This window comes from Orbicella faveolata, unplaced genomic scaffold (genome assembly GCF_042242905.1).
Source record: "Orbicella faveolata isolate gen_17 unplaced genomic scaffold, um_ofav_v1 contig_46, whole genome shotgun sequence".
Lineage (NCBI taxonomy): Eukaryota > Metazoa > Cnidaria > Anthozoa > Scleractinia > Merulinidae > Orbicella > Orbicella faveolata.
The window spans coordinates 27,232,865-27,304,953 of NW_028301576.1; the positions used below are offsets into that span (position 1 = coordinate 27,232,865).

Here is a 72,089-nt window from a genome sequence, read left to right on the forward strand (position 1 = left end):
AAATTCTGTTAGCATACTTTCATGCCATAACCTGAAGTCATCTGCCTCCTTGATCTGTAGGATTTTCAGTGTCAAAGATTTTGAAAATGTACATAACAACTTTGCCAAACTGAAAACTGTTCACAGTGTTTACAATGTCATAGCAGCTTGTTTTTTCTTTTATTGGAAAAGAAAGTTCTGCCTCATAACAGAAATATGTATTTCTCAAAATATGGCATGGTGGTACTTTTGAATTTGTTCCTTTTGTACTTTAGTCCAGTTGCGGCCCTCTCTCTGTCACACAAGGCTACGCTCTCGGAGAGAGTGTCCAGGGACAATTGCCTGTGCCTGCTGTCATGCACATTAGGATTGGCTAGTTTCGTAACTAAGGATTGAGCGACAGAAGTGATAGCCAGTTAAACTAGCGTTGTCCTTTTGATGAACCATTTCTTGCAAAATGCTGCTTGTATTGGCTGAATTGATTGCAACTGTTTTATATATCTCAATGTGATGAATGTAACAAGTGCTACGTGAATTTTCGTCCCCTGATTAAGCTAATGTTGCAAAAGTCAAGCTGTGTTTGACAACTGATGGTTGTCGCTCTTTGATGCAAGCCTTTTTTTGCTGGAGGAGATTCACTGGTTGGCATATGAAGATATTTGCTTTTTTCTTAGTTTTCATAAAAAGCTCTCTATTTCATTTGGTTTTGTCCCTTGTGGTTTTCGATGGCACAAAGGGTAGGTTCCAGTCTTTCCAATCAAACTGAAATGCCCTATTACGCCCTGGGTTAGTGTGAATTTCTAAGATCTCCACATCTGTTTGTACCATTTCATTGTGGCAAAACTGTTCTTGTGGATTGGAGAACTTTGAGGCAAACTCTAATGCACCTTTTAAACAATTGTAGAAGACATGATTTCTTCCCAGTTTCTTCGATTTAACTTCCTGCTGTAGCATAACCACAACTGGATCAAGGTCTTCAAATACCCTTAAAAGACATAGGGTATGATGAGGGTCTATAATCTTGGCAAGGAAACAGAGAAACTGTAGAAAGAGGATGGTTGGATGAAGGTTTTGTCACAGAGGTGGCAATCCATGGTAGCAATTGGTGGGCTGCATTCAGGCCCATGCATCATATTACCGTAAACCAGTTAGAACTGGCCAAAAGCGGTTTAGCTCACTGACGTGAGCAATTTCCTAATTTGGTCAGAAAAAAAAATTTTGGTTGGTTAGGAAAAAAATTACACCATCAGCAGCTAAAAGTGGCTTAATTGGCTGACATCAGCGATTTCCAAAGTTGGTCACAAAATAATGTGATTGGTTAGAAAGGAAAAATTGCAACATCACTGGCTAAAGTGGTTTAGCTTGCTGACACCAGAGATTTCCTGATCACAAAAAGTGTGATTGGTTAGAGAGAAAAAATTACGTTGAATTAGTACCAAGCTATTATTGTTCTTAAAAACTCTTCAAGTAACTCAAAAAGTTTGTGTCTCATTTTTTATTGAGGTAAAGCTTAGTCATAACAGTACTTCTGAACATTAAGCCGTGGATCTTTGAAAATGAGAGTGGGATTGTTCAATATTATTGTTTGCCTTGCTTTTTCTCGTTTTTCTTGCTTAATTCATCATCCACCCACTGAAAGGATCTACAGTCCTTGTCTTGACATACAAAGTAGGGGCGACCCGGGTTCTTCTCTGAATGTGACAACCTCAAGGTGCAAGGTCTCTTGTGTTGACAGAGGGGAGAATCTTTCCCTGTAAATGTTGTGGACACATCCAACCGCACTGCTCTCTCGTAGGTTGGAAAATCCTCTACAGAAGAGAAGTTACTGTACCAATGATTGGTACATCTCACGTATTCTCCACCATTGCTCAAAGCCACAAACTGTTCCCTCTGTTCTTTCTTGCATAAGCTGCATGAAGCCCATTTCTCGCCTGAACTCATCGTACTGGTCGAGGTGGTCATCAAATTCTTCATGCGTAGTAAAAGCTTCTGTGGCAGACGTTTCACTAACTTTCAGCATGATCTTGCCATTACTGGTCCACAGGAACTTGACATTGTTCTTCCTCTTGTAATCCTTGATTCGTCCAAAGAGCCTATGCTATCATAAGTTGGGGTAGTGCATGTAAAACTAATTTACGTAAAATCATAACTAAGCAGAATAAATGTGTCTGAAGCATATTCTTTGCTTATAGCAGGGAAAATGCTTCACCATATTACAATCTTTTAGGAATTCTCAAATTTGAAAATGTGGACAAATAAAAGTGGCTCTATTTACTCATAAAATTTTAAATGACTCAACAAACATTCCAACTATATTCCATAGAACCCTTACTCAGGCATCTGAAGTCCATACCTACAATACAAGATTTGCTGCGAATTTGAATTTTCGTAGGCCAAAAGTAAATAATATCTATGGGTCCTCTACTTGGGCTGTTAATACTTTCAACTTCAAAACTCTAAATCATGGATTGATCATTTTAGTTACACATCTATTTGGTGAGATTGGATGATCAGGTTCAATCTAGTTCTCCTTTGTATATATGCAGTACAGTAGGGCCATATCTCAAGATTGGATGATTATGTCCAGTCTATGCACCCTAGGTATATACAAAATAGACTGAAGCCATAGCTTGAGATTGGAAGATGACGTCCAACCTATGTGCCCTTGGTATATACACAATAGACTGGAGCCATTACTGGAGATTGGATGATTAGGGCCAATCTATGCGCCCTTGGTATATATGCAATAGACTGAAGCCATAGCTTGAGATTGAAGGATTAGGTTCAATCTATGTCGTTATGGTATATATGCAGTAAACTGGAGTCATAGCTTGAGATTGTATCAGCAGAACGATTTATCCCAATGAAAAAGAAATTATTATAATAACAACACCATAATGGCAGATCTAAAGTGGAAATCAGATTCTCTAACGCTGCCAAAAGTTTTCAATCTTACTACGAGCAGCAAATGTATTTTTGAGCTATATCAGCAAGACAAAGCTCTTCTTTAAGAATGTCATTTATGACCCAACTTTTGCGTCCTTGCACCATACTAAAGAGATAAGACCAATATATTAAGAATGTCTGATATGGCCCAATTATGCGTCCATGTACGATACTGAAGAGATACGCTTGATATATCGAGAATGTGTGATATGGCTCAATCTATGTGTGCTTGTAGATTACTGAAGAGATACTACCAAATTTCTGAGATGGCCTTATCGATGTGCCCTTGTACGATAGTGAAGAGATATGACCGATATTCTGAGAGTGTCTGATATGGCCCAATCTATGTGCTCTTGTAGAATATTGAAGAGATACAACCGAAATATCGAAAATATCTGATAACGTTCAATGTATGTTCCCTTGTCCGGAACAGAAGAGATAAGGTCTAGTTTATAGTCCATTGTAAATCGAGTTAGCAATTTTAAGTCGATATTATGAAAGTTTTGTTTTATGGTCCCAAGTCCTGATCCCGAGGCACGGATTAATGATATAATATAAAAATAACAGGTGTTGTACTTGTTGCATTGAAAGTGGTACAAGCAATACACTCTGTTAACAAGTCAAATTCCTAGCTTACACTCAGTGCAAACTAACCCAGGACACCTAGCTATCTAAGAATCAAGCAAATATTTCATAAAAAAAAAATAAAGAAAATGCTTCCATGTATTACACAGGTGACAGTTCTCACATCCTTCTGAAAGAAGTCCCTGAAAATGTGTACTTTTCTTACCACATCAATTGATTCTGAATTTTTTTAGCTGCGTACTTAGTTTGGAACATATTAGAGAACCAATACATCTCAAATACCCCTTTGTTTCCCATAGAACCCAGAGGAAAACTAGTAACAATAAGAAACATGGTACTACCATTTCAAGAATGGTATTATAATTTAATATCAAACCATTGCAAAATTCATAAATGCAAAAAGTCACCCAAGGACTGTATAGGAAAATGGCCGAAGTATGGGCAATTTTGCCATTGCTTACTGATCTGTTAATACTGCCTGTGCAAAGTGCAGCATAACAATGATAATAATAATAATAACAATAGTAATAATTGTAATAATAATAATAATAATCATAATCATAATAATAATAACAAGAACAACAACAAAAAAATGGAACAATCGTGTCATCTCAACGACCTACGTGGTGGCACAACTCACCAGTTTCGCAAAGCTTGAGTGCAAAATGCCCCTAGGATCGGTTGCATGGGAGGACTTGTGCTGGGAACCCAAAACCATTTAAATGCAAGCCTTGGAACCCTCCGATGAGGCCTCTCACCGATCTTGTAAACAGTGACTTTTTAAAACTCTATTTATTTGCAAGGAAAATCGGTGCCTCACCATTGTGGTACAGTTTACCAGTCTGAATAGTTTTAATGCATTAGCGCTGCCCAGATTGATCTGTCAGATTTTCTATTCACTGTGTTGAAAATTTTGCTCGACTTTCCTTTTCTGTTATAAGTAATTTTTATTCACGTGGACTCGATGTCTAGGAACTTGGTTGCTGTTGCATACAATTCTTGTAAACTGTGACTGCAGGTTCACCTTTACATTGCTGGTTCTTGCAGCCCATCGTTGAAAAATGAAAAATAGAAATGTGTAATGTTTTCCTTGGTGTTTTGCATATTGCAAGGTGTTAAGTCATTACTCAAATCGGAGGTTTACGCCATTTTGCCACTCGCCGCGATTTGAGCATTTTGGTATTTAAAAAAGTTGTCAAAAGTCATGAAAAGAAAACGTCGTTCCACATTTTTTAAAGCGAAAGTAATAAAGACACTACACTGTTGGCAGTTAAGTAGACATTTCAAAAGAGGTAAATACGATCAGAGTTGGTAAAATAATAAGTAATAGGGAAACCAAAGAATCAGATAAATTGTAGTAGCTCCGACAATGGAGCACATAGTGAAGCAACATCTGGTCAGATATCGCGTAAAATATTTGGTCAGGTATTGGTATTAGAGCAATTAGCCAAATAAAAATGAGGTGCTATTATTTATGACTAACAGTGACACCCCAGTTTATACATTTTTTTTCTGACTGTTGTTCTTTATCTCAGTCGTGTGCTTTACAAACCCCCATCTACCGATTAGAGCGCCAGGGCATTTCCGGTATCACAAAGTTCTATTGTTACTGTTACTGTTACTGTTACTTTTTCAGACTTTGTTAAACTTACGTACTAGCTCTACTATGCTCTATAATATAGAGTAAGTTTAATCAACACGTTCAGCTGATGTTCGGTCAAGTCTTCTATTGATGAATTTATTTATATTGAGTTTCCTGTCCACAAATTTATGTTTTTTGGATTTCATAAATTTATGACTCACTTGCAGAGTGTTTTGGATTTCATAAATTCGACTCACTTGCAGAGTGTTTTGGGTTTCGTAAATTTATGACTCACTTGCAGAGTGTGTTGGATTTCATAAATATATGACTCACTTGCAGAGTGCTTTAAAGTTCATAAATTTATGACTTGCTTACAGAGTGCTTTAAAGTTCATAAATTTATGAGTCACTTGCAGAGTGGTTTGAAGTTTATAAATTTATGACTCACTTGCAGAGTGGTTTGAAGTGCATACATTTATGACCCATTTGTCGAAGTTTTTGGAATTCACATTACTTGTAAAGTATTTGGTTATTTAGATATGGTCAAAATCCTGTAGAGAATGTCACTAATTGTAACTGCACCAACTAATAGCAATGGCGGTGAAGAACTTTTAACCCAAATCTGAAGTAAAATGATAAAAGTTGTCATTGTTTAACAGCGACAAAACATTGTTTTGACAACGTCACTGGTGATGTCCAATCTAAACCGTTGCTATCTCAAAAAAATGTCTCTCTCTGATATGTTGTTAAACCAGTAGTTTGTCTTTAGATGTAAGAACAATCACCAAATTTGAAATCAATCCGTTAAATTTTCTTATAACAGGTAAAAGTTTAGCCTCATTTTCGATTAAAAATCCAAGCGCGCAGTGCACACCAGGGTAATTTTGTGGCGAAACTTCACTTGCTAGTAACTCTGCAAGCATTTAATCATTTTCCTTGAAATTTGGCACAAAATTATCCAACATTAAGGCCAACCAAACACAACAATTAAGTGGAGAAATTAAAACAACCTTTCAATTGAACTCTTTCAACCTTATTTCCCATTGTGGGATTCCTAACTGCGGAAATGTGAGCTGAAATGAACTGGAACTGTTGTTTATAAATCGCACTACGAAAGGTTTACAATGGCATCATGCCATGTTCTCACACTTCCGGTCTCATATTTTCCCTTTCCCATTTCATAATTTTCAAGTTGTCTATTTCCTCCTACACTCAAATTATCTCCAAACCTCAGAATTATAAAGAAAAATTCAGAAATGGAAATACAATTAAAACAATCTTCCATTTCTTTGTAGGGTTATCAGTGGTTTATTTGCATGGCATTTCGCAGTGTTTTCTCTACAACACAATTGTTTACACTACAACAAAATGCAGCATCAATTATATCGTAAATGTGCACAAACATTCTTGCTTTTGCTAGCAAAAAACACTCATTTTCCATCAATGAAAAATGTTAATTTAAAAAAGGGATGAAACTTGTTACAAAAATTATGTTAACATGTGAATTGTTCCAGCAAAGATGTCATGGGAAACACAGCATATGCTGGTAATCTTTTATTAGCTCCAATGCATCACAATGTTCTCGAATGATGTTATTTAAGCCTTCTTGTGTGAAGTGATGCCCATGAATATAGTATACTTCAACATCTCAGCAACACAATGTGGAAATAGGGTTTCTTGATTGTATGCCACACAAAAGCTTGAGAGGTTTGTGGTGCTTAAAGGGAGATATTTTATAACTTTCCTGAGAAATATCTTAGCAGTCGTCATAAGTAATATTTTGAGAATTGGGCATTTTAAAGGAAGCCTTCCAAACAAAGAGTTGGTAACTTAACAGTGCCTCAACTGCAGAAAACGTAGTTTCCCAATGTTCAATACCTCTGTAAAGGCTGTGGGAACAGTTTGTTTCCTGTATCCAATCCAGGCCAGAATCAAAACTTCAAGCTTTCTGCATCAGCTTAAAATGGGGCAAAAATCCTCCCAATCCAAATTATGACACTCGCTCGAAAAAGTTTCCTCGTTCCTGGGTAGACATAATTTCCTAGGACATCTGAGGTGAGTCTTCATTGAAATCAAGTCAACCTTCCTCCATAGAGCATTACCATGAACAATGCTGTCGCCATGGGAGTAGTGGTACAGGGGTGATCAATGCGTGATAAGAATGCAAGATAAAATAAACTCATAAGTTCCAACTCACTAGCATAATCATGTCTTTTTGATCATAGTAAATTATTTGCATGACATTTTGTTTTAGAATTCATCTCAGTCATGGAAATAACTCTCCATCTCTCAACCCACCTGACTGGCTACAGGCAAAATCTAGAAGCGCAACAACGTTAATTGTTATCGCCACTTTGTCGTCTAGTTATTGCAAAGCCACGTGCTGTTCTTTGTACTGATGTAAGTAGTTCAGGAAATATTTCGTTAACTGGTGGGGGAAAAAGTCTGAGCACAATTTGTTATCAAGTATTTTGCTACTTACTATGAGTGACTGTGTCAAGTGTGGATGAAAGAACATTAAGTATCGCTGTATTGGATGTGCAACTCCAATTTCCAGTGTCTGTTCAGTGGCTTGTTCTCTTGAAACACCAGGCTACGACAAAGAAAGTTATTTGGTTGGAAAAATAATGTGGTAGCCCTCAGGCTAGTGACTGTAAACAAAAATTTCTCAAACAATCTAATGCGGCAAAGCCTTGACAATCCAATCTTTCCTCGTTTTTAAAGTTGAAAAGTAAGACACCAGCCAAACAAGAGGACACAGATTTGAGTAGGGATGCAGCCAAGTCAATAAACGAAACCCCCTCAGTGTCATCCACCACATCGATTGCTGTGAAAAAAAAATGTGAAATTTATCAGCGGCGGCAGCTAATAATTGTAAAAGGACATCCCTAGCTTCACACTTAACGAACAAGTGGTTTATCAATGTAGATGGGGCAGGTTACGTGGTGAGCTAAAATTGCGTGTTTGTAAGCTTTATGCTGAAAAGGTGAAGTGATTGAAAAACTATGGAGTTAATACGAAGCATTACATGGTCAAGAAAGCAGCACTTACAATTTTTTTTATAGCATTCAAACAAATGATTTAATAGACAAAACTGGAATTATAAACATACCTTTATTTTCCTTTCAAGCACCCATTAAATGAACTGCTCTGTTCTGCAAAACTGGTCAAGCATACCGGTGGCACTTTTCTTATGGAAAATTGTTCATGTCAAACACGATAGCTTCTGACACAATTTCTAGCCACAAATATGATGTCCTTTTCAAACAATCTATCAGTATTTTGATAAACATTTCATTGTTTCGCTTTGAATAGTCTTTTTTTAAGAACCTAGGAGATGCATTTTACCATTAACAACAAGTAAAAGTGATGTACCATTGACCAATGTCAAACAAATCCCGTATGAACATCCCAGGGGTCTGGTATGTTCATTTTAAAAACAAACAATGCCCTTAACCTACCAAAAATGTTTTGCAAAAATGCACCACTTTGCGCATGTTTACGGGGGTTATTCCCCAGGAAAGACAGTGATAAGTGCATTAAAACATTTCAAACGGTTTCTCTAACGCTTTGAACAGCTAAAGATGAGATTCTAACAGATGTTCTAACGCCTCTAACAATTTTGCACACCGTTTTAGCAGCAAACAAACAGTTAACAGATGTTTCAAAGTGCGCAACAGATAGGCGTTAATGTATGTTTTCCTGTGGAAGGTCTCATAGATGAGAAGCACAGTTACCTATTCATTTTCTATAATACAGGTCAAAATGAAGAATCCTTTCTTCAACACCTCAATGGTTAAATCAATGGCTTTGTAATGTCTATTGGACTTTAACTCAATGTTTTTATTTTTTTTATTTTCCATCTATTTGAGCAAATCATTTATTTTACCCATAATGCGTTATGGGCATGACAGGTTCAACAATGTTTAAGAAATTCAATTCAGAAACCAACACTTGAGATACCAGATGAAGGAAAATGTGTAGAATATGTTCTGTTACTTCAAAGAGAGGCAATGATCTCTTAACTGCAGCAACACAACCCTAATCCTCTGTTTTGATGATGAGTGGGGTCAGGCATGGGGCAATCTGCCTGGCTCTGGTAGGGGTTGGAACAGATGAAACAATGCGGCTTAGCAAAACCAGAAAATATCACTGTCCACAACTTTAGATGCTCGAGGTTCCAAGGTACACTGCATGACGCCAAAACTGTTCGTCATATGCTCCCCTGAATTTAGATTCCGTGCTGCTGATTATATGAGGATATTTGAGTAATTGCAGTGCCCTCCTTGGGTGAGCTGCAACGATGACAAGCATGTAGGTGATGTAGGCATCCAGCAATTTGTGGAAGGTGTCGATCATTGGCTTTTGCTTATGCACTTTTGTGACCGGAAACAAAGAAACTGGGGTCCAATCCTTCACCTGGAGCTGAACCTCGGGGGAATGGAGGTGGGTAAGTGAGTAAGCAATGTAAAATCAACTTATCCACCCCATAAGATTTTGTCCTTCAAGTTTTCTTCCAAAGGGCAATGCAAACCCAGAGGGGACATTGTTCCCAATGGGTGATGTTGGGAGTGAGCCTGGGCTTGGGAAACTGATGTTCTAGGCTGAATCTGGCCATAATGATAGGCCTGTGATATCAAATGTTTAAGGTATTCTGGATAATTTGTAGTTGGTTGCCCTTAACCCTTTCGCACTCAGTGTTGTCCCCAGACAACATTTGGTGGGGTAGACAAAGAACTAATTGTTATGCATTTTTCAACAAATTCCTATGTCAGCTGATTGTTTTGATAAACAACTAACTCAGGAGAGACAGTGCTTTCCTTATGTCTGTCGAAAAGTCGAAATTTTGGTTTATGCTCATGCACTTAAGTAAAATACTGCTTATTACACAGTAGAAACTAGTCGAAAATCTAGTTAAAATGTAAAATATTGCATTTTTATGAAAATTTAGTGCAATTTAGCAACATTGCATGCCCAAAAATCATTTGACAATAAAAGATATGGCTTCTCTGGAGCAAAATTAAGCATGAAAGGGTCAAAGGGCGATGGAGGGATGAGAACTCCTTCTGTAGTGCTTAACAAGTCCTTAACAGTGTGAGCTGGCTGGTCCACGGACATGGGATCCTTGTTGCCCTGGATGCTGACAGTTGAATCACTGTCGTAGCTATCCACCAGGGAATCATCCAGAGCAGTAGTGTCCTTCACCTTGGTTGGTTTGTTGCTGGTAAGCACCCACGGGAGCATTTGGATACATGTGTATGCTTGGCAGGGTGACATGATGGAAGAGTGGCTGCTCTTTTGAGTGGAATGATGAGCTGTGTACATGAACCAGCGATGGGCAGGTTTAGAGCCTGCAGACAACAGCCAAGAACCTTGGTACTTAGGGAAGGGAGATTCTCCTTGGGAGTCGTTGGTCGCTGTGTCAAACGCTTTGAAACACGAGGACACACCATGTGGAGTGAAATACAAAGTCACCAAGAGTGTGACCTTAGCTTAGATAAACTAAGAAATGTGACTTTGGACCTTGAACAGGATTGTTGTTAGCTAGACTGAGCCTGTGGCTCAAACTAATGAAAAAATCTGTATCATAGCAAGGTCGGACACAATGTTACATACACTAGGACATACACTCTATTAACAGCATTTTGCAGGTGGCCCTGTAAAACTTTCTTTGTATTCCTTCAGTGAAAGTTTGTGTATGGCTTTCCTTCCCTTCTTTTCTTGCAATTATCTGCAAACATGGCAGACAGTGGCAGCATACACAGTGGCTGTACATTTTTCATCTAGGATAAATTTGATGTCATTAATGTTGTCGCTAAGGTAAAAGTTGCCTTTTAAAACCTGTTGACCCCTCAAAGCGGTTAAGTTGTAGTCATTTGTGTAGTTGCTGTCAAGCTCTTCAACACCGCTTGGTGTGACCTTCAGAGAAAGAAATCATACATTAGGTCATCAGCAGCAGCAATTGCTACAGTGCTCTGCTTGACCACAAGGTCAGCTATTTCTGCTGCAGTGTTATGGTCAAGGGTGGGTGTTTCTCTTGCTTGTCTTGTAGTTGCCACTGAACCATCTCTGCAGATGGACATTTCTTTCCAATCATCCATCCAAGCCTTGTTAATGCAGGTCTCATCCTCAACAATACAGTTGTCACAGTAGCAGGACTGGTGCCTCACCATAACCTTCTGTTGCTGGGGTAAGGACTTCACACAACACCACTTCCTTATCTCTTTCACTTCTTTAAACTTCCTTTCTCACACACCACTGGTAGCCATGTCAAGCTGACTGCTGCCACCTGACCTTTATTGCAAAATCAAAGCTAATACAAGCATCAAGAGGTTCCCGCTTCCGGTTTTTAGGCAATGCATTATGGGATATGCGCTCCAGAAAAGTGAGCACCAACTCTCAAGTCTCCACCATTACTGAGTATTCTTTTCAGCCTAAGTCTGTTTACGTTTTATCTTTTCTTATTTCTCCATCTTTAATGCATCTGCTACCAATCCTAATCAACTACATATGTCTAAAGTTTCAAGTGACGGTTTCCAGATAATTTTGAGGGAATAAATTGCATTTAAAGTCATAATTTTTTGGCCAAGAATTTCTGACGGGCTGCAATGAATTCTGAGGAGTCAGGAGTCTCTAACTTACAATGAACCGAACTCTTGGCGTTCTGACCCTCTGAGGCTTTATTGCTGTCAACGGGGCTTGAAAGTTTCCGGAAGCAAGCAAGAACTGGTTGCTCATGTGTTTGCAGCCTTGGAAATGAGAATTCCTGTCCAACCAACTGCTGAAAACTCAAATGAAAAATCTTATTGTAAGAAATACATTTCTTAAAACAAATCTCCATTTAAGAAATTTGGTTTTGTTAAATTAAATTTCTTATTTAATTCTTATTTTAAGAAACAGTTTCTTACTTTGAGATTCCTTATTAAAATCCTTAATTTAAGAAGGAATGCTCTTATTTCAAGAAAAGATTATTATTTTCAAGAACAGTTCATGAATATTGTTTCTTTAAAACTAATTCCCATTTTAAGAGTACTTTTCTCATTTCATGTAAGTATATCAAGAAGTATTTCAAGAAGTCCTGTTACTTTCACTATTCTGGACAAGATCAAATCCAGTTACAGGTCTCCTCCAGGGTGGTCAGTGTGAGGATAACCAGAGCTTTGAGGCCAGTGACAGTGTAGATTAAACACTTGTGGATGTAGTATCACATATACTTAAGTCTTGCAATGCCATCGCTGTACTTATTAGTAGAAAAATACAACTCTCTATGCAAAACAATGCACATTAAAACTCAGTCTTTTGTTTGCAATCTAGCTGGACATTGGATTCACAACAGGACATTAAACTACTTCATACTTGCTTAAAAACCACTTTTTTCTGTGTGGAGAAATAACCACATAATTACAATGGCCACTTTCCATTCAACCAAATTATCCAGAAATCAGTCCACAAACAAGTTTTTGAAATTTCAGGATACCTCTTGAGGTTGTCCCAACGCTCCAGAATATAAAAGTGGAGTTTATGGTGAAATAAAAAGCACACAATGTATGCTACTAAATACCATTAATTTATCATGCTCTAACAACTAGAGTCACATTCAGTAAACTGAAGATAATTTAAATTCAAAGTAAGCTAATGTACCATACCATACCACAGCCTTGGAGTTCAAATTGACCACTGTAGCTCTTCAAATCTCTTTTCTTACAATAATCCTCAATTATTTCCAAATGATGAATTGATTTTAGCAAATGATACATAAATGGGAGAAATTGGAGGCTTGTTGGAGAAACAAATCCCTAAATAAGATGGTCCTGGTCCTGTACAAGACTCCATGGCCACCTGGAAAGCGCTCAATTATCCTACTTTTATTAAAGGATAAATGTCGCAATATATTAACTCATGTCTTGTCAAGTGAAATCAAATTTGTCTGAAGTAGGAACAAACCTCAACATGATTCTTAAGTAGAGGCAAATGACCAAGAGTGGTTGACGTAGAATATTGACTGGTTATCTGAATGTTTTCCTGTATTCAAAATTTAAAGTCCTTGCAAAAAAAAATAATTTAAATCTGCAACACAGCCCCTTTAAATATTCCTCTCACTGAAAATTCTACAATAACCCACTTACTTTAATATCTACATTTCTTTACTTATAGGGCAGTTAATAATTTTTTTTTTGAGTCAGTGATAAAAACCCTAAACAAAACTCTTCCATGTATATGAAAACAAGCCATTTTCTGGCTTTTTTGTAGTAAAATCATAATAATGTCCTCATGGTTCTTTTCATAATACCTCAGTAAGAGCCATTTAATGTACAACATTACAAATGTAACAATACACAAAATATATGGCACTAGACTGTTGCACTTGCAAGGATGATCCATCATTGCTGTCTTTTGTACATTCTGTTCAAGGGTACGCAAAGCATTTTAGCAGCATACAAAGGGCTTCTGTGCCCTCAAATTTGCTTCGCTGATTACAGCTAATCCAGTCTGGGATTCAAAGTGCTTCTGCGAGTGCAGGTATATAAAATAAAATAAAATCCCTTGTTTCTTTAAAGGAAGTCATTTAAAGTTTTTAGACGCTTACTATAGTTTTAAAACTTCTCAGCCGTACTATTTGTATTTCGCGTTGCTTAAAGTTGAATTTTGGCGGGCTACGAAGTAGCTAAGAAGTATGAAGTTTGAAAGTTGTTCATTAGAAGTTGGGAAGTTGGAACATTATATCAATGTCAAATTGAGTTAGGCATGTAATAAGTGGTTTATGTTTATGATACACGGGTTCAAGGTGGAATGTCACTTCAAAGAAATAAGTAGGAGTGGTTAAAAAGTCTATCTGCCGGATGGGGTTTACGAGAAGACCATCAAGCATTTTACAAAAGACATTTTTTGAATGCTTGTAGACCTTGAGAAGGGACTTGAGTGCTATGTAAGAATAAGCTGTTTATTTTCTGGCTTTCTTGTCTAAAATAAATCAATTATTTTATTACACAAGAACAGTCTGTTATTGATGGAGCATGTTTACATAGGTTACATAAAATTTTTTCAGAGTTAAGGTTAATCCAGGCGTAGCTACTCAAAGACTTGTGATGAGTTGTTTTACAGTTGTCTGAATTACTTTGTAGCTATGTATCTTGTTTGCTTTCTTAGCGTATAGTTTTTACTATTGCATACTAAGTCCTTTGCAATTTCAGCTTTTGCTACTAGTTACAAACAAATAATCAAAGGGTAGTATATTTTGGAAAGTAAAAAAGGGATTGAAATGAGAGAAGAAATATGATTGCATTTGACTGTTAGAATAGCTATATCTGGATTATTCGAAATGATCAGTTTTATGTAACAAACTTCTTTGACATGCACTCTGTCATGAAGTAATGGTAGAACTAGAAAGGAAACACCCAACATGCAACTTAAATATTAGACAAAATGTATACAACATTAACTTAACGTAAACCTAAGTAGTAGTACATTAAAATGATAACCATGTCCATGCATTTGTTTTTTTTAAACAGAATTAACACTTTGTATTGTAACGTTGGCATCACAATAATGACAGTATGTTAATAGGAATGTAGTTTGTCTAGTCAAGTCATTTTGAACACAACTTAACTATGGTAATATGTAAACATTATCTGCATGAAATAGTAGTACATCAAAATTATAACAATGTCAAAGCATTTGTTTTGTTCTAAACCAGACTCAACACCTTGTGACACTTGCAACAAGAATAATGACAGTATGTTAATAGGATTACAGATAGTTTTGTCAAGTCATTTGAACACAACTTAACTATGGTAATGTGTAAACATTATCTGCATGAAATAGTAGTACATCAAAATTATAACAATGTCAAAGCATTTTTTTTCTAAACCAGTCTCAACACCTTGTAACACTTGCAACGAGAATAATGATGGTATGTTAATAGGATTGCAGATAGTTTTGTCAAGTCATTTTGAACACAACTTAACTATGATAATGTGAAAAACATCTGCACGAAGTAGTGGTACATCAAAATTATAACAATGTCAAAGCATTTGTTTTGTTGTAAACCAGACTCAACACCTTGTAACACTGGCAACAAGAATATTGACAGTATGTTAATAGGATTGCAGTTAGTTTTGTCGTTATTATTGTCCTACAAGTTCTGTACTGAAGACACAAGCTTCAAGAGATTTTGGCTGTTTGTTGCAAGACAAAGAATCCTAAACGTCCTCCCAGTGGCAGACCTAATCCAAATGGCGTGTATCAAGTGGAAGAAGAGTTGGATCAAAGAGATGGTTATGCCTTTGCCGTGAATGATGGAAACAAAACAAGTGGCATTGTACATCTGCAAGTGGGAGGTGTAGAGTTGAAGGATGTACTAATCGACTCTGGAGCATCATGCAACATAGTGGACAAAACTACATGGGAAAGTTTGAAGCAAAAGGGAGTGACGTGTACATCTCAGAAATGCAGCAAGAAGTTATTCGCCTATGGTCAAACTGAACCAATTGAAGTACTGGGAACATTTGAAGCTGAAATTCACTGTGAAGTTTCTGCAAAAAGCTGTTTGGATGAGTTCACTGTTGTTAAGGGTCCTGGAAAAACTTTGCTTGGAAAATACACTGCAGAGAAACTGAATGTATTAAGAGTTGGACTGCCCAGTAATCCACTGGCATGTACTATCACCAGCGAAGGCGATGCTGGAGATGTTTTAAAGGACTTTGCTGACATATTCCAAGGTGTTGGAAAACTTAAAGACTTCCAACTCAAGTTGCACATTAACAAGAATGTCAAGCTTGTGGCCCAGCCAGTGAGACGACTACCCTTTGGTCTAAGAGACAAAGTAGACAAGAAACTGGACGAGTTGCTTCAAGAAGACATCATAGAGGAAGTACCATGTGGTCCTACAGAGTGGACATCACCTCTTGTGGTCGTGCCAAAACCAGATGGTGATATTCGTATTTGCGTAGACATGCGAAGAGCAAACAAAGCAATTGAAAGAGAGAGGCATCCTATTCCTACCATAGAGGAAGTTCTCCATGACCTAAACGGTTCAACTGTGTTCAGCAAACTAGACCTGCACTGGGGATTTCACCAAATTGAGCTTGATGAAGAGTCCTGTCAAATAACCACATTTGTGACGTACAGAGGCCTTTACAGATACAAGAGACTAATGTTTGGCATTACGTCAGCCCCAGAGAAGTATCAGAAGATCGTGAGTGATGTTCTGCAAGGGTGTGAAGGTGTCGCAAACATTGCAGATGATGTGATTGTACATGGATGTGGAATTGAACAACATGACAAGAATTTGCTAGCTGTTCTCAATCGCCTCAGACAGTGTGGACTAACCCTGAATGGAAGCAAGTGCCAGTTTAGACTCCCCACGTTGACCTTCTTTGGACATGATCTGAGCAGAAATGGAGTCACACCCAGCGAAGAAAAGGTGGCAGCAGTTCAGAATGCGCAACCTCCAAAGAATGTGGCTGAAGTCAGATCATTCCTCGGTCTTGTACAGTACTGTGCCAAATTCCTGCCAAATTTTGCACAAGAAGCTGAGCCTATCAGACAGCTGACTACAAAAGACGAACCATGGGAAGAAGCTCAACAGCAGTCTTTTGAGAAGCTCAAGTACCTCTTGACGCGAGGAGAAACACTGGCATACTTCAAGAATGATTGTAAAACTCGTATAGTGGCAGATGCAGGTCCAACTGGGATTGGAGCAGTTCTCACACAATTTCAAAATGGTGTCTGGAGAGTGATTTCCTATGCATCCAGGGATCTAACTGATGTTGAAAGGCAATACTCTCAAACCGAGAAAGAAGCACTTGCTTTAGTGTGGGCCCGTGAGAGATTTAATCTGTATGTTTATGGTTGTGACTTTGAACTTGAAACTGACCACAAACCTCTCGAATGCATTTACAAGAGCACATCCAAGCCGTCTGCAAGAATTGAGCGGTGGGTGCTCCGCTTGCAAAGCTACAACTTCCAAGTAGTGTACCGTCCTGGAAAAACTAACATTGCAGACGCCCTCTCAAGGCTTAACTCACTGAAGCCAAAGGATAGGAGTGGAGAGGAAACAGATGCTGTGAAAATGATTGCAGAAGAGAGCACACCTGTGGTGTTAACAGCCGAAGAAGTAGAATGTGCATCAGAAGAAGATCCTGAGCTGACCAGTGTGAGACATTACATTCAGAGTGGAGACTGGTCTCAGTGCAAAATGCCCCATTTCATGTGTGTGAAGAATGAACTTTGTGTGCTTGGTAAATTGGTGTTACGTGGGACAAGGATTGTCATACCACAGAGCCTGAGCAAACAAGTCTTACATTTAGCCCATGAAGGTCATCAAGGCATAGTCAAGGTGAAAAGCCGGCTCAGAACCAATGTTTGGTGGCCTAAAATGGACACTGATGCTGAGCGAATCTGTAAAAGCTGCCATGGATGTCAAGTAGTCAGTGGATTCTGTGCATCTGAACCAATGCAGAGGGTAGAACCACCAACAGGACCATGGCAAGATGTAGCTATTGATGTATTGGGTCCACTTCCTTCTGGAGAGAGTTTACTCATGGTAGTAGACTACTACAGTCGTTTCTTTGAAGTAGTGATTATGCACTTAACCACATCCCAGAAGATGATTGAAGCACTAACTCCGATCTTTGTGCGTTACGGCTATCCATTCAGCCTCAAGTCTGACAATGCATCCCAGTTTGTATCGGAAGAATTCGAAGAGTTCCTGTCCAAGAATGGTATTGAGCATTGGAAATCTCCTCCTCTTTGGCCTCAAGCCAATGGCGAGGTTGAACGACAAAACCAAACATTGCTTAAGGCGCTCAAAATAGCCCAAGTTGAAGGAAAGAGGTGGAAAGATGAATTGAACAAGTTCTTATTGGCATACCGAACCACCCCTCACTCTACCACTGGAATGACACCAGCATCTCTAATGTTTGGAAGAGAGCTGAAAACAAAATTGCCGGAATTACGTCCCAACAAGAGCGTGCTGGATGAAAGTATCAGAGACCGGGACTGGAATCACAAATTATCCAGTAAGTTGTATGCTGACAAGCAAAGGAATGCAACTTCCAATCCAGTACTCCCTGGTGACAAGGTTCTGCTTAAAAACACCAAATCATCTGGTAAGCTGGTTCCAAATTTTGAACCTCAGCCGTACACAGTCCAGACTAAGGAAGGACAAGAACTTACCTTGAAAGCTGAAAACGGCATAGTGTATAGGAGAAACAGCTCTTTTGTCAAACCCTACAAAACTCCTGGAGAGCCAGAGCCTTCTTCACTGGAACAAAGCCCTAGAGAAGAAAAAACCTCAAGTCCAGCTCCAGCAATACCTGAGTCTAGCACAAGCTCAAGTACAGCAGAGACAAGGAACAGACCAACCCATGCTACGAAATTGCCTGGAAGATTTAAAGACTTTGTCCTGGACAAATGAACTGACTTGTTTGGACTTTCTAGGATTTTAACTGAACATTATTTTGTTAAGGTCCTGCAGTTTGCAGTTCGAACCATTAGTTTGAGAGTATTTGGTATCCTTGTTATTTGTTACTAAGACATTCCATTTTTCTGGAAGACATTTTTTCTTGAACTCAGTTTTAACTGCAATTTTATTTGCCACAAAGGAAGGGAATGTAGTGTTTAGCTGTTAGTACTCTTGAGACATTTCGTGATAGTATACATGATGTACTATAAGTTTGAAAAGGATCTCGGGTTGTTGTAAGCATGGCGTATTGTACAGTGGATTAAAAGAGTTTTGAGGAGTTTAATCCGTGTTAAATCCGTGTGTTTTATCAGCCATCACCACACAGACTGAGCAGGCCGTTTGTTACTATGTCTTCTGTTAGAGGATGGTCGTCTGGGAAACCAAGTGTGTGCAACAAAACATCTTTTTTTATTTGTATCTTGAAACATTGTTACAGTAATACAATCCTCTGGTTCCTCTTCAGTGAATGCTTGATCATAGCAGGTTTGCTTGCACTTGGCAATGTTTTGAGTTAGACTGCACTTGGTGCACTTTGTTATCACCAGTTTTGTGTCGGTTACTTAGTATTGCACTTGAAGCACGTGAAGTAGAGGGCAAATGTTTTGATTGCAATAAATTCAGCTTCAGTTGCAACAAAGAGTGTTCCATTGTACTGGTTCTTGTGTACTTTCAAGTTCTTGAATGTGTACTTCCCACATTTGAATAGTAATTGCTCCATGAGGGTCCACAAGAAAGCCAGTAACTGTCTTTTACACCAAATCTTGTGTTTATTCCTTTGCGACCTTGAAGTTGTACAACAGAGATAAGCTGGTTATCAGTTACAGCGGCGAGTGAGCCCAGAGTTGCATTGGACTTTAATGTTGTTTTAGGAAATGAAACTGGCATTTCAAATAGCCTTACTCTTGCACATATGAGTATACTTTTGTTATCACTTTTGTCAATGTCATAATTGATGAGTTTAACAGGACTCGTGTTCGCCTCAACAGACTGGAATTCTGAAATCTTTGTGGGTGAAAAGCAAACACCTGATCGTATGTCGTTGTTTGTTTGCAATTGCATTTCAAAATATGTGCTTACTCTACGCTTAGCACCAGTAGTGGTACTCGATAAAACAGGAGTGACATTATGCACATATGCACTGAGATTTTGGTTACCCTCAGAGCTGGTAGAGGCTAGGTTGCTCATAGTACTGGTAAAGGGTTGGTTGCTCATAACGCTGGTAAAGGGTTGGTTGCTCATAGTACTTGTTGAAGCTTGGTTACCCATAGTCCGGAAAGAGTTCTGACTACCAATGGGGCTGGTGGAGGCTTCAATGTCCATTGTTGTGGTAGAGTCTTGTCTGTCCATAGTTGTGGTGGCTGCAGCGGAGTGTTGGGTGTGTATAATCATGGTAGGACATTGACTTTTGGTGTTGTTGGGAATGTTTTTACTGGTTTTCTTATTACGTTTCTTCATTTTTGTCTCCATGGCAGTCTAAAAGGAAAGGAAAGGTAAAATAATCAAGAAAAGGCTAGAGGTTTGTTACTGTAATTGCTAAGAAGGACTTATCATAGATAAAGAAATTCTGCAACTACTATTGTTATCTTATGTTACTTTGAATGTGTATATAAGACACATAGAAGAGATTTTTTCATGTATGTGTCAGGTGATACAAGTTCTGGGTTTGTGGCTTTTACTGCTTAGACTGGATTGTACCAAATTAATGGACTCCCAAATTTCATCTAGTTACAATGAAGATGTTGAGAGTGATCACATCTCGTTATAGACTTTTGAAAAGTACTTTACTTCAAAATATGACTTTGCTCTAGAATAAGACAAATTGGCTTGTGATTAGAAAAATAGCATTCTCTGACATGTGGAAAAATGGTTTTCTCTGGAATATTTGTGAACACGTGATCAATACGTGTGCTGTTGTCTGTAGTGTATTCTGAAATTAGCTGCCTGTAACTGTGATCTCTGACTAAGAAATTAAAAAGTGCACACCTGTCTGTTATGTCAAACCAGTTAACATTAAAATCACCAGTAATGATTTGGTGAGAAGATGAAGGCTGCAAGTGTAGAATGTCTTGAAGAGCTAGACACATTTGATGGACTGGAACTGTTTGGGATCTATAAATCACTATTATGTTTACATTTGCCAGAACTGATAATCTTAACACTGTAATCTCAATACCATTTCTGTTGTGTTGATAAGGAAAGCCTGGTGCAAATTTGAGTTTGCTGTATACAGCTGTGCCACCATAAGGCCTATTACTGCTGGATGACTGACCATCATTCCTAAACAAAGTGAAGCCTTCTAGAGTGTACATATTATGTGTCACGTTGGAAAAATTGTCTCTACAAACATACACGTCAGAAGAAGGTTTCTGTATGCGGCCCAGTCATCTGAATGCACCTATTATCCGGGAAGAAGAACCCTCTGCAATATTGGCTTTAGTGTAGCTCTATCTTGTCTGGGTACTACCTGGAAATAACCACGACATGGGCTATGCTCTGTTGAGATTACACCAAAACCCCAAGCATCATCCTGCGCTCTTTCTCCTCGCTGGTACTACAAGAGAAAAATACTTAAGAAATTATTTTCGCCATGTTAATTGTGTGCGAGATTAGAGGTGATGCTTGATACTACATGACCCTTCACATATGGAAGGTGAATGTCTGGTTAATTGGAGGAAACAGAGTCTTATGGTATCGCTTGACCGCCAGAAAGATATACTACGAAACTCTTCTACAAACCCAACTTATTTATTTAACAATACGTAATATAATCTTAGCTACAAAGGAGCGATTTCTGAACAATACAATCTACTACTAAACTAAGTTAAGCCTACTGCTAAACTTTAGTCACCACTGACACGAACTCACAACAAATCTCGGTGTCTCCAAAGAGATCTCCTTACGGTCCACTTAAACACAGTTCCTAAATAGCTTTTACAACAGCAACAACACTCTATAGCCGAGAACTAACTGGGCAATCTATACTACCTAGATGATTCTTTATATACATTTATCTAATATCCTAGAACATTCTTGGAGCTTCTATTTATTTAACATTACATTATAATTACATCATTCGGTAGAATGTTCTAAAATGTTCCATAGCGTGACAATAGAAGGTTCTGGCACAAACATTGCGTGACTTGACATTCTAGAAGTTTCCAGATACTTAAATATTCACGTCTGCTCTTCATGACAAGAGTCTCCCGGAACTTGGTTTTGACTCTAATTCCAGTACAAATGGTAACGGTACAATGAAAAGAAAAAACGGACATCTGGACTCATCGCCAATTCCTTGCAAGATTTCAATGACGAATGAAGCTGATTTTCCTATATGCAACATTTTCTACCTTTGCCCTTATTATCATTAAAATTGACTATGCAATACACTAAGCTTTGATTTATGCTTGAATTGACTTTCATCACATTCCACAACATACACTCAGCCTCTGAATGGAATGATCAGTCTATCTTGTAGATCTCTTCCACAATAATGTCAGAGCAATGCGTAGACATTGCCTACTGTATTTTTCGTCAAACTCAGCATATTAGTACCAGTAGTGCGTAGCTCACGAATGCTCCAAAGATATAAGCACAAGAGAATGTTTTTTTCTAACGGGAGTCTTGGAAATTCTCTAAAGAAACTTCTACTTCAAAGGGACTTTTTTCTCTCACAAGTGGGGCACCTCCTATTTTAAAAAAGAAATAAAAGATTCATCGTAAGGCATTTCCGTCTGACCAGAGTTGCATCATAGAGACTACATATTGCAGACGACATTTGTAAATGTTTGTTTAACCTGCGAACAGGCTCCCGGCGAGGACAAAAAATTCCCCATGCAAAGTAAGCCAAGTAGCGTGAAACTGAAGAAATTGGAGAGCGGGAAGTTATCAGGGCTTAGGCTTTGGGGCTTCAGCTTCACATCCAGGCTTTGTTTGGGGTCGCTGGGAGCCTGTTGGCAGGTTAATGTGCAATTGGAAATGATGATTCTGAATGTGGAAAATCAAACCTCTAGGACAATGGCAATTTAGCCTGCGTAAAACAGGTGAGGGGGGAGGTAGAGCGAGAGGGATAAGGAGGAAGGACCTGTTGAGAGATGAGGTTTCTCCTTCTTTCTTGCGTTTTTTTGTCTCTCAACCCCTTCCCCGTGTACACCTGCAATCTTGCTCGCCAACCCTGAAGATAAAATGACTTGTCATATACAGACAATAGAAATCCACCCATGTGATCGTCATTTCTCTCATTCAAATCCATTGCTTGGTTGCAAGGTATGCATCTGAGTGGATTGGCTAGTAAATTCTGACCCTGCAACCATCGAATCAACCCCAAAACGGGACCATTTGAAAGAATTGTAACATCAGTGAGATCCTGGCTTGACAGAACGAAAGTTCACATTGTTGATAAACAAATCGCAAATTTTGCAGCTCATAGGAAACAATGAGTGACTGATTGTTCTCTACTCAGTATGATTTCCTGTAATGTTCTTTTTTAGTCAATTTATCGCCCTCCATATGGAACACACGCACCTCTAGAGCAGTAATAACACTGCTTCATTGAACAAGCCAATAACCACTACCCAACAATAAAGTATCAGAAAAGGAAACAACGTTACTGGATACTAACACTTCTAAAGGCGAAAGATTCAAAAAGACTTGGTAGAAATGTGCATAAGCAATTCAGGCCTACTGAGACATTTCAATATATACACTCTACTTCATCCCACCTGCCGGGAGTTAAAAAAGGTTTCATCAAAGGAGAGGCTCTAAGATGTCTGAGAACAAACTCTTCTAAGAAGATATTTGAAGAGAAAATCAAAACCCTCAGATCGCACTGTATTGAGAGAAGTTACCCAAAAAATGTGGTATTCCGACAATCCCCTTTGAAATGAACATATTGCCTTTTGTCTCACAACTCCCTAGTGAAAAAGACATTTTTCAAATTGAACAATAACCATCTACAAGGATCTGCCACTCATTTCCTACAAAAGAGGGTGTTCGCCACTCATTAGAGCCAAGCTGTGAAAAAGCTTAAAATGCGTGCTTGAGAGTCATGCAGGCCAACCCCATTAAGTATTGCCAACTAAATTCGCCGATTTCGCATCGTAATTACGCGGCAAATTTTTTTGGAAATACATGGTCAAAAAAGACTAACGGAACTTCTCTGTTCCCTGAGACTCTATTCCATGCGTACATTCTCCTGCAAATAGTGTGATTTCCGGTCATGTCCCTTTCTTGCAGCAAAAATAAATTAAACAATGCCGCATTTAACAACTTCCAGACACAGATGAAACGGTTCACACATGGTTTCTCCTGGAATACCTTCCCTTGCAGTATACTCGTTCAGTAATCGAAGAATAAATCGAAAGTCTATTGAAACGTTGCAAAGATGTCTGGTCAAGATTCATCACCGCAACGAGCCCGTAATGTCAAGAGAACTGTTGTCTTGCCGAGAAATGACAACGACTTAGGGGTGCCTGAAAAACAAAAATTAAAAAACCTACAGGATAGTAGAAGGATCAAAGAAATAGAATTCAGCAACAATGCAACAAGTGAAAGCTTCGGTGAAATCTTGCTAAACTTGTTTGCCAACTTTTTAACACAAGCAGAACTTCCGAAGTGAGATTATAATCTATAATTGTCTTTTCCCCATCAAAACGCCAGAAATTTGAACGAAAATCATTTTTAATTCTTGTGCGATGTATGGTTTGTTCATTGTTCATTGTACAAACAATTCCATATTCCAATGAATAAAATCCACGATAAAAATATAGTCTTGAATTTGTGTTACTCTTGTAAAATGAGTTCTTTATTGTTATTAGTTTAAGATTTTACAAAACGGCTGGAAACAAGAAGGTGTTGTCAATGGCTTGTTCTGCCAATGCGATGTGCAGGGACGTTCTCAAACTGTTATTCAAGTTCAAGGGAAAGGCCTAGGCAAGAAAAGGTATGATTATTCCCATACTTGCTCTAGCTACAATTGATTGCTTTACTTACAAACAGTTTTAAATACAAAGTGTTACCAACAGCATTGTCAGTGATTAGTGGTCAGCAGATCCTTCCCCTGTGACCAGGTTCATTGGTTTTTAAAAAATAAATTTTAACAATTATACTTTTCTACATTCTTCAGAAGCTACCAGCAGAAATACCTCTACAAATACCAACAATCAGCATGGCACCAGGCTGTACTTCCAGGTATGCAAACCCAGAAAAACGTACCTGGAGAGTAAATCACAACAGGTTTCGTATAACATTCCATTTAAACTCGTCAACATTGTGCAGTGATGGCTCCCCGTGGGTTTTTAAACTGTCTTCTGAGTGGCGTTTTTGACAACTTTGTTATATCTTTGATAATGTAATAAGCTAGTAATTCTCGCTTCAGTTTTAGCTTCTTACATGCTCTCTAACACATGTCTCTAAATTTATGGCACAGTGATTTGTTTTACTGATAGAATTATGCATCAATTTTGATGCTGTGTGTAGCAAGGGAAAGTTTCATGTTAGCACCTGGGAGTCTTACAGTTTGGATCTTATGAAAGTCATCCAAAAGGTAAATCATTATGCTCTTGTCCTGTAAACAAAGATCAAAACAATATCTGTCAGTACTTTTACTACAAAATTTGCTTTTATGTGTGAATATGCATACAGTTCACTGTAGGTGGACACCTCTTTAGTTGAATCACCGATATTTTTGGTCTCTAGCTTTTTCTTTTTACTTTTCTGGCAGAGCACCATTATAAAACTGTGTAGTAACTCAGTGATTTCATTTGAAACAAAATTTATTATTTAACCCACTGACATCCAAGACCCTGAGCCCAGACCACCCCCTCAAAATCCAGACAAAATGGCCACTTGAGTGAGCTCACACACCAGTGTTAAAATATTTCAAGATTTTAGTGACTTCCCTTTGTCCTTCTGCTGTAAAAATTCACAGAAATACTATTTATATAAAAAAGATTTACTAAATCAACTTTTATCTTACAGATGTGCAAGATGCTTTCTTGAAAAAATATGAAAATTGGCAAATCCATCCGGTATGGCATCCTTTGCAGAGTTATGTACAGTGCCCATCAGCTTTCAGAGAAATTTAAAATAGAACAACACACTTTTTACCCTCATTTAATCAGGATTTTGCATAAAAAAAGGCTGTTATGAAATCCTAGTTGAATTTGGAACGGGTCATCTCTCCAAGAAGAAATAAATCTTTAGCTTTTGAGCACGATTCAATTTTGAATTTGCCCGCCATTGCTGACATCACGATACGTCATAAGACGCAACTTCACAAACATTTATTTGCGAGTCAAGACCAACAAACTTGATATAATGCTTCAATTTTAGTTCCACAAAGAATTGAGAATACATCGGCAATGCAAATTCATTCAGTTGTTTTGATTATAGGCAATAAATGTAACTGAACAATGAAGTAAATCTGTTGTGTTCATCTGCGAACAATGGTCAACAAGTGAAGCGCTATGCAGCGAGCATGCAATCATTTTCATGAAGAGACTGCACTGTAATAAAAATAGCAAGGATATATGCAATAAAGGAAAAGTTCTGCCTCTTTAGTTCTACAAAGTTTAGCCGTGCTACTCAGCAAAGCAAGACCTTTCACCCCGCATTTGGCGACACAAAGGAACACCACATTGTTCACATGCATAGGATGTTTTGAAGGTGCGGCCTTGGCCTTCCTTGCGCTTTCTCCCAGCCTTTGCACACATGGCACAAGCTCTTTTCCGGCCTTCTAATTTTCCCAGAAATTGTCCTCGCAAATTTTCCTGTTGTAAAGGTGGAGACAGCATGCTTTCCAGAGTTTGAGGGTCGTTTGTATCCATTGTATCCGGCGATAAGAAGCTTGGCGAGTTCACGATGAAAGTCTAACTGGCGTCGCTTCTTTTTGCCAGCTAGTTTTTCGAGGATAAAACTGTTCACCATGGACAAAATGAGAAAGAACCAGAACAGGTATTTCCACCACTTTTGAGAAGTTGTTCCAGGTGGATAATAACTTCTGTATTGGTCATTGACATCGACCCCATTCATCCCAGAGTTGTACACAACAACGACATTGGGTTTTTTCATTGATTCAGTGGGCACAACTCGCTTTCTCCGTCCCTGAACAACCTGCTGCACTGCGTGTATTTCAGGCTCAGGAGGCGTATTTGTCGACAGTAAAGAGACAACGCATTTATCTCTCCACATTGTTGCGACCAAATTTCCACTTTGACGGGTTCTTACTTCACCTGCAACGAGTTTCATCTGCTTGAGGTCTGCAGGGAAGTCTTTCCTGTTTTGGTGCACGGTACCACAAGCATAAGTGTTTCGCGATTGCAGGTCTCGCATCAAATCCGTGGAAGTAAAGAAATTATCAAAGAAAAAATGTCTGTTGTTGTCTAAATAGGGCTCACCAAGAGTCCAAACAACATAATAGCCTAAACCTTTTCGTCTAAACAAGTCACTGTTTGTACGGTTCTTGCCCAAGTAGACTTGGAAGTGAGGAACATAATACGTGTCGGCATCTGCGAGTAGCCAAACTTTGATCCCAAATTTATCTGGCTTCTTGGGCATATACTGTTTGAAAGACAGCCTACCGTTGAACTTCACAAACCCCTCGTCCACGGTGATGTTTTTGCCGGGTGTGTAGGCTTCAGAAAACTTCTGTTCTAACGGAGTAACTAGTGGGCAAACTTTGCAAAGCAGATCTGCTCGGTCCTTGGTGTTTGGGTCGGCAAGATGGAAGTACTTTCCCAGAGTTGTAAAACACTGCTTGGGGATTGTTTTTTTAAAGCCCTTGACTCCAATAAATTGATCACAATCCCAGTACATTGCCAGCTGTGGAAGTTCGTGGATTCCAATCAGAATATTGAGGCCAAGATATGCTGAAATTTCCGCTCGATTGGTTATCAATGTTGCATTGCCCTTTGAACGGGCATAGGCAATGCTATGCCAGACAATTTCATCAAGGAATTCATCGTTGATGAAAAGGTTGAAGAAATCTTTGGCTGTCGCATTGTCCCCAAGATTTCTGGATGGGCCGTGGCAAACAGAGAACTCTTCTACATTGATTTCACGCAATGTATTTGACCATCGAAGTGGATTTGGCGGTGCGTCCTCGGAATCTGTGTTACTAACAGTTTCTTCATCACTGCTTTCGCCGCTTTCCTCATCGCCATCATCAGCAAAAACCTCAACAACGGAATTACTTGTGCTTTCCTGAGGTTGTTGGTTAATGAGAGCGTCAATCTCTTCATCCATATCACAAAGTGATCCTTGCTCTCACCGTCTTTGGCGATCCTGCCTCATTTGGCCGATTTCTTCGACTGTAAAACCGGCAAAGAAGTCTTGTTCTTCATCAGATGAACCTGGAAATTCATCAGATCCACCAGAAGCCATGTTCAGAACTAAATTGTTGTTTTCAAAAATTCGTGAAAAATCGTAAATAGAACGTATTCTCACAAGTTTGGTCTCAAATAAAAGCTAATTTATTCATGTCACGTTTCACTGCATTTCAATTCTCAGGGGAGTATAGTTTCTTAGCTACAGCCAATCAAAGTGTGCCATGTCTGACACGGCGCATGAGGGCACATTGGAATTTCGGAGGGATTATATTTCCGGGCGCATGAGGGCGCAACAGATGTCAATGGGTTAAAATAATTTTATTCACTAATATTTTCTGTTATAATAACCTGTTTCCTTTATGCTCCACTGTTTTGCTTGCCAATTCATATGTACACAAGACTGATCAACTAAATGGACAAGTTTTTAATTTACAGTATTTTTAAAGTTATAGCTTCCAAATTTTAAACTACTTTAGACTCACTTGAAGTGCTTGAAGTCTCCCAGCTTCTGTGACTACCTTTTTGCTTCCAAATACCAATTTTAGACTGAACTGCCTGAATTAGCATTTTGCTACCTGCACCCCAGTCATGAAGTTAAGCAAAACAATTGACTCTATTGTACCTTTTGAAGTTGATCATCCAAGGTTTGTTTATTTCCATCCTAGTGGAGAACCATACACGCATAAAACTTGGGATAATTTAACATGAAATATAATCAACTGTTATGAAATTAATTTCTTGGTATCATGTCTATTTTGCTGCAAATTTTATAAAGTTTGATACAAATGACTTTTTTTATTGTTGCAACAAAAATCTTTGAAAGGGTATGCTTCCTTTTTCATCAATTTCATTTAATTTTCTGGTAAGGTGATCCTGAAAATCCTTGCAGCAATTCAAGGTAGTGCAAACCTGCATGTCAATTACAATTAACCAATGTCTAATTAACTAACCTGTTCAGTAGTTCGTAACGCCAGTGGCTTGTAGTCAGGATGTAAGGTAAACCTTGTTTCTTCATCCACTCTGGCACAGCATTTATAGCACCACCTTGTACCTGGTTTGTATCCAGCAAATGTTGCCCCTATGGCAGCTAGGACAGAAAAAAGTCCCGCAGGAAGTCACTGTTTCCTGAGGCTTCATGAATGGTTTTCGTGAGGAACCAAGCACCTGTTGTTGCTCCTCCGTATTTCAACCCAATGGACATGACAAACTGTTGAGCCCACTTGGAGTTCAGCAGCACTGGCTAATTCTTTGGATAGAAAATATTTTCAGGCAGCACATTTACAACTCCTTTTGTTTGTTTTCCCACATTTTTCTGCGAAGGAACTGCACAACCAAACCAACGCCACAGGGAGAACTATCTGAAAAAAATCATCTTGTTAAGCACGAATGCTTCCAAAATTCGCTCATATCTTGTTGTTGGTGCAAACACCGAACCCCTTGGTGCAAGCGCTTGATAATTAAATAAAAAACAAACTTTTCATCAGGACAAACCTTTCCCCTACTTTTGTATGCTAACTCGTACTTTTTGTTTTCAAAGTTTGTGGTACAGGATTTTATCTTCTTTACACTGAATTTAAATATATATCTGGAAATGTGTAATTGACCAGAAGTCCAAATTTGCACTCATGTGCAGTGCATTTTGCTGCGGTGTTGTTTTTATCTATTTTTCTCAAATATGTCAATATATAAATTATACTGATATTAATTACTAAATTTTAAAATAAGGGACACTATCAAATTTACATTTTTCAAGTTTAAAAAAATCGTAAATAAGTTTGCTTTTACTCTGGGCTTCCATCTATGGAAGTACTAATGGTTGTTTTCGAGCACATCTCTTCACATGTTACACGGCAAACACGGGAGCTCAACAGATTTCAAGAGTTCATTATTGTATTTATGAAACTAAGACTAAATGCACCATTGCAGGATCTTCCATACCAGTTTGTTGTTTCAGTGTCGACAATCTCCAGAATATTTTCCCACTGGATTGTTGTGATGGACACAAGGTTTTTTCGCGTTGTGTACTGGCCAGAGAGGGACCAACTATGGAGAAAAATGCCCCAGTGCTTCCAGTTTGCATTCGGAAAGAAAACAACTGTTGTGATTGACTGCTTTGCAGTATTTATTGAGAGGCCTTCAAACTTGCTACCCAGGGCACAGACCTTTTCAAGTTACAAACATCACAATACAATCAAAATTCTGGTCAGGATAACACCACAAGGAACTATTTCATGTGTGTCTGAAGCGTGGGGAGGTAGTGTCTCAGATAAATTCATAACTGATAACTGTGGCCTCCTGGACAAACTGATTCCAGGAGACATGGTGATGGCAGACCAGGGATTCACCATCACTGGGAGTGTTGGACTGAAAAATGCTAAACTGGTAAATTTCAGCTTGACCCAGTGGACGTGGAGCAGATGAGAGGCATTAGAATTCATGTTGAACGTGTCACTGGACTGCTTAGACGGAAGTTCACAATACTGGAAGGTACCTTGCCAACTGACTTCCTGATATGTAATCATAAACACTCTGACAGGCATACTGCATTGGTGGATCATATGATAAGAGTTTTTGCAGCTCTTGTTAATTTTTGTCCTCCAATTGTGCCATTTGATTAAATCAACTTCACGTTTAGATACCTGAAGTCTTCTATTAAGGTAGTTGCACCGGGTAAATTTCTTGTTTTCAAACGAGATCATTTTCAGCCTAGTTGTAGCCCATGTCATGTAATATTAAAAAAATGTGGTTTTATCCCGAAATAAACGGAAGGCAAAGTACAAATAAAGACCGAAGTTTGGCATTTTACCGGAAGTTCATTCAGTTGACCGATTAAGGAGATTGGGTCAGTTACTAAGGTAGATAGTGAGTGTGCAAGGTTTGAGGCAGCGGTTTTCTTCTGAGTCTCGTGGATTAAAGGTCAAGACAAGTCAAGATGGCGGGAATCTCTGGTGTTCCGCGAGAGGCTGCATTCGTGGCTTTCGAAGTGGAGTTTCACGAAATGGGTAGGTTTTTACAAAATCTTGCTGTGTGCAGCTATTTTGCCAGGAAGCTATATTGGAAAGTCCTACATTTTCACAGCTTTCAGATACTCGAAGGACTTATTCGTCTATTGCGTGCCTTTGCCTTGAAGCCTGGCAAAACCCCCGAGCAAGGACGTGCCAGGCTATACAGACGGATCTGGGCAATTTTATGGGTAAGTTGAACAGTGTCCTGACAATTTCAGAGTTCAGGATATCTTTTGTCCGGCTCGCTTACTTAGATCGGAGTGCTCTGTGGAACGAAGCAGAAGCGGTGGGCACAAGTCACATAGTCCGAGTTTGGTCCTGGATTTTGTAGTCAAGCATAACTTTCTAACACAAAGTTCATCTCTCTGAATTTTTTGCAATAATAATTGTTTGTAGTCTTCTCATTGTGTTCATGTGTTCCTGTTTGACCAAAACTTGGAGCCGATAGATAGTCAATCTCCAGCATCAAATTGGCAATTTTCCATTGTCACCAACAGATGTATTTGGTATTTATAAGGATTCGGATGTTTCCCAAATGTTCATGGTCAAAAAGTTAGTGCCTAGAAATCATAAGGGTTTCATACAGTACAATAGCTCTCCATCAGGTTGAACATCTTGCTTCACTGGAGGAAGTGGGGTTTTGAATTTGCTATTGTGGTCCAGTCATTTCTAGTGTTGTTTTGAACAGTTGTCTCTGATTGCATCTGTACATTTTCAGAGTTTGACTACACAATACCCTAATGAACTGATTTCCTTCACACATATATTAAAAATGATAGTTGCGGTGGAAGGGAGACCTGTTGGCAACTACCTTGTTAATTTCCTATGTTAACATCTCACAGTTTGGAAGCAAGAAAACCCTTGGGGCTGATGTTGGAAAGCCCACATATGTTTTCCCTTCTACTCTGAAGAGGGTGATAAGGGAGGTGATTCCTGGTGCCCTGGTGGACAAACCGGATCCAACGCATGCACGGGTGAGTGTGATTCAGTCAGTGATCCTTCTAAAGATATATGAAGAAGCAGAAGGCCTGGTAGATTTTCCTTCAAAAACTACAGGGGGTAGATGTTTATAGGACAACTAGATGTCCTTGCTGTAAGTGAGTGTGTGTTCCTCAGCCACCCTGCCTTTGTTTGATTCCCCTAGTTATTGAGATCCAGATCTTGTGGCTGCTATACATTTACACCATATTTCATCTTCTGTTTTCAGGTTTACAAAGTCAACATGGGAGACCTTGCCCTTGCTACCTGGCCTGCTGCAAAATAAGGATCGCAATAGGATTGAAGAAAAAATGACTTTTTTTCTCCTAATATGAAAGCTGTACGTTCCAAAATGTTTTGTTTTACAAGCTAAACAAAGAAAAATCAAAATAGTCCCAATTACTTTTGAAAAATGTTCAGTGGTTTTTATATGGACTGCCATAATTTGAGAATTGATATTTGCAATAGCTAGTATTTTCATGAAGATTATTTATCAAGGTAGTAAAGTGATGGTATAATATTTATGAAATTGTAAAATCAAGAACATGAAAAGTTACAAATTATTATTGAAATTATCTGTCAACAAGTCATATTATTATAATTCACAGGATATACCAAATAGAATAAAGAGAATATTTATTATTTTTCACGAAATTCATCAAAACAGGATATATTTATTGTAAAAATTGTTATTGTTTTGAAGAATATGCATGCATTAGGGTACAGGCACAATAAAAATGCCATTTTTTTAAAATTCACCATGAGGCAATGTTTCTTTTAGTCAAATGCAGGGGAAGTAAGATGTATTTTTACCCAAACAACAATTATCTTTGAATTTAAATCCTACTCATATGGTAAAAACTAAAGACAGGCATATTTCTCTAAAAAGCAAAACTCTTGAACACAACATGAACTACATGATATACCTATGTTCTGGTATCCTACGTGAAAGTAAAGGAGGTGGTTGCACTATGTTACAATAGAAAACATTCCATTTCTGCACTATTGTAGTGTTGCTTTTACCTAATATGTCACAGAAAGAGCACATCCATGGCAAAAAAACAAAACAAAACAAAAACAAAACTAGAATATTCTCTAAAATGCTTTTAGTTGGCATTGCTCTTGTTGAGTGGACACAGGCGACTTGAGGTACGCAGGTGAGTTGTTGAACCACACCTACATTTACGTCCACTGACTATCTCTGTTTCCTCGCCTTCTGTTATGCGCTCTGCTTCTTGGACCAAGGTTCTGTCCTCTTCACTGTCATCATCCTCATCCTCCGCACCATATGTGTGAAGAATGGCTTGCCGCTTGACCCATTTTTTTCGTTCTTCTTGGTCTTTTGAATGGGCAATTTTATGAGAGACCCTCTTTTGTTTAGCTTGATCAGTCTTCTTCTCCAATTCCTTCATTCGCTCCTTAGCAGCTTTTTGAAAAGCACGGACAACTTCAGGTAGGACAGGCAGATTCATGCGCTCATATAAATCAACAATCCAGTGGTAGTCAGGTCCACGACGGTTGAAACACCATGTCATGTTTCCCTGGGCAAGTCCACAGTTTGTTGATGTAATGTAATGCAACCTATGGAGAAATCATCATGAGGGAATCAGTTGTCAGTATTCCTGTGCTCCTGATTTCCTCATTTTCCTAATAACTCTCCAATAGTGCCTAATCAAGATAAGTCGTGATCAAACATACAAAGTGCAAAGCCATTTTTCCTGACATTCTCAGATTTCATTTTTCTGTTTTTCTTGCATGGAAACAAGAAAATAATGTGCTATTCAGGTTGATATCATTAATCATAACAATAATGATAACACATAATGATAATAATAATAATAATAATAATAATAACAACAATAATAATAATGATAAATATAATAATAGTAATGATATCCAAAGAAACTAAGTTCTGAAGAAACTAATGTAAATTATCAAGAACAAGACTGGCAAAAATGCTGAGGAACATAAAACAAGACTACCACTAAAACCAATCATAACCAATATTAGTCTATACAGAAAGCTACCGTCACCAATAGGCTGTTTTCCGAAGAGTCCTCTCTAAATAGGGCTTAGCTTTTGTTTACATGTAAGTACCTGCATAAGCTTCGGTCCTTTGCTCTGAAATGAGGCAGGACATTGAAATGTGCCTCACACAAATTGGACTGTCCCCTTCCCAATTCAGGGTGAATAACAGCTTCAGCATCATTTGCTCGCAGTTCACATTCTGTTTGGTAGGCTAGCTGATGAAACTCGCATTTGAGCACTGACTTGGTGGAGGACGCTTTTCCCTCACAGGATATTTCCTCATCTTGGTTGCATTTGCCACAAGAACAAACAATACTGGGGTGGAAATCACATTTCCCATCATCCCATTCATGTTCATCTTTGCAGTGATGACCCCCTAAACTCCTCATACTACATTACAACCTTCACTTTTAGCCTGATGGTAGCACTCATCTGCGAGAATGCCTTCCATTGATTTGGCAGTCCCCAGAAACAAATCATCATCCTCTGAATTTCCACGCATGCACTTGTGTCCAAACCACAGCAACCCCCCAGTTAGATAATTCTTTATGATAAAGGAGCCATTTTTACTAAAATGGCCTCTGGTGTGCCAGACTCCATCAGAGGTAACGACTGCTCGTTCCCAACTTCCTAAGACATTGCTGTCAATCCTTTTCATTTGCTCCTTTTCCTTATCACACATTTCTGTCAAAATGTCATGAATGTGGGGATATATCAGTTTGACAACCTCGAAGAATCGATTCTTGGATATGGCTTGGATGCCAAGACACTGATTCAGAGTTCTATGGAACTTTGCAAACCCATGTCCTGAGACAATAAATGCCACAGCTAGGGCCAGTCCAACAACAGTTCTCCTTGATGCTTCAACCATAGATGACCCTTGAAAAGAGACACTTCTCAACTGGCACCCACTACAAGCAAATGTGACATTGATGGTTCCACCAAGGCCTACTGTCTCAACTTTAGAGGGTATCAGCTGACCTAAAAGTTGTAGAATAGGGGTATTCTTAGAAATACTTGAAGTGAAGCATTGATTTATTGTTGCCTTGATGAAACAAGTGAGAATTTAGCCAGCTAAGTTATCAAAAGGAAGGAAAATGTTGATTGGTCAATGTCGGGACATTTATTCTACGACAAAATCATTGATTTCAAGCATTTTCTATGTATAATTTAATGGAGGATAGGAAGTTTGCGAAACTCCCTCGAACGTGTTCTGAGAAATGACTTCGAATTCGAATGTATGACACCTACAAAACCAAAATATTCACTTTTGATTTCTGTCCTGAATGAACTCAAAGCTACTCTAAAAAAAATAAAATGGCAACAGTTCAACAATCCATGACACATACCATTGCAATCGGGTGTAGAGCAACGAGACGTTTTGTTTACGTCCTCAATCAGATGGACTATCTGCGAAGATTCACAAACACAAAGCTGCCGCTCCACTTTCGATGGATTCTGCAAAGGTTCCTTGGTAACCATTTTCAGCCATTTTGGGGATGGATCTGGCTCGAAATCTGGATCCTTGTCATCTACCTTGTTACCCGAAGACTGATGACTTATCTAAGCAGAAATCCATTTTTCTTTTGGTCAGCGTCTCTTTGACTTTTGTTGTCGTGTGATACTTAGTTTTGCCTGGAGAAATGTATTTCACCGCAACGTGATGGTCTTATGACGTTACTTCTGTTGTCCATTGGGCTGGAAGCGAAAAACCTATGCGAGATCCAGCTCCAAGACCTCGTGCTTCAGCCCCTTTCTTGCCTTTATCCTGATACAGTTTCTTTCTCTCTGATTTAGAAAGTTTCTTTTTCTCTCGTGACGCCATTGCAAACAATGGCGTCTTACAATACGATCGATTATGCGCACTTTGCTGTCGGAAGTTGATCTTAAATGTCACGCCCCCACAAAAGGACTCGTCCTTAGCAACCGACAAACAAAGAAATGCCGGGGTAGTGTTAGGGGTCAAAACAAAGACAAATCTAGCAACTGAGACCCGAGAGGAGGGTAAAACATTGTTCAAGATGGGGCCAAACATTAAACTACAATCTCTTGCTACAAAATCAACTTCAGCGAGCCTTTTTGGGCGTTTTTTGACAAAAAGTGGACTGAAGACAGGTTAGCCATATGTTTAAAAACGTTTTTCTTCAAAAGTATAGCACCTACAACAATGAAATTTGGCCATTTTGTTCAACGAATTGTAATAAACGATCGCTTGCTTCCAAACTAAGTTGTGATTCAAATTTCTCAACTACTGTCAATTTTGGGCAAAAATTGGAAATTTAACGATAAGTTTTTAAATATCGCCTCTTTTGTGTTTTGCAAGCTAATGATTATTCAGAGTGTTAATGTTTGTAGGATTCTCAAAAAAAAGAAAGTATTTTTATCTCACGTCCACAAAAAATTAGATTTTTTAAATTTATAGGCCCCAGGGGGCAAGGCAATAAGTTAATAATTAAAAGGTATAAGGCCACATCTATATTGGCATAAAAGAGTCAAGTACCAATTCTAGTCACTGACAAATATTCAAATTTATTGGCTGAAATTCTAAGATAGTATCCAATTTTAAAGTAGATTCCAAAATACCTAAAATTACCCAGTGCAACTACCTTAAGCCACCTGGGTGTTTTTAATTTATTTCAGGGATACAATAGGATATGGTGTTAGGACTTAGGTCCTGATATGAGTGAAAGCTGCAAAGTTCTGCTTCCAAATTTGCTTAATCAACAAGCTTCCAAGACACCTAATGACATGAAATTTTCGCAACACCTTATTTTTTAAATCACAAAATTTAAGTGATGCAAAAAATGAGTGTCGTGAATATAACATGATGCGAAAATTAATAAATCAGGTAAAAATCAAGGAAGAATAAGTTTATTACCACTGAGCGTATTAAAGCAGTTTGCAAGTCCAAAAGAAAGTAAATATTGGAGTTAACTTTGAAGATGTGTAATAAGTTTTGAAAATAATAGGTTGTGTAATAGGTTTTGAAAACAATTCATGCAACTGGGCTGTTGGAAATGTGTAACTTTTTAAAATCCTTTTATAATTCAAGGACGTTTTGCATAACATTGCCAAGAAAATAAATCTTCTCACTCAAAAATGTGACATTAAAGTGACTCAAAATACAAAATTTTTGCAAAATTACAAAATTTAAATGTTGCGAAAAATTATTTGCAAACCTCAAAATCATAAAATAAGGGGAGAGGTGGCTTGGTAAATTTCTTCTTTTAGAGAGTGGTGGCTTAATAGAGGATTTACAATAGATACAGTATGTGGTATGATTTTGTAAAGAAAATATGAAAGCTTGTTTATATCATCCCTCTGGCCACTGGATATTCTCAGTTTACAAGAGGGTTCACTTCCCCTGTAAAATAAGGTAATGACTTCTGCCCTTTGAAAAGTCCTTTCTCCCATTAGGTTTAGGTATGTCATTTTCTTTGAATTTTGCTTTTGCAAACAACAAAAACAACAAAACTTCAAAGCTTATCGGCTGTTTACACCCCTAAAAGCTTTCATTGATATACTAAGGTACTTTTTGTAGGATGAGGTACTCTGTTACATGTACTTGCTTGAATACTGCGATGCATAAAAAGTAATAAAAAGCTAAGGCAGTTTGTTACAAACAAATTTTGATCTAGACTGTGAAGTGCAAGAAAAAAAGTCGGAATATTTCACATACAAGGTAAACAAGTAGCATATCCTTATTAAATAAAATAACATAACTTCAATTTTTAACTTTTCTAGTTCTGATGTGAAGTTTATATGAAATAATTCATATATGAACTGCGGTTGTAGATGAAAGTGAAGAAGGATCATCGCAGTAAATTTTCCAATTTAAGCAATTGGAAAGAAGAAGCCTGAAAAAATCAGGACTTCAATGGGATTCGAACCCGTGACCTCTGCGATACCGGTGCGATGCTCTACCAACTGAGCTATGAAGCCACACATTGGGAGCGAGATCAATTTATTGAGTTCATATCTTCCCGTGAGGAGTGAAATGATGTGAAGTTTATATGAAATAATTCATATATGAACTGCGGTTGTAGATGAAAACTGTGAAAATAAGATTTGTAAAAATAAATGTTCTATATATTTTACACAACATAGTGATTTCTGTAGGAAAAAGATACAGCATGATGTTATTTGAGCATGCTGTTTAACACAATAGATTATTATGGCTCTGTGTTCTTCCACAAAAGAAACACAGGTGTCCCACGCTTACTGGCCCACAGTGCATATATTCTTACAGTTGCAGCCAAGTAAGGGCCTGTATGCTACAACCTAGGGAGGTGGGAATGTGTGTTTCCAGAAATTATCCATACCCACCCAATGGAAGGTCATTGGAAATTTCGAGGAGGGGGAGGTTCAAACAATAAACCTTCCATGTTTTCTGCTGTACTGGCTTTGGGTCAAGAGCAATCAAATGTCCCCCTAATAAATTATTTGTTTGTTCCTCTACTTCTTGAATTATGACAGAGTCATGATAGAGGCTATCAAAAAGGTTTACATATCCAAGGACACATCCAATTGAGCTAATACACACCCGATGATCATTCCCAGTGTGCAAAATTTGAACCAATTCACCACTAATATCAAATTTCTAACAGGGCCAAGCGTCAGTCACTGAAAACCTGCGACTGCCAGATTCTCAAGCTGTAATAAAACATGAGCTTGTGGATGATATCACAGTCTACCCATTCAGTAGGATTAACAATTAAATCAACATGGTAGTCTGTTAGATTTGCCAGTGCACTGGTATTATCAGTTTCACCCTGGGTGACTTTGGTAATAACATCACTTTCATCCTCACTACTGGAGGAATGTGACGAAGAAGAACAAGTGGTAGAGGTGTTGTTAGCTTGGGCAGGGGCAACCTTTTTGCATGCATGGCATTTCCAGGTTGTTCTGTGATTGTTTGGCAATCGCTTCAAATCAAGACAAGCAAGGTGGAAGTACTTTCCATTTGTGCAGCTTTCTCCATGGCACTCAACTTACTTGTCTGTAGGGGTAGGCTTTGCCTTGCAAATACAAATGCTATCACATTTCATCGCTGCATGATCTGACACAACAGTAGGTCGTGGGGATTTTCTGGTATTCCTTTTCCCCTTGAACTGAGGAAGTCCGCAACAGTGAGGGCAGTACCAGGTCATTGGCATTGTCATGGAGGTGAGAGAGAGACAAGAAGGATGAGACCTTTGATAAGGGCAGCACAAAATGCTGTCATCATCTCTTTCTGTTCGACAAAAACAATGTAGGTGGTACTATGCACCTTTGGGTGTACCACCATCCCAAAATCTCTGGGAGAATGCATATTCTCCAGAATGTTTCTCGTTTAGGCAAAACAAAGTTCCAGTGCTGCACATAAGTGACTGTTTTTTTTGCCTTATCAATGGCATATAGTACAAAGTCATCATATTGAAGATTTGGAACCGAGAAAAGCTGCTGCTGTACTTGATAGTAGTAGATGTGGCTTTTTTCAGCTGTAAATTCCCACTTACTTTTTCCAGGCAGGAGTTATGTTGAACATAGCCGTCAAAGTTGCCATCAATGATGACCATTGGACATTTAACTTCCCTGCATCTACTTCCACAACAGTCACACAACACGGAAAAAAGGGATGGCATGAAGAAATGAATTCTTTTCATTGATAAATAGCCCACACTTACTGACCTCTAAGTTCACATGACATGCTTTCATGGATGCGTTATATGCCGTTATGGCATCACTTTCATGCGTTTGGCCATACCTTGTAGCTTTAGTATTGACTTTATAGAGGCCTGGATAATAAATTGTTTTAATCACAGACTGGGAGGGTTGGGCAAGGTTTGTGTGAAAGGCTGCAAAGCACTGAGATGCAGCAATTCTGCCAGCACGATGTCTATAAAAACCAGAACCACTTGCTTGAACTCGTGTGCTGATTTCTATTTTTTTGATGTGTTCCTCAGACACCCAGTGTCCCTTCAACACATGTTTTGATTAATTCCGGGTAGTCCAGCTCAAGATGTCCTGTTTTAAATAAATCAGGAATAATTGGCAGTGTGTGGCTTTCATCAATGAATTGGTCGGCATAGGAATCAATTGAGCCCAGTGCTACAGCTTTGATTTTGCATGCGTCTAGCTTAGCATAGACCTGCTGCATTTCCCCATCTGATGGAATCGCATTAGATGCAAATGTTTGATCACACCATTCTTCTAAGATTTTGCTTCCTTCCCCAGTATTTTGATGCTCTAGCACGCTTTTGAGTTTTTTTGCTGATGAAAAGTCTATGTCCCTTACCTTTACGTGTGGTACTTCATTGATATATGTTGGTAAAATCCCTGTACATTTTGCTTGAGTACAGGCAAGCTTTCCTTGAATCTGTGTTACAGCTTTGATGTAAAACATCACGCTTCACTACATGGGAACAGGATTCAGCCAGTCCTGCCCTGCAACCTACACCATGGGCAGAGATAATGGTGCCGTCCTTTTCTGAAATGATCCAATTGTTCACAAGAGGATTGTTCATTCCCTGTAAATGTCTCACCTTGGCTAAAACAACAATCTTGCCTGCCATTTCTTTCCCTTGAACTGACACAACAAGGCCAGAAACCATCTTGTCTTACGTCTCCAAACTTTTGAAGGCCTTCAACTGCTTATTTGTGTAACAGCTTGTCTCCAAAACTAAATAGGAAAGCAAGTTCAAAACTTCTATAGGAGGCAAACACTCTGAGCTGATTTGCTCACTCGGTATGGCCACTGGATCTACGCCAACCACAAATTTTCTTCAAATAGCACTCTTGGATGTGGCTTTCAAGGATTTTTGGATAGGATTTAAGCTCTGGTATTTCATTTTGTGATTTTGGGTTGCTTTTTTGGGAAATATCCATTAGAAAGATGAATTATTGGAAGACTAAAAGTGAGCGCTTAGAAATGGCATAGATTAGCATATAGTTTCACACCTTGCATGGGTACCAACACGGTGGAAACCTAATTTGCATAAGCTCGTGATGTTAGACCACAAGTACGCATTGCGGATCTCTTTTTCAAAAGGCAAGAAAATGGCTTTGTGGTCAGGTGCAATAGATGGTTAGATCTAGGCTCACACAAAATATAGTTTACCAAGCCACAGTCACAACACAAACATCATCAGACTCATATGTTGAAATCTTGCTACCATACTTATGAATACCTATGTATACTTGTACACATATATAGATATATTATAAAAAAGTTAAAGACGAGATCTAAATTCTGATCCCCGAAGATAAAATGAAATATATGGATTACTAATTGAACAAAAAATGTCAAGTATCAGAGCGGCCCATGACTGACCTCTGATGACAGGACAAACAGGCTAAGTTGTTGAAGTTACTTCTGAACATGACCAAAGCCCGTGACTTACTAGAATGTTCAAACCTAAATTAGTTCAAAAGGAAACGACGCATTGGACTTCCAGCGACCAAGAGCCCTAATCTGGAAAATGGAGTAACCTCAGTCAGCAGCATGACAAGCAGCCCCAATGCGTAAACTGTTGCCTTTGTGCCGGCCTGAATCGAGAGAACAAAACAACAGACAGGCGTTAAGTTGTTCCTTGAACTGGTTGACAGTAACAGGCCTGTTATGTAAGCAGAAAAGTGGTCTTGGTGCAAATAGCCAACAACAGCAACAACAACAATTAAAATTCACCATCTTTATTAACTTACGACTAGCATAATTAATAGTCATAATATTGTGATGTGACTATAAGTAGTAACAGTGCCACAACTCATGACTGACTGGCATGTTGGGTTTGTATTACACTATAATAAAGGTGTACTATAGGCATGAACAGTGCCACAGCTCACAACTGACTGGCATGTTCATGCCACTACTTGACACCTCACGAAAGACAGGAACGATAAGCATGGAGGGCTGCCCATGACTGACTAGAATGACAATTACCACAGGAAAAGAAACGATAAAAATTAATTAGCAGCAAGTGTTCCATTTTGGATATAAAGCTGGAACGCATTGGACTTCCAGCGACCAAGAGCCCTAATCTGGAAAATGGAGTAATCTCAGTCAGCAGCATGACAAGCAGCCCCAATGCGTAAACTGTTGCCTTTGTGCCAGCCTGAATCGAGAGAACAAAACAACAGACAGGCGTTAAGTTGTTCCTTGAACTGGTTGACAGTAACAGGCTTGTTACGTAAGCAGAAAAGCAGTCTTGGTACAAATAGCCTACAACAACAATCTTTATTTCGTGCCCAGAAAAATTTTACAATAAAAATAAATACATGCAATGTGAAAAAATAACAATGAAAAACAGAGCACAGCCACTTAGAAATAGCCAAGGCTAATCAAGCTAAGTGGCTGGGCCAAGCGGAAAAAAATATTGCTATAAAGTAACAGAATGTATAAAAAAAAACAGGACACGATTTCATTCACACAAATGCAGACACACACACATACAGAGAACGAAAAAAGAAAAAAATGAGTGTGCACACAAAGAAAAATTAAAGTACATCAATGTACCAGTCAGTAATAATAAAGTGTATTATCGTTTGTCTCACGATGTAGTCACTTGAGCTGTAGATCGCGACGTTTCGACTGCCTACTGCTAGTCTTCTTCAGGCGATAAGGTCTACTGTTGCACGGTATCATTTATATCACAAAGGTCGGCTGTGATTGGTGCATTTCGATCCCCCTATTGTTCCATTATTCCAGCGAGTAGCTGTTCCCTCAGTGGTCCGCTGTTGTACCGTTCTCCTGTTGTTGTGTTTCTTGATCGTGGGTATCCATGCTTCAGGAATTTCAATTCCACTATCCCTGTTGATGTTGTTAGGGTGAAGTCTTATGTGAATAGCTTCCTTGACCCTACGTGTGTACCAGTGAGGATCTCAATCAATAAACTTGACCTCATTCCAGATAGGATAGTGGCCGGTCTCGTGGGTGTGTTCAGAAACGGCGGAGGTCTGGGTTCAGGTGAGTCGTATATCCCTGTCGTGTTCTTTGATCCTCTCCTGCATAGATCTCCCTGTTTCCCCGATGTAGACTTTGCCGCATTCACAGGGAATCCTGTAGACAACACCATCTTGTTTAGCCGGGTTGACGGTGTCCTTTGGTCACACTAAGTGTGACCGAAGTGTCGTGTCGGACTTAAAGACAGTGCGAATGCCTTGTTGTTCTAGGCAGCAGCGGAGAGACTCCGAAACTCCTTGGACATAAGGTAAAACGGCAGTGGATTTAAATTCCGTGACAGGCTCTCTTCTTGGGGTTGTTCGTGCCTTTGTGATCTTCTCCCTTTTCCTCGACACCTACCAGTCAGTAGTTGGAAATAATCGATTCTTTTAAGAGATTTTTGAAGCAAGCACAACTCTTAGATTGAAGTGAGTCATCAATGGAATTCCAAACTTTAGCACCGAAAAAACGAATGTTAAATTTGCCATAATTAGTCCTAGCTTTTGGCAGATAGTATGAAATCTTACTTGCAAGTCTCGTTTGATATTGATGCACTTTGTTGGTACTCTTAAAGAAATTATCAAAAATTAATGGCAGTCCATTAGAGTAATAGTCGTACATAAATAAAGCACTATATCAATATATTAAGTCACTTACTGTATTTTTAATTTCTGAAAGAGTGGACTAGAGTGGGAATTATATTCTGAGAATGTCATTATTCTGACTGCTTTTTTTTGTGAGATGATAAGAGGTAAAAGAGTTGTTTGATATGTATTCCCCCAACTTATTAAACTATAAGTCAAGAAGGAATAAATTAGTGAGTAATACAACTTTGCAATAATCAAGCATTGCCTGTTCAGGCCACATAGGCAAGGCAGAATTATGAGTGATAATGACATCCACAGGCCAACTGTTGGTGTTATGTTTAAAGTGACAGATTGTTATCTTACAGTGCGTTTACTGAAACCTGGGCCACCCGCACAATGAAAACCAATTAGAAGGCAGAACTGAAACAATAGATTCCAACATTTTCAAATCCAGCCAATGAAATGTCTGGTACAAAACAATGAAATCTCAACTTGTTCTTTGACTGGTGATGTTAATGGGACTACGGTGTCGGCTCAATGTCATGCTCAAACCGGTAGTACTTTCATGTGCTTGCGGCTTTAATAAGAATTATATGCTGCACTCATTTTTTTAAGGTCGTTGGTTGATTTAGAAAACAAGAGTTGTGTAAGAGTGGCACTTGTAATTATATTGCCAGAGTGCAGAGTTGAATCAGTTGTAGCGATGGTCTAAAAAAGCCCTTCAAATGGTTTGTGAGCAGTTTCACTTATGTGCATATTGAAATGTACGAATTGGAAAGGGATTATATTCATATACAAAATGAAACCCGGGATGAAAGGAGCCGAAAACAAACTTCAAGCAGGAAACTTGAAAAGCTCACTTCATACAAAATGACTTTTAACCTGAATTCTATGTTCGAAATATGTTTGATTTGGCACCTTCATCTTCTGCGGTTTCTGCCTGAGTGATTTCATATGCTGAGGCTTTGGTGACAACATGGAAAAAATTCGTTTGAATTTCTGATTTTATTTTAATACATTGATAACCCAGAAATGAAGCGCAAACCCCGAAATGGATGTGCAACTGCTAAGACAGCGAACATGAAAGTTTTTCCGAGAACTGTGAGGTGGATTCACGGTCACAGCTGCAATAAATGACACTGGAAAGCTGTGTAAAAAGAAACATGTACAAACAACAGGAGCTGAATTTATTTTCACGTGATCCATTACTCTACAATTTTAAACAACAACAGGAAGAATATTTTATGTGGCTTTTTCAGTTTCAGTTTCTGTGCCATACATGAATGGAAAATGCATATTTTCTGCCTCAAAAGACCCTTCACTTCTGAGTGCTTCTTACAGATGAATGTGTACATACTTTTATCCAATGTGTGTGACTGGATACCTAGGCATGATATGTGGTACCAGTCGTTGCAGTCTGGAAACTCACATCCAATCTATTAGGTCTCTTTTGGAGTTACAAAATTTTTGTCTTGTATTTGCATGTGCCTTTGGCAAACGTGACGCAGTTGTGAGGGTCACCATCGTGACCAGAGTCGCTGTTATAATCAGCTTTAGAGGTATTTGCTACTGCCAGATTTGTCAAGAAAATGATGTGTTTGTTCTCATTCAGGTTGTCTAAATTTTCTAAAAGAATGCCATTGTCAAGTTCTGCTAATTCGTCAATGTCAATAACCTTGCTTTCATCAGGAATAAACTCTTCAGAATCGATCCAAGTTTCAACAGCTCTATTGAGGTATATGAGGTTATCCCCTCTTGTCTAATAATATTTCCTTTCACGAGGTTCGGTAGCATACCCAAAAGTTCTATTGTTTTTAATACTTCCTTGTCTGCAGATTTCATGCCCTCTGTGATTTCTTTGTCAATATCATTCCAGTCTGGTGTATGGGCCTCTGGCAAACCTACTCCCAGCAGTTTCAATTCCTTCAATTTCTGTATTCGGCCAGAGAGATCTATCATGTCTAACTTACACAGGTTTGATTTTCCTCTACAAAAACCAGACAAGCCTGCGAATTGTTCTTCACATGCATTAGATCCAAGCATCCATGGATGATAGGGTTGATTGGGACAATAAACGGAATAAATTTTCATTGACAAAATGATACCGTTTCCTGTTAGAATAAAATCATTGTAAGTTTGATCAGATATAAACAAGGTTTCAGCTTTAAATCCAGAAATTATAAGCCATGTTTTCCAGAGCCTTAGAAACGATACTGCTGACCATGCTAGGCGGACACACTCTTTCACAGATATGTTCGGTTTTGTATACACCCTCAACATGTTTCGCCCCATTTTTAAGTAAACCCTGGTACCTATTGTCCTTTCTGCATCCATAGACACCATACACTGTTGAACCGTATCTCCTAAGATACGAGTTGCAGCTTTTACATTTTGGTTGTCTTTAACAAATATGTTGCTTTTCCACAGTCCTGACTCAAGTTTATGCGCCTCGTATGTTTTTATAAGGTGTTCCAATTGAGCTACTTGGTTTCCAATGACAAGGATCCTCTTGACATTAAGGAGTTGATTTGTCCATTTTTTTCTCAAGTGTTGCCAGTCGGGAAACATAAGAGTGGGTATTTCCAAATCATTGATCTTCTCGATAACAGAAACATATTCAAATGATTCATAAGGAATTGTAATGATATTACCACCTGTCTGTAGTTCACCATTCATAAAGCGCTGAATAAAGTACTTTCGGAACTTTGAATCCCCATCAGCACCGATACCTATGACTTTCATGTTACTGGTCAAACAGCATTGCGTAGTCTTGGTGTACCAATCATTCACTGTTAAGTAGCTTTGTCCGTTTACAACTGGAGATATGGCAAGCACAAAAGAAGGAACATGTTCTTGAATGGGAACTAAGACAAATGCATTTGCCTGCCCAGCTTTTTCAACATTACTATTCTTGACAATGTCAATTATATCCTGTGCCGACGAGACAATAACATCAGATTCAGTTGCAAGACCATAAATTACATTCCCCTTTGATCTTAAAGAGGGAGACAAGGCAGTTGCAGTCCTCTTTTATAGCCAAAAGCACTGACCAGGTTGCTCTAGCTTCTCTGTAGCAGGTCTTCAGACTTGGCCCACACAGTCTCTTTGACACAGTTTTGGCTGATGCAGGGCCCCCATAATCAAGTATAATAGCAAAAAGATCCTTTGTGTCATCGTTCCAAAGTTTGTTGTGTGCCTTTTGTTGCCTAGCAAATTTGACAAAATTGATAAAAGGATCCTATTATCATCGGTTGGGTTGTCAAGTATGCATGTAAATCTCATGGCAGTTTCAGGAACCTTCATTTTTTGGTTCTTCTCATTTGGTTTTTTAGTTCACCAATGATAGCATTTTTGGAGTTAAGCTCACGTCTAATCTTTGCTACTTGCATTTTGAATTCTTCTTCCAAAGTAGACTGTTTAACCATTTCCTCCAGAAACACTATTCCAAATGAAGTACCAGATGATGCTCTCTGTGTCGGTAGCAACTCAGATATGACATGGTCGAAGACAGCTGACATCTTTGCAATCAGCCTATCCTCACTTGGTTTGTGGAAAGACTAACATGATTGTGACAATTCTGTCATTCTTTTCTCATCCTTCATTTTTCTTTAATCCCATTTTCATGGGTAAACCATGGCATGATTCTCTCTGGAATCGACCAAATCGTCGCAAGTGAGCCTTTGCTGGGAAATCTGTGCATGCAAATATGTGTTTGTGGTTGTCATTACTTGATTACTCAGGATTACTTGGTTTATTTTTTGATTTTCCAGTTGTTCATCAATGAACAGGGTATGGTACAAAGAACATTACTTAATCATTCATGAACAACAGCACAAGTTGTGGAGTGTAAATTCTGTCTGTTGTAAGCTGGACAAATATGGTCCTGATTCATCAATGAGTAAGGTAAGAAACTCAGTTGCGTACATTACAATAATCTCGTAATAAGATCAGTTTAATATCTGTTTCACATGTAAGTTACACCTCTTGGAATAACAGAGCTCCTTGTATTCATTGCTGTTGCATTAAAATCTCCTCTCCTGAGCCTGTAAGTTGATATATTTATCCTAATAGTGAACTTTGCCTTACATGTAATTGTTGTAGATATCTTACATATAAAATAATATATGAAATTATACTAAATAAAGCTTGGCCTTACATCACCACTGTAGCTTAAATGGCCACGTTTAGTCCAGGGTTAAGAAAGTTAGGGGTTAGGAAGTGAAGTCCATTTTCCACCCTCAGAAGGACTTTAGCGTATTTAATTTTCCTTGTTAGCTGTTTACCCTCCTCATCTTGGTTCACATGAGCATAGGTTGGTAAATGGTTATTTTTCAAAAAATAGTTTTTGTCCCATTCCCTGAGTGCTACATTCAACTCCCTTAACTTTTTCAGAATGCCAGTCTGAATCTTTACCAGTTCATCCATAAACCTTTCGTAACAGTTTGTGTCTTGGATGTTTCCTATATTCACTTCTCATCTTGTCGAAAAGAACTACATCTGGAGTAACTCCAAGTACAATGGCAACACTCTTTCCCAGTGTAGTCTGAAGTTGACTGTCATTGCTGCCTCCTTGAAAGAAAATTGCACAATAAATGTAAGAGTTTTGGAGAGAAAAGGTAATAAAAAACATGTGTATGGCAAAATGGAAGTTTCCCTCTCTGCTGCTCATTCACTTCTGGCATTGCTTCAGTGGATTGCATTGCAGTAAATAATTTCAATGGCTGGTTACTTTATGTGACAAAATACACAGCTGTAAAAACTGATAATAAAAATGTTTGCATTTAATAGTATTTCCATTGTTCACTTTGGAAGAGGATGGTAATCATGGTCCCATGCTTGCACTATTTTTGGTGCTTACAAATGTATTTGCACTCTAAAACTTAACGGTACAGTATACGTCACGATATTTTTGTTGGTACAAGATGCTTTCTATGTAAATGGTGCAACCGCAATTATGAACAGCCAATTATAAACGAAGTGCATCGATTATAAATGAAGAGAAGCAAGGCCATTACTTCCAATGTAATTTACTTACTGCACTTCTCTCTGAAGACTTCAATGTCACAGTCTGGTCATGCTCTTGTGAGAGATTTCTTGTAGATAGGTTGGCACATGGAGTTGCTAGGGTTTCGTCATTTTCTGCAACAGCTCCCTTCTGGGAACGTTGGATTAAATTAAACTCCTCACAATTAGAAATGTGTTTGAGATCTTGAGACTGTAGCTGAACACCACATCCAGAGCAATAATAATGACCTCCCTTCTGCTGACCACTTTCAAAGTTCTGGGCTGGTGAGTCACCATGGAAAAATTACATCTTGTCATTTATTTCCACCATGCATCCTTCTTTCTCAGTTGTGAGGTTTCTTTGAAGGTACTGGAGGCAGCATAACCTGCTCTCTACATAGGCAAGTTGTTCTGTATCACTGCTACGGCATCTCCTGACAATGTATATTTCTGGTTTCTCCACTTCCGTCTGAACATCCACCTCCTCCCCTGTTTCCAATTTATACTCCAGGCTTTTAAGATGCACAGCTGGTCGTAAAGGCAGGACACCATGAAAAAGATGTGCCCATGATTAGCTAGTGTTGAATGGTCATGCCATATCTGCAGGTGACGAGTCTGTTCCGTTATTTTCATTTTTTTTTCTCATTTTCGTCAGACCATCATTTTCATCATATTCATTCAACTCCTTTAACCTAGATACCACTTGCTCTCTGGGCATCTTATCGTAGAATTCATCTGTTTGACTCATGAATTTTCATGGAGCTTTAATGTCTTTTTGTGAATTTCTTCCAATGGTTGTTTTCTACCTTCAACCACAAACTGTCTTTTTGATATTGCTATCTTTATCAATGACCAGGTTTTCATACTGCAAAATATAGAAAATAATGAACAAGCAATTAGCAGTTGTCTCTGGGACAGGAATGCTTATTTCACCACCTTGTCCCCTCTTCTTTTTTTGTCTTGCCCTTAACTTGTTTGGCAATCCTTGAGGGTTGAAACGGTGAATATTTACTCCCTGATTCACCAGCCATTCCTGGACTATTTGCCTGCCATTCCTAGCAATCTCTCCCCTCTTGTGGGTTACATGGTATCGGCAAACAACCTCTGACCAATTGATTTTTTTGCCATCCTTTTTGCTTTCAACTTCTTTCTTTAGTGCTTCCTTGTCCCATGTCATTCTGTCAAAATTTCCAGAGTGAGTTTTCTTTTGCCTTTTCTGATCTTTCTTCCTCGACTTTACAATTCCATCTTTTTCTTGCAGCCTCCACAGATTCAAAGGATTATGCAAGCCTTTCCCATTGCCTTGCTGCAAATGATTGTTGTTCTCCCAAACATCTGTGCAAATTACAGGAAAATATGTTTTTTTGATGGATTTATAGTAATATTTATTGAGTACTTTTTGCTGGGGATGGGGAGGAGGTGGTTCTCATTGGAATTACATGTACATCAATAGGTTACGAATGTTCAGCTCAGAGTCCAAACTTAAACCGCATTTCCTTTTCAAACTAGAACAAGAAAATATAAACCATGTAGTTTCTTGTTATAAATTACATGTCTGTGCACAGTCTGAGACTGCATGCACCTAGGCATATGCTAATCTCAGAGAACTTCCCCTCACCTCCTACCTTTAATGATGTTTATGTGGGACCCCTTTATGATATAAAATTTTTAATTAAGTGTGAAGACTATTAGGCTAATTTTGCAGGCTTGTAGTACCTGTTTACAGCTGTGCCATGACCTATTTTCAGGTACATACTCCAATACAGTCATGAACTGTCCCTTTTCAAAGGAGACAATAAAAGTGTTCAAGGTCCTTTCATATAAAATGCAATTACTCAGGTTAAAAAACATCATACAAATAGGTCATTGCACAGTTCTATTAGTGAGTAAAAATCTGTGAAAATTTCATTGCCATATCTAGAATATTTCTTGAGATATCACTGACACAAGGTTTAAAATCCTCAGAAATCGGGAAAATGAGAAAAATGCAAATAAAGTGGACCAGAGTCTTTCTGGAAGGAGTTAAGTATCTTGGGTAGCCTTAAAAGGCACCAGGTTCATAGTGCACACCCTCCAAGGTATCCAAGTGATCTATATATCCTTTCTTGAAGTTGTGAAGCTGTTTCCGCCTTCTTTTTTCACCTTCCGTGCTCTTCCGCCGTGAATGCCAAATCCGGTTGTAATCAAGTTTTTTGCACGCCCGCATACAGTGTGCTCCTGGCTCAATTCCAAGCTCTTGTAGGACTGAGTTAATGGAGCTTGCACCATCATTGAAGTGAGACACAGCAAGAAATGTTGCAAGCTCCACCACTGGTAAACCAGAGTGAGTTTCTTTAGTTGCCCACTGCCAGATGAGGGCATTGATGGCCTCATTTTGGTTCTGAGTGCCCCCATGAAGACAGCGTGCAAGAAGATCTTCATCGGACAAGGCTTCAAATGTGGGCAAAATAACATTTGCTACAGCCTTTGGAAGTGGGTGCTCATGCTTAAAATCAGAAGTTCCTTTAGCAATGTCTCTCTGAAATCCGCACCAAGAGTTTTCTCATCTGGACACAGGTCATGATCTGGACTCTCATCCGTTGACTGACTGTGATGCCAGATTGCCATCACAGCATTCTGCATGACTTCTAAGTTATGGGTGTTATCTCTTATAGCATTTCCATAGTAAACTTGGAGTTTGTTTATACGTGATTCTGACAGCCATCCAGTGCCACCAAGAGTCTTTCCATCCTCAAGGCGCCCTCCTTGCTTTTTCAATGACCGAAGTCTTGAACCTAATCGCTTCTGGACATGGCCCACACATTCAAGCTTTTTTACCTCAACATCTCCATAAACAGCTTGTTCCACAATTAGTTTGTGTGCTTTGCTGTCTCCATCCCTGAGAAATTCAGTGTAGCGCACAGAATAATTTTCCACAGAACATTGGAAAATTGAAAGCATGCCAGTAGCATCCATTGACCCTGAGGAACCATAGTGATTCGCTTGGCAACGGTGTTGATGTCCTTCCTACCACTCTCAAAGCTCAACAGTTTCTTCCTTTGCTCTCCATCCCATGCATTCTCTGCACTCCTTTGACATCACTTCCACATCAAGCGCTTTCCCAGTCACTGTTGACAAGGCTGCAACAACCCCATATGCCGATGAGTAGCCACGTCTCCTCCAGGTCCCATCTCCAGACACTCCAATATTAAAAATCCCATCCGTTTCTGGCTCATAAAATTGTTTTGCTTCTTCAGCAGCATCTGTCATGCTTTTCGTGGCTACAGTCTGTGCAGCATTGCAAACAGCAGAAACATGATCCCTATAGGAATTCTCATTCATGGGTGGCAACATGTTCATGACACCAGCAAATTTTGCCAGGCCTTGGTGTCCAACTCCAATGTTTCTTGATGCCAAAACAACTCTTCTATTCACCTCAAAAGCTTGACCTGTGTCCACTTTACTAGAAGAATAAAAACTGCTCGAGTACTTGTACTTTGAAGAAGCACACTTTAGGAGAAGAAGAGTCGCAAAACCCTTCTTGGAATTCTGATCTTCTTCAAAAACTATGCGACCATACCTGCAAAGCGGGCACCAAAGAGAACGAAAGACTTCAGTGAGAACAGCGATGTCAATAAACCGAAAACCTTCTGGTTCTTCTGGATCCCACTCGTTTCAGCTTTCTTGAGGATTGCCAGAATCCTCATCTAGCTTTCTTATAGAAGCAGGCAGCGACCTAACTTCAGCTCGATCTGAAGATTGTCGCTAGGTTTCTTTTGCACGAGTGACATCTCCATTGTCAGACTCTTCGCTTTGTTCCATAGATTCCTGCTCATTCTCGATCGGATTATCCTTCAAATTCACTTCTCTTGTGTACTTGTTTCCCGTAAACTTCCTTTTCTTCCGTCTGACGTTTCTAAACTTTCTTTTTGGAGGCATAATTCACTACAAATCTCGAGGTAAATTTTGAAAACAATCGCAAACTCCAAACATGCTACTTTCCAACGCTAAGTACTTCATGTAGTTGCACTAAAATATCCTCTATCAGCTCTAAACTAGTTACCAGGCTTCAGAATTTACTCAGGTCCCTCAAACAGCAATTTTTCGGCAAAACAACAGCTGGCAATCGAGGGATTTTGCCGAAAACAGACGCGTAAACAATTGTGGTTTCCACAGCAACCAAAGAAACAGTTTCAGATAAGGCTTAAAAAACCAGGGAAATCATAATAAAATGGATAAAAAAGATTATTTTTGTGAGACTAGAATGTTTGTAGATGGCAAAAAAATATATTTCTAAAATAAGAAAATTTTGCGATTTTTCGACTATCAAGCCTCCCCTTAAAAATGGAAGTAATATCCAACAGAGCTTCAAATCCTCTTCTACACGTAATAAATGCATTTATTAATGCGCACTTATACCCTAGGTCACAAGAAAAATACTGACTTCCAGCAAAATTCAAAATCAGTGCTAATGTTATTTTTGCCTTAATCACGTGTACAAATCACGCATACAATCAAGAGCGAATAATCTGACTTATAATCCTCAAATATTTTGGCTCGCACGTGATTGGTCCACTTATTCGAGGATATTCACTAAGCAATATTCCCCAAGCCATATTCCCAATTTCCGAATCTTCAAGGCCTCAAAAATTTAGTGTCAAGATGGAAGAACGGTTATCTTTGTGACAGAAGAAGAAATAAACCTGTTGGTTGATGTTCAAATGTGAAAAAATCCACTTCATACGCTGTAAAATGTCTTTGACGGTAACCTGCTCATAAATGTTTCTTCTAATTAGAATCAATGTTCAACAGAAGCTTGTTGTGACTTTGTCACTTGGATTCAACCAAGTTTTACCCTGTTCAACAGTCCTTCAATTAAAAACGTGTCAAAAAACATATGAAAGTCAAAGGTTTTTGAACCATTTCATTTAGGAGTATTCATAATTTTCCTGATTTACATATGACAGACTGGTAAGTCTCACGTGTTGCAAAAAATATTTCAAGGATAATAAACAGTCCTAGCCCTTGTCTGAAGTCTAGGCTTGTAAACCTTTATGTTACTGTAAAAAACACTGACACCAGCTCTTTGAACGTCTGTCCTGTTCCAAAATATATTTCATCATAACATTGTCAAAGTAGTTGTCAGATTCATTTGGCTATACCTCATGGATCCACAGCCACAATTGTATGATGCAACTTATCAACAGTAAGAAGCCAGATACCTAGATAAAACGTTGGCATCAATTTGTTGAAGTGAATTATTAATTCATTGCTGTTACTACATTGATTTTTTTTGCCCTTTTCTCTTGTCCTTTTTTCTTTTCCTTGCAATAAAACTAAAACTCTGCAACTCTTTCTTGTACCATTGTGGTTATCCAGTAACCACATGTCCTCTCAGAGGGCTTTTGTTGTTGTTTCAATTCCTTATATTATTAACACTGTCAATTTTCCTTATTACAATGAGTTGAATGAGATTGATGATGTGCTTGAATTTTTTTGTTTTTGGTCGGCCAATTATAGATCTTTGACCCATGCTGGGGTATTGCTTACATTTTTGTTGAATTTTTGTTGGCTAAACTCTAGCCTTCTGTATAGCCTAGGCTTTGATTTAATTATAATTATCATACAAAGCGGTGACTTAGTAGTTAGTGCATCGGACTCAAGAATGAGTGATCCAAGTTCAAGGTGCCGGCTGGGTCACTGTGTTGTGTTTTTCAGTAGGACACTTTCCTAAAACATTGCCTCTCTCCACCCAGGTGCATAAATGGGTACTGGCAAAATTAATAAAAAACCCTGCAATGAACTGGCATCCCATCTAGGGAGGAGCAGAAATACACCTAGTTACTTCATGTTTCAAAAAATGGATATAAGCTTCTGCCTGATGGCCAACTAGGCTTGTATACAGGCTTTACCATGTGATATTCTGTAAATGAGCCTCTCTTGTAATAGGACAAAAAATTGAGTTTTTTCCTTACCAACTATTGTATCACAAAGGTCATCATCATTATTTGGAGGGCAGTTTCCTCTGAATGAGACCTGCAAGTAAAATAAGGGAAGGGAAATGTGTTGCTCAAATGACTTGTGTAACTATCTTTCAATAATGGAATGCAATTTGTTGTAACCATTATTTAAGTAAGTTACACATGGTTTTCATTTTTCAGTAGCACATCACCCTTCATGACTGACATTTAAATTCATGCTGTGTGCTGTCAACATTTAGTTGACACCAAAATAAACTGCCACTGTCAATTGAATTAACTAAACACCTGCATTAATGTTACTGTTACTGTTACCATTAGTGTCATTATCATTGCAAGCCATGCAATGTGTCAATAACAGGTAATCAACATCGTCCCTAGGGTATCGTCCCAAGGGAAGCAGTCAAGTTGGTCAAACCCAAGTGTTGGTCAATCCCAAGTGTCGATGCTTACGAAGAGCATCGTCCTAAGGGAAGCAGTCAAGTTGGTCAATCCCAAGTGTCAATGCACATGAAGAGCATTGTCTCAAGGGAAGCAGTCAAGTAAGTCAATCCCACATGTCGATGCTCACGCAGAGCATCATCCCAAGGGAAGTAGTCAAGTTGGTCAATCCCAAGTGTCGATGCTCACAAAGCTTCTTTAAAATTTTTCACTCTATGACATATCAGGTTTCAATAGAAATAATAACATTGAAAATTCCTAAAATCTGTAAATATGTAATTAACAAACTTTCCTACTTGTGACTGTAGAAGAGATCGTGCTTCTCTGTCTTCTTAAATACTTGAAAGTAAATGGTGTTAATACAATGCATAATTGTCAGGTAATTTATATATGGATGTGAATTGGTTTGGTCTGGTTTTTGATTTCCTTTTTTAATCGTCCTAGAAAGCAGAGTGGAAGGATAGTGAAAAAAAAACTAACAAGGCTTTCCTTTTTGTGGGGGCTTCAGCCTCCACTATGCTACCGTCGGCAGAATTTATTTGTCTATGTGTTGCATATTGCGTGGTCTTCTGGGAGGAATTGAGTAGGCTTATATGACGTGAGTGTTTGATACAGTGGCCATTGCTGTTTTGAGTACATGTAATATTTTTCCACAGCGTGTCATCATGAGTTGGTTGCAGTTTTCCAGGTAAGTTATTTTCCATTTCTAAATTGCTTTGCCTCATTTTTGTTATATTATCTTTCTTCCCGCACCGCCCTCAAGAATTGTGTACTCTTGTTATTCCACTTAGATCTTCATGAGAAAATTTCTTCGGCGATACAAGATTTGTTTTGCTCACGCAAACCATTAAATTATCCTGGCTTGACTCGTGTTCAGTGTGGATTGCATGTATTCACTTTTGCAAGCACTCACCTTCTTTACCCAAATGAGTGTCAGTAATTGGACCATACTGTCATCATGTAAATCGTATACCTGTACTTGTACTATGCAGTCATTTTGAGCAGCTGTGAATGCATTCGAACTGCTGAACTTACATGTACTGGAGCTGTTTGTTAACTACATGACGATATTAACTGCGAGTATGGGGGCATCAATTGAACAATACTGGTCAAAAAAGCAAGAGATGCCTTATCGTATGTTCAAGGGGGATGGATTCTTACCATGTCTTAGCTAAATGTGTTTTACTTGACAACATTGAAACAAATTCTGGACATGTACAGAAATGATGGGCTTCATTTTGTCTACATCCCATTGCTTGTAAGAGGAAGTGAATGATACATAGTAAATGGTTTGAACCCAGGAGTATCAGTAGTTCATATAGTGCGATCATCCGATCAAGATCAAATGCTCCAACTGTCAGGCTTCCTACATTGGTGAGACTGGCAGTAACCTTAACACGAGACTGACTGAACACAAACAAGCCATGAGAAATGGTGATGCCAACAATCACATTGCTGTACATCATCAACTGACAAACCACAACATTGACTGGGACTCTGCTTAGTGCTTAACCTACAGGACAAACTATTTTCAACGACTGACTCTGGAAAGCTGGTACACTAACCTAGAACAAATGCCTCTTAACAGATGTCAACAACTACCAGCGCCTTACAAACTACTTATCCATGATGGAAATGAAACTGACAAACGGACTTCTGACAGACCGACTTAATACACGGACCAAAAACCAACCTATTTGACTAACAATAGACGGATCAAAACCCACCAATGACTGATGACAAACTTTACACGAATCTTTCAGCCAATACCATCATTGCTATATTGATCAATCACGTTCAACGGACCAAATTATAACATCATCGACTGACACACTATTCACTTGACTCTGTAGATGATTTCCGCTCAGGTTGTTGAAATGTCAGTCACCAACAACAGTTCGTTTCAGAACTACACTCACCTGGATGATCACACTATATGAACTACTGAAGTGAATGATGTGGAGAACAATCCAGTAGCCCTGCAGTATTCAATAACGCTTATCCAACAACCATTGTGTCTGCTGGTCACAATTCAAGGAACTGGCAGAGGCACACTTTGGGGAACGTTGGTAAGCAGTGTGTTGCAAATTATGTTCACTTGATTATTGTTAAAATTTACAATCAAATAGAAGACACTGTACTCAGAATATGCTTATTGGATTGAGCCTATGCAGTTTCACAAGATATTAATTCTGTACAAAAAATGTGTATTTCCTGCTAACTGTTACAATGAGGTTAACTAATATTCCAGGAATAGTTTTGGTTTTTGCCACAATGTACATACAATGCAATGTAGTGCGATTTAATACATTGTTCATTATTTTTACTCTTGACATCAAACAATGCCCAATATATGTCTCTTAAAAATTCACCTGCAGAAGCATTTTCAAATAATTTTCTCAAACTCATCAATAACTCATCAAGTTGAAACAATGTAAATCATAACTGTGATGGTGTTTGGACATCTGATCTTATTTGGCATCGATGTTGTAGTTTTAACGTGCTATGGAAACCAAATTTTTGTATCTAAGATTTTTTCTTAGTAATAAAGTTTTAACCTTACTTGGAGACACTGCAGACTTTTTTCGCATACAGTGAGCAAAAACTGCTTTTTCAGCCGCTCCAAGTTGGCTGGTTAAGCCCAAAATTTGTGGCCATCTTGGCATGGCCAAAACAGCCTAGTGACGTCACTGGTTGTATTACTCTCATCCCATGCTGAAAATTTAGTGATTATGGGAGAGGAGAATACTGTTCACAGCTCCACAAAAAAACATCTTGAGGACATCTCAGAGCTGTAAAGCAGATGACAATAGTAGCCTTACACATGAAAAGGTGGAGAGTTGATCCTGGGGCTTTTCAGTCTATTCAATTGGATATTTGCAGGATATCTTAGGAAAGCAAGCAAACGAGAGCGAGTTCTTAAATTGCAAAATGATTGGGACTCTTGGTGAAATGGCCAGCACTCAATCAAACAATATCTACACTCATAAGTGAAAAAGACATGAAAACAAGAGAAAGTGGCTTTGGAAAATATCCGGAGTGCTGCTGCACGAATTGTAGCAACAATGCTTCGAGTTTTCGAGTCGCTTTGCTTCAAGGAAACCGAATGCTTTGTGAGTTTCATCACGGACAAGATAATGCTACAGTGACCTTTAATCCGGTTGTGTCTGCTACATCCTACAAGTTATCACAACAGCAACAATTTAAAAAACCCTCTTCTTTGTTATGTGGACCTATTTTTAGAACTTGCACTCTTGGTGTCCCCAGCTTAGTGACTGGGACCATACCATTACTGAATTGGTGCTAACTATAGGCAATTCATGCAATAAAAGAAAAGTAGAGATCTGAATAATTGATAATGAAAAAATATACATCCAAGGTGGCTTCAAATGGTATAGTCATAATTTTACTCATATATTATCATCAGTTATTTTAAAACAATTATTCGCCAAAGGCAAAGTGAGCATTGTCAAGTAATCCCCAAGACGATGTCGAGGGGATTATTTGACAATATTCACTGAGCCTGAGGAGGATAATTGTTTTAGTATAATTGCTCAGGTGATTATCAGAAAAATTGCATCTTCTTTCAGTTTTTGTATTTTCTTTAAAAACACCAACGAATCGTGCATTGGTCATTTTAGTGCTTCAGTATTATAATAACCTCACGCAAGGTTATTATGGCAGGATATGACGCACTTCTCAACCAATCAGAGCACGTGCATTTCCATAATCACCTGAGCAATCGTGCAAAACCTAATGAGCACGTCAGTTTGAAAGTCTTTTGATACGCGAGGGATTGTGTACTGTGTACTGACTAGATTCCAAAGTTGAGAAGAAATGATTAGCAATGATATAATAGCGTTGCCGAGTTGAAGGGCTTGGAATGATAAGAACAATGACTTGAATATAACAGGTGAAACCTGGCTGGAGTTTTACTACACAACTAATGAAGGCAATAAAAGAATAAAAATTGAGCAGGACTATCGCTTTGATAAAGTTAGTTGATAATTAAATTAGACTCAAAGTATAAAGTATTCAGGCTAGTTAAATTAGCCTGAATATGTAGTTTATCTATTCATCGAAGTCTCAGACTGATCTATTATTATATGGGCCAAGTTCTTCAAGAAACTGAAAGGGTCTGTATTTACAAACTGTGTACCATACTAAACTGGACAAACAAGAAAAGGTGTGATTGAATACAGTGTATTCATGATCAATATCGTCCTTTTTCAGTAAGAAACAACATATTTACATGTTTTTTTTTGCAGTACAACAGGGGAAGGAGACCTGCCCATGACTCAAGCGTTTTCAGATGCATGTGTACAATTTCGTTGATCCTGCACTGGCATTCACATACATGAGGTGAAATCTGCATGGAGTAACTCAAACTGTCCCAAAAAACAGAGAAAAGGGTTATGAAGAGAAGATCTTCAATCCTATTTGGATGCGCGGATGTGGCGACAATGGAGAGGGCAATCAAAGAGACAAAATATGAAATTTTCTGGCCATTTTGCCAACAGATACTCCAGTTGCTTGAACTTTTCGTTATATAAACAATACCCTCCATTTGGCGCAAAAATATTCTAAGATATTTGTCTGCAGGAATTATTTGTTCTGAAAGGCGACCAGTTTTCCGAGAACAAGAGTCGAGGAAAACTATACATAACTGTGAGCTTCGAGGAAAAGATAATATCCAAGGACAAATATATGAGAATATTTTTGCACCAAATGGAGGCTATTGTGTTTATTATTCTTCAAATATTTTTTGCAACAAGCGAGATCTTTCAGTCTGTCATATGTCAGTCAAGAAAATTATGAATACTACTAAATGAATATATTTTTTTTGACACGTTCTTAATTGAAGGACTGTTGAACAGAGTAGAACTTGGTTGAAACCGAGGGCGAAAGTTCCAATGAGCTTAAGTATTTGAACATTGTTTCAAATTAGAAGAAACATTTACAAGTAGCTTACTGTCGAAAGCATTTACAGCGTATGAAGTGGATTTTTTCATGTTTGATTATCGACCAACAGGTTTATTTCTTCTGTCACAAAGGCAAACTGTTCTTCTATCTTGACACTAAATTTTTGAGGTCTTGAAGACTTGGAAATTGGGGAACATTGCTTAGTGAATAGCCTCTTTTAGCTGGGGCTTATTCAGCCATATGATACATTTGGACCAATCGCGTGTGAGCAAAACTATTTGATGGATTATAAGTTAGGTTATTCACTCTTGACTGTATTTGTGATTTATACAAAAATAACATTAGCACTGATTTAGAATTTCGCTGGAAGTATTTTTTTCGTGAGCTCAGGTATGTTACATGATGCAATTTTTACTCATGACGTGCAACGCAACGATGACGACTGAGAAAAATTGCAACTTGCAACACGTGTGCTGGAAATTATAAATGTCAGGATACTCTTGAATTTATAACTATCTCACCGAAAAAAACCTCCATACAAAAATTTACTTTAAAGGAGTACCAAGTGAGGAACATGAGAAAATGTAATTCTCCAACTCTGATCTTATCTCTCTCCTTTCCTTTTGCCAACATCCCATTTTAAGGAGTCTTTTGCCCAGTTTTTTTGTCCCCCCTGGAAATTTCATGAGTTTCAAACCAATATCAAGCCCAGTGTGTCATGAGGGAATCGGGCCTAATATCAGACTCGATTTTGCAATAATTTGAGCGAGGGTGGAAAAGTCCATGGCGGGTACTGTTTTCTCCAGGCTCAATGGTATATCGATTGGGCTAGCAGTAAATCAAGCCCAGTTTTTGACTTAAAACCTCAGGCCCTAGTTATCGGGTGCTGATTGGTGTCCCTGTTCAAAGTTGGGCTCATTGCCTCTGGAGAATACAGGGGTACAATTAATATGGGAGCCATTGTATTGGTACAGATGACAGTTAATTGACTGGGCCCTTTATTTATAGATCGGGCTCGGTTGCCCAGAAAGCAAATTTTATCCTTTCTTTTTACAAAGAGTTAGTCCTTAATGTACCTGAGATCAACAACAACAGGTGATTTCCTTATCATACTGCATTCCACACAAGATGTTTGACTGTGGCACCTATCCCATCTTGCACCCTCTCTTTCCACGCAAGGTTGCAAAGAAGTTCCAAGCAATGTTGACAGTCTTGCAAAGTGTTTAAAGGAAATTAGCCATATACTTGTTTTTGAACTGGGAACTAGGCCTGTCAAAAAGTAGACTTGTTTGACATCTGGGTCCCTTTTCTTCAAAGTTTTTTTATAACTTGAGACATGAACACTGCCACTGCTTTTTTTGTAATGCACCATTTTGTCAGACACCATAAAATGAGACTCACACATTCTCATCTCCTGTTCCTTTTGTCCAAACGGCCACGGTGAGTGTTACCTGCTCCTGGTGTCAGTGTGCTGATTGCATTTCATCTTGATACCTGCAAGTGTAGTTCTCTGAAAAAATATACTTAGACAACAGCCTCCACCTTGACAAGGTTTGTTAGCCTCTCTTCAAAGTATTTAATTGCTGTCTTTTTATAAAGGCAGGCTGAAGGAATGGAGGAATCTTATTTAGAAGTGATTCAACTGCATCACTTAAAGTGACCAGGCGATATTCTTGGAATCAAATGAATCAAACGCAAGGATGAAAAAACCCATCCATTTGCTTTAACACACTTTCTAAGCTTTATCATATGGGAAATCAATAACCTTTCGAAAATAGTGGTTTGTTGGGCACTGGCGGCTTGGTCGTGGGGGAGTCACAGGTTCACTAAGGCATTGTTGTGTACTCAAACTCAATGTATAATTGTCTTCCAATGGCCAAGTTGGTGAACTGGATGAGTTGATAAATCCTAAGTGGATCATCTTGAAATCAAGAATGTGCTTCCTTGAGGGACAAGATGGCAACCGCTCACCAGGAGAGTTTCTCCTCATCATAATGAATGAACTCACATGGCCGAACTCAAGTATATTTTTAAATAAGAATTCTTTATTTTAATAAATAGTAAATGCCAAAAGAAACATGCCCAGAGTCATACATCTGGACCTACAATTTCACATAACTAACTGCTATAAAAAAGCTCATTACAAACTATTTACAAATGTACAAATAACAATTAAATAAAATTGAAAAGGCATCTGTTCACAAAACAGCATTTATGATGTTCAGTTTTGACATGTGGTGGTATTGGGGTATTCCCAGATACTGGGAATACCCTAATACAGTGATCCGTACAGTAAAAAACTGTGACCAACAATCTTGGTCTCAAATGTTGGAAAAAATTCCCCCTTCCCCCCAGTTCAATGTTGGGGTAGAAATTTGTGTCCATCGATTGCGCTGGTATCTCCAACATTGAACAGGGGTGTGGGGGAAATTTCCAAGACAATACGTCCATGGTTGTCTGAGGATGAGAATTGCATTACAGGCCCTCATGATGAACTGTAATGTTGAGAACAAGACCACCTGGGACCTAATAACAATTAACGGAAGGAAAAAAGGGAAGTGGCATCAACATGTGTTATTGCCTGTTTGCATTTGGTTACAGAAATGAGGACTATGTCATGAAAGTGTTAATTGGATGTAATGATAACCTTTTTCAATTATTCGTAGTGTTTTCAGGGAATTGAGACCTGAAAAGACCGGCAATGGTTATTAGACTTTCATTGTTAAGGGCCAGTGCTATTTTCTATAAATAATTTCGTTCTGATAATCCTAAACAAGCACAGTTCTCAGTTGTGGCATCACATGTGCACCGCATGGATCTTTCATCCCAGTATGAAAGTTCAGAAGACAAGAAAACCTGTGGTGGCAAGGATAGCTTGGGTGCAGATGAAGTTTTAAAGGAAAATCAACCTCGTGCAGTACATTTAATCACATACAGCCAAGCAGATATGAGAGCAATACTGCCTAGATAAGCTTTCGCAGATATAGTGTTGGAAACTGTAAGAGCAACAAATGCTTCCAAGGTGCAGTGGTTGTGCACCCAGGAAAGGCATTGATCTGGCCGAACGGAGGGAAAGTCTGGAGTTCACTCTTACATGGCGATAAAACTCGACAAAGTAAAATGCTAGAATACAATCCGGCATTACATCAAGGAAAATTGGGGAATTAATGTTCATTTCTTGAGCAAACACTGCAATTATTACTCTTCCTGGGTATATGTGACAAAAGGGGACGACAGTTATGTCGAGTCGCCAAACCACCCAGATCTAACAAATGAAGGACCACCTTGGACGTTGGCTGCCAGTCAAACCTCGGTAAACTGCACACATGTGTGAGAGCCGGGAAGTGACAAAGAGAGTAGTGGTGGTGACTCGGTGAAGAGGGCAGTTCGCGTCCAGTAGACAAGAACCCACGCCATTCACGTTTGAGTGTTTTTGAGATATCGGTAATTGTTGTTGGCAAAGGTATTAGGACCCGTACCGAGCTGCTGGCTCTAACAAATGAACAAAACCAAGAGGGTAAGACAGACTTGGCAGAGTTTATCCTAAACAGGGGACTGAAAGCTGTCGCAGAAGCACTAAGTACTGGCTGGGAAATGGCAGAGTCTAACAAGAGGCTTCAGAGAAGCAGGTTATCTCAGCTGGAAATCTTGGAAAAAGCCAAGGAAGCCCCTTGTCCTGATGACTGCAATGGTGTCTGGTTCAACTGTGCCCTAAGAAGTATTGGAGAAGAACAGAATTTCCCACCAATTGTTTGCAGAAGCAGTCACTAACCTACTAGAGAAAGGCCATGGAAAATTTTGCAATATTCTTCTTGTGGGACCTGTGAATTCTGCCAGGACTTTCCAGCTACAGCCACTTACTGTCATCTTCGAAACCTTTTTGAATCCAGCAACCACTACCTTCACATGGGTTGGCGCAGAGCAGTCAGAAGTCATTTTTCTAAACGGCGACAGAGAAGACCTTTCCGGGTCCAACATTGTAGGCCCGCCAAGCGATGATCTCTCCACTTTCAGTAAACACGAAGTTATTCAAAGACTGTATGCCACTCACGAGTGCTTGGTCATGTTTTGGGACCTTTCGTCAACCTTGCACACCACTGAGTAGCAGCCTTTGACGCCCCCATGTGAGTCGATAGCAGCTTTCATGTCTTCAGCTGTTTCGACATCATTGCCCTCATTAATGTAGCGCCTAATGTGGCTCTATAGGGCGGCTGCTCGGCGGTCACATATGTCTTTCCCAGCTTGGGCCTCACTGAAGTCATAATGAGCTGTGCGGACACCAACACGCTGTCCCTGGCTTGGAAGACTGAGAAGAAGAAATGTGCAATGATAACAGCCCGCGTTGTCAGATCTCAGGAAAGCTTCATTCAGTCTAGATTCCTGTCACTTCATGGTGGTTAGTGAATCTTCGATGATGGAGGCAACGCTGAACCAGTTTTGTTTGCATTCATCAAATAAGTGGATAAATGTTCGTGTCTGAAAATGATCATAGAAAAGCATTTTTTAGCATGAATAATGCGCCAAGGAACCTGACCACGGTTGAGGGCTAATGGAGTATTAACCTGCGCATTTTCACTCGAAGTAGAGATAATATCTGAGAAAGTCGGTTTTTTTTCGAGAATGTTTGTGGCTGTTTATTTGGATTAAAAATATATTCCATCCCATGAGCTTTTGCGCGCGCTTACATGTGTATATAAGTGAAAATCAATGAAATCTTTGATTGAAATAATTAATTGATCAATTATTCAATTTGTAATCGGTTGGAGCAACAAAGAGCGTGCTCACGAGAAACTAGTTTATAGTGGTCAGCAAGCGGTGAAGAAAGAAGAGAAGGCATACGATTCCCACCTCAATTGTTCCATCTTCTGCTTTAGTAATGGCCACCGATAGATGCCAGGACTTCCCCTTCTTTCCAAACCAGTCGCGCTGCATTTTGCGAAAGCTGGTTGGAATAAACTTCATCGTCCAGTCCATTATAAGCAGCACCTGCCATGGTTTCAGGTTATCAATAATTTCACTCTTGGCCACGTCCTGATGAACTGAACGGAAAACGTGTGACTTCCAATCTTCTATGCTCAGCGCAGCGCAGCTTAAACCATGCTGTAATTCCTCTCGTTTATCAGGATTAAATATGGAAAGAGTAGAGCTTGTCAACATCATGGCGCGATAGCATCAGAAATTTTTCTTTGGAGCCGTGTTATCAAAAAAAAAGGATTCCTCTGTCACCGTTTTCTTTAACCGCATTTTATTTAAAATATATATTCATTAGGTTAAGAACCACCTAAAGCCCTATAAAATTTCCAAAATCATAAAAAGCGTCCTGGGAACGAGGTTGTTAGTTGACTACAAATGCTAAACTCTGCTTTTTTGTCACAAATGTGTTCTTACCTAAGGTGTACTTCACTTGAATCCACTGCTAGCTGCAGATCTGAGACGGCATTCTTTAGATCCTCGCACCAGTCACAGGTTGTGGTATGCTGATGTTGGCAGTGCCCCTTGTACTCTGTTTCTGTCCTACTGAGGGCAAGCACTCTGCAGTGATCTGCGCACAGAGATTCACTGGCTGTGTGGATCTTGAAGTCCATCTTCAGATACTGCTGACCAGCTTTGAACGCGTTCCAAACTAAACTGGGTTTTTCCAAACCTAGTATTTTCCGTCAACCACTTGTATATTTGTCGGAGCCTGCACTGTGTTCATTGTGGAAGTCAATATTCTCACCAACAACCAAACTGGTTCAGTAAAAAACGCCTTTATTTAAGCGGGTCAATTTAATAGTCAGAGTAAAATGACAGTTCTCAGTGGTATCAAGGATGCAGAAATTCTGCACCTTGTTCAATGCCTAGACACACTCAAATCTACTGAGCCCAACAACGATGCAGAAATTCTGCACCTTGCTCAATGATGCTCAAAATCTGCTAAACCAAACAACGATGCAGAAATTCTGCAAAACGTTCAATGACACTTGAATCTGCTGAATCCAACAGGGATCGATGCAGAAATTCTGCGACTTGTTCAATGCCTAAATATACTCAAATCTACTGAGCCCAACGATGATGCAGAAATTCTGCACCTTGCTCGATGATGCTTTAAATCTGCTAAACCAAACAACGATGCAGAAATTCTGCACAATGTTTAATGACACTTGAATCTGCTGAATCCAACAAGGATCGATGCAGAAATTCTGCACCTTGTTCAATGTGTAATTAGATATGTACATTTAGTGAAACCGACATTCAATGACTAAGTACACTCAAATCTGCTCAATGCCACAACGATGCAGAAATTCTGCATCTTGCTCAATGTGTAGTTATATATCCAATTTTAGTGAACCCAATAAAATCACAAAAATGCTCAAACTATTGTTTGAGGAGAGACTAATAAATTTATGGTGTTCAAAGAGCATCTATCACTTTAGATATGCACAAGACAAAACTCGGAATTCTGTACCTTACTCTATCATTGAAAATACGCTGCAGGCAAAAAAAGGGTGAAATCTGTGGACTACAATATTTATGTAGCAAGTGGAAACTAGAGAATGAGCAAAAACATTTGTATTCATACCTCTATGCATTGTGTTCAGAATTAAGTCAAAGTATGAATGTTAAAAAAGGAAAATTCTTCACAAACTTGAACTTAGAATTATAAAGCTATGAGCACCACTCTATGTAGGAATATCTGCAGCATTCCTCAAAGAAGTATACTTTTCCATTAAGTGCTTCCTTGTCATTGCCTGCAGCTTCTTTGCTTCTGTAAGTTCAAGCGAGTGAAGAATGATACATGCTTTTGGAAGTATCTGTGTCCAAGGCTCTATTGATCTTGGCGAGTTTAATGGAGACCATCTCCCCCTGTAAGTTCCTTTCCAGTAATGTATCTTGAAATGATCCTCGGTCACCTCTTTCACAACACCAATTACTGGCTCTTCATCACAGTTTGACAAGAAAACCACCACAAACTTTTCTGCATCAAGCCCTTCCAAGAAAGAGTCAACCCGCTCAACTGGATTCTCCCTGTTCCTTGGGCAACATATCTACCAGTGTAAATCTGAAATAGTGGACCAAAGTGATAACAAACTAATGTCAAAAAGGAATGTGCCTCCTTGTATTATGAATTCACATGTGAACAGGCTAGTGAAAATGACTGTCAGCGAAGTTCATCCTGCACATAGTTACTTGTACAGTTTGCCTTGAGGGTAAGCTGGAAAATTGATTTATCCCTTATCAATGGCTTAACTCTACCAGGGCTTCACCATTCAAATGCTACTGATTCTCTATGCAATGAAATGGTCATATCGTATATTTAATGTCACAACTAACTTTCAAGAAGAAATCTATTGCTATTTTGAAATGTGGTAATTAAATTTACATAGCGTGCCTTATGGAATTACATGACATCAGTACATGACATCAGTATGTGGTGTACTATTAAATCAACAATGGACGGAAGAACATTTGCAACTTATACACTTGCCTGTTTTGTTGGCTGAGCATCCTTGTCCTGTAGTGCTTGAAGGTGTCCAGGGACTGAATGATCGATGGTAGCTGGCTTTATTTTCTCTGCAGTCTGAATAGCATCCAAGGGCCATTCCCACTCCTCTGGTAAGGCAGCCAATTCATCAACTCTGTCAATCCAGTCACTCCAGAATGAGACTGCAGTTTCAGGATAATGCTCTCTGAACTTTCCAAGGTCACGTTTCAAGCCCTCGATATCAATTTTGTCCAACACAGGCTTCACTAGATTTGGTTTTCCATTTGGGTGACTCTAGAGTAGGTACAAAATATTTAATTTTAGTAGAATTCTACAAGTTCACCTCATAGATACCACAAGCTCCTATTCTAACAAGGGCCTAAAAACAAGCAAGCCTGAATACTGTAAAAACACTGCAGTGTTTGATATATTCTAATATGTAATTATTTTTAAGAATTTAATTAAACACTACTAAACGTCCTTTACGAAATTTACTCTTGAGTATCCAGGCTTTTTTCTATGGCTAGCTTATGTTTAGGCCCCTTAGTCAGGTATAGCCACAAAATATTGCTCCCCTGAACCTACAGGTTATTTATGAGCAGACTACTACTGTAGAATGAAATTAAAAGGGTGTAGCTGACCTTCAAGATAACTACTGGACCCTCCCATGCCATGTGAGAGTAATTGCGGTAGAACATTTCACACTTTCCAATGGAATTGCGAACAAATTTAAAGCACTTTGGCTGAGTATGGTCATGCAGCTGCTCTGCATGTGATTGCAACCATTCTTTGATATCGTAGACAGCATCCAACAGAAAAGAAAGGACTTTAATGTTCTGTATACAGTTTTGCATTGCCTCTTGCATATGTAAGGTGTAAAATAAAATTACAAGCATCGTTAATAGCATGTTCAATAATTAAGTAACAGTGACGAACTCATTTATTTTAGCTGATAGCTCAATCAGTCCATTGGCGATAAAATATGTGTACGCATACCATCCATACTGTAAATGTCATTAAGATCCAGGTGCTTGGAATAAATGCCAAAAAAGGCATCACTTTCTTCATGGGTGTGTCCCACTGGAAGAAAGTTCAACTTCACTTAGGGGTTGAAATGATAGAAAAATAAAATGAGTTGAGCTTAGAACGCTCACGTCAAACAGTATAAAAGAGTGCATAAAACTATTGAATTTAACATTCTCAATGTACACGAACACTATACAACATTTTGCAAATTATATAATCTGTGGTATCCGTCTACCTCTAATATGTACATGTACACAAACTTGCAATTTGACTCTGTATATATATGTATTATATTAAGTACATCACTTGTTGACTGACCTTATCAAACACATGAAGCTCCACCAGCAGTACAAATAGCCATATCATGTACTGGTTTTTATTTTTCTTCACGCAATTGTCAAGTTGAAGGTAAAAGACAGGAGGCAGTTTGTAGAATTGGCACCATTTTGCAATCATTCTTAGAAGAACTGAGGCTGTCAAATTTGGGTCATGAGGCCACTGATAGAAGTCAAATGATCCATAAATCTCTTTACCGGCTACAGATTGCCCAGAGTGGAGAATAGCACCAACTAGGTGTGTTCCAACATAAGTCAGATTACACGTTGCTTTAGTTTTACAGCGGACCCTTGGAATATTTGTTGTTTTTTGATCCATTCCATCATCAATCATTGCCAAATACTTGTCTGGAAATCTTCTTGCTTTGTAATGATGCTTGTAATATACCCTTCTTTCTTGCCTGTTAAGTAATGTATATACAGGTAGTCAAGTTAATGCGAAACTTTAACTACTTAGGCTTCATTATTTTTTACTCAAAACCTCACAGGTTAGCAATGACAGAAACTATAGCTTACAGTCTGAGTTTGTAAGGTTCTAATTTAGGCAGTTGAAATTTGCTATACTGTACACACTTACAGTGATGAAAAGTAAAAGAACAATCACCAGAAAGAAAATGAAGTACTACTATGACATCAACCATTTAAATTGCAGAACGGTTTCTATAACCTAATTTATACAGGGGACAAGTATACATGTATAACACAATACACTCTAATGTGTCTGAATGTTGTGCAATAACTTACCAAACTAGTTGCAGATGTTTGTTTAAGAGTACATCTACCTCATCTCGAACCTTTTTATCCATTGTCTTCTCCTTCTGCTCTTTGTACTTTGTACAATCTGTGCATTTTGTAAAGCGATTCTCCTATGCGTAGGTAAAGAAAACTGGGATCATACAATAATATCTATGTATATTGCTATGTACAACATCATGTATAGCAACATGGTTGATTTACAACCACAGTACAGATCGAGTGTGTTTCTGCTTGCTTCCATCTTAAGTATCATACTACTGTCCACACCAGGAGAGTATGATAAACAAATACTGGTTTAAAGGTTTTAATTATTAAAAATCAAATTGGTCAACTACTGTTGTTCAGTTGTGGAAAAAGAGAACGATCTGGATATGTAATAGCTTTTCCAATGAGAAATGAGTTTTTGAGCCAGAAGGATAAACTGCATGTCTTGAGCTGTTACATGTGACACACAAGCTTACAGTCAAATAGCTTTGAAAATATCACAAGCCAAAACCTAGTTTAACTTTAAACCCTAACGGGTACACGTGCAGTTGCCCTTAAAATTCAATATCCCATGCCATCAGATTCCGGTATGTGTTGATAATAATTGTGTTCAACTTATTAGACCAGAGTGAGACTGGCTAGTAGGACTTTCAAGTAAAGAAGAGGAAAAAACCAACTTACAGCAATATCCCATTCTTGTATGACTCGGTATTGGACTTGGACTGACTTGCAATTGAGACTAATGCGTGGAGTCTTGTCAAATGCAAATGGTATTAATCTCTTTTTAATGATATTTCCACCACATGAGTCCCCACTGCAAGCTAGTTCCAGTCCAATATTAAGAATACAAATATGGCCTATTCTAGAACACTAAATATTGTGTCAAAAGTAGTTGCCTAGAATGAGGTCCTAGATATTCCTAATTCCTGGACAGGAACATTGAATCACACATTCTGGTATCTGTAAATCTACGGAATTGAACTTTTACCATTACAAAATGTAATCCATTTGCATGTAGAACTAACCTTTGGAATTGTAACATTTGGGAAGTATTCATGAAACACATGGTAGAATTCTGACAGGCCAACTGATTCCACATCAAAAGTATTATTTTCTTGCACCATTTGTTTGTAGATTGATGATACAGAGAAACATGATGGTAAGTGGATTGTGGACTGATCTGGCTGATGCTGCCCAACACAACTCACAAAGAATTCCAACCATGCAATGCAGTCTTTAGTCTTCTTTGAAGGTTTTCTATGGCCTACATTTCCATATTCAATGTGTAATATTCCCTTCTGAAATTCGGAGTAAATTCGTCGAAAAGTTTCAGTTTTTATGTCATGTGCAAGGAGCCATGATGCCTTGCATACAACTTTTCCACCAATAATAAATTTTGTGTCAATCCCGCCACTAATAGCATGCTTGCTGTGCTTGTGAAGGTAGTCCAAGATCAGATTTCTTCGGAACGTCTGTGTCTGAGTTTTCGAACTCTTTTCGCAGGACTTAGTATCCTCTATGGACAACTTCCTGAAGCAGTTGTTAGGGCAGCAGGTTCCTGAAGTCGACATCATCCAGAGAACATCTTCATCTTTTCTCAAAACACCAGCTATATACAGCAATCAAAATCAGTCACTACTGTGAATTCTCAATTTAGAGGGCCATGCCACACAATTTCAGGCATCTGATACAAATTTCTCCTGTGCAATCTTAAATATCAGCTTTACACTCTAGGGGACCACAAAAAAAATAATTTAAAAAAAAATAATGAAGGAGCAAAAGAGGCCTGTCAAAATTTCTCAAAAACTGGACAAGACTTAAATGACTCACATTTAGAAATCATTAACGCAGGTTACAGGATAGTGTTCAATTTTGTTTATTTGAATAATGTACATCTTTGCTATACGTACGGTATAGGGCCATAATTTACATGTAATCCCTTCAAGACTTTTGCGATAAGAAAATTTATTAAGATCACCCAAAATGTTGTGACATCGTCACTTCAATTCAATGATTGTTGTCGGTAATGAAATATCACTGAGAAAATATACATGGTATAAATTGTGAAAATGAAAATCACCCTTTCTTTTTCAATTTTAACCTGTCCTCAGTTTCCTTTACAAACTCCTTAACTGTTCTTCCACGTCTGATCAAATTATCAACCCCTTCAAACAAAGAATTGTCATTTGCTGCTGCTGTATGTCTCACAGAAACTAAGTGACTATCAAGATCAGAATAGGTTCCTTGACACAACTCGCAGGTTCTTGATTGTAGCAATTTTGCCTGTCTACTTGTTGGCACATTTTCATTGTACCAAGTCTCAAATGGAGACTTTGGAGCTTGAGATTTAAAATCAATGAATGGAATTGTCCTCATTTCAGCAAAATAGGGCCTATATCGTCGAGATCTGTCTTCTACCTTTATGAATGGAGCTTTGAGCTCTCTTGCTTTGGACGTTTTCTTACTGCACTCCTTAGTTTTTTTCCCAGGAAGTATGTTCTGTGTTAGAATAGCTCTATAATCATAAATCAGTATGTTCCATCTTTTTCCAATTTCCTTGACTGAAGATGAACCAGACCTTGTCTTTGTCATTGTTCTCTTTATCATGGAGGCAACCCTTGATTGATTTGTAGAAATTGGAATGGAAAGTTTATCTTGAGAAGACTTTCTTTGATCCACAATAATAACATCAACATGTTTGTCTAAGAATTCAGTCATGTGTGCTCCACATTTTGCAAGAGCTTTTTTTAATTCCTGAGATGCTGCACCCCATGGTCTTAAGCTTTTCAGACAACTGCAG

The 72,089-nt window shown here is 38.7% G+C and overlaps 7 pseudogenes across 2 annotated transcripts; 1 reads left to right on the forward strand and 6 right to left on the reverse strand.

Annotated features, from left to right (window-relative positions):
• The window catches only part of LOC149099321 (uncharacterized), an 8,272-nt pseudogene extending 6,352 nt beyond the window's left edge, over positions 1-1,920 (reverse strand).
• A 27,546-nt stretch (positions 1,921-29,466) lies between these two features.
• On the forward strand, positions 29,467-32,945 carry LOC110057430 (uncharacterized; annotated as a pseudogene). Its single transcript, XR_016203886.1, has 2 exons — positions 29,467-31,858; positions 32,092-32,945. The product of XR_016203886.1 is annotated as an uncharacterized LOC110057430 (transcript).
• Positions 32,946-32,968: 23 nt separating this feature from the next.
• Positions 32,969-35,755, reverse strand: LOC149099322 (uncharacterized; annotated as a pseudogene). The gene is made up of 3 exons (XR_016203887.1): positions 35,240-35,755; positions 33,960-34,871; positions 32,969-33,443 (listed from the first exon to the last, which is right to left on the reverse strand). The product of XR_016203887.1 is annotated as an uncharacterized LOC149099322 (transcript).
• Positions 35,756-38,202: 2,447 nt separating this feature from the next.
• On the reverse strand, positions 38,203-40,889 carry LOC149099323 (uncharacterized; annotated as a pseudogene).
• Positions 40,890-50,260: 9,371 nt separating this feature from the next.
• Positions 50,261-52,574, reverse strand: LOC149099324 (uncharacterized; annotated as a pseudogene).
• An 11,076-nt stretch (positions 52,575-63,650) lies between these two features.
• LOC149099325 (uncharacterized) overlaps positions 63,651-72,089 on the reverse strand; it is a 38,482-nt pseudogene continuing 30,043 nt past the window's right edge.
• Positions 66,385-72,089, reverse strand: part of LOC149099326 (uncharacterized) — a 7,507-nt pseudogene continuing 1,802 nt past the window's right edge.